At 44.0% G+C, this 72,089-nt stretch overlaps 1 protein-coding gene across 2 annotated transcripts; it reads left to right on the top strand.

The window, feature by feature from the left end:
* The first annotated feature begins 27,884 nt into the window (after window positions 1-27,884).
* Window positions 27,885-55,842, top strand: ZC3HC1 (zinc finger C3HC-type containing 1). Of its 2 annotated transcripts, none has more exons than XM_088468678.1 (10): window positions 27,885-28,084; window positions 29,575-29,725; window positions 35,124-35,274; window positions 35,585-35,668; window positions 40,037-40,164; window positions 43,410-43,567; window positions 44,089-44,308; window positions 51,525-51,701; window positions 51,848-52,051; window positions 53,631-55,842. In XM_088468678.1, exons 1-10 carry the CDS (start codon window positions 27,936-27,938, stop codon window positions 53,697-53,699), a joined length of 1,491 nt encoding a protein of 496 aa, XP_088324804.1. In that variant the 5' UTR covers window positions 27,885-27,935; the 3' UTR covers window positions 53,700-55,842. The 2 variants fall into 2 exon arrangements, with proteins under 2 accessions (XP_088324804.1, XP_088324805.1); XM_088468679.1 differs by having other exon boundaries at window positions 27,886-28,084; window positions 29,611-29,725.
* Window positions 55,843-72,089: the final 16,247 nt, after the last annotated feature.

Genomic DNA, 72,089 nt, shown 5'->3' with positions numbered 1-72,089 from the left:
GTGAACTCATTTATGAGGGTAAATAAGTGTGGATGTTATTATTGCATAGAAAGTGTTCTTCTACAGAAGCGCTATTTTTTTTCAATTCACCATGCAATCCAGTAGGCTACCCTTACTTATGAATGAACGTTAATGCTAACTTACCGTTTGTGTCCTTAATTTCAACTCTCCATCTGCAGGCTTCTGTTAAGCAGTGCTCACAAGCGCTGTTGTCCGTCCTGTCCATAATTCCCCAGTGTACAGCTGCAGCACCCAGCGGCCCCGCCCCCTCATCCATGGATAGCACCCGGCGGCCCCCACCCACTCCCAGTGCCCAACAGCCGGCACACTCCCTCTTCCGCAGGACCCCAGCACAGAGACCTCTCCATTCTTGCAAGCACAAGGAGCCTCTATCCGAAACCCAGCAAACAACACCCTGGACTGGGACGGGAGATTTCTGCCGCTGCAGGGAAAACAAGAAGACAGGCAGGTCTCACGATACATGCGCCCAATATAAAAAAAAAACTTCCATTCATCAGCGCTGTTTGGAGAGAAAAAACAGTGTTGACAGGTTATTTAGCATTACCGCTCGCCGGGGAGCAAAATATTAATAAATTCAAGTAAAGAAAACCTAAAACCCGCTGCGAGCGGTAATGCTAGATAACATACCTACACAAACTCACTGATAAATGGAGCCCCAAATCACTAAAACCAATGCTAGTTGACAGGGCTGTGTACGGCATCCCCACATTCAGAATCCTGGTGGTCAGAATGTCGTATTTTTAGGCCAACCCAGAGGTTCCCAAATTAAGTCCTCAAGGCTCTCCAACAGTTCAGGTTTTAGAGACACCCATGGTTGAGCACAGGTGACTTAATTAGTACCTCAGTCAATTTGGTTTAACCACCTGTGCTCAACCATGGATAGCTCTAAAACCTGAACTGTTGGGGAGCCTTGAGGACCGCTTCTGGGAATCTCTGGGCTAACCCTTACCATATCCTAACCCATCCCTCCTGCAGCCTAACCCTCCCCCCCGGCAGCCTAACCATAACCCATCCCTCCTGCAGCCTAACCCCGCCCCCACACAGCCTAACACTATCACTCCCTTCATGCAGCCTAACCCTAACCTCCCCCCCTCACAGATGTTACTAAAGAATGATAAGTGCAATTTTGTGGTTTATCGTTTATAACATTTAGGAAGACTTACCTTCCGATATGTGTACTGTCCAGCAGCGGCGTCTGTGATACACACACACATACACTTGGGTTAATCTTTGTCAGAATCCAAGCAACCTAACAGTATGTATTTCCATGCAAACACAGGAAGAACATACAAACTCCAAATAAATAGAACCCTGGTTGGGAATTGAGCGCAGGCCAGTGCTCTGAGGCAGCAATGCTAACTACTGTCACAGACACCGTGCTTCCCATTTAGTGACTGATGCCTGCTCCCTGGGCCTGCAGCCTTGTCATTTGCCCTATAGAGGACTTACCTGTACATTACCAGATGAGTAGGTCTTGATGAATAAAGGTGGTACCTGAGTATTTATCATTGCGAGAAGCAGAGATACAAAAAGAAAACTAAAACTGACTGCAATAGTTCTTAATAAAAAGAGCTCTTAATATAATCTATCTGCCAAATCTATAAATCTAAATGGTAAGTGGAGAACTGTATTAATATGATCATAGTGTGATCAAGTTTGGATTGGCTATAGGGTTTCCAGGGACCTTTCCCATTAAGCTGCTGTGGCTTCCTGGGGCCTCCCGAAGGCTGACAGATTGTTTTTTTTTTATTATTATTTCTCTTCCCGATCTGTTTTATTAGGTTTTAAACGGGAGAGGTTTGGGGAGGGATGGGATGCGAGAGTGTGGTAGGCTATGGGGTAAACAGAGTAAAATATTTCTCCCCTTTTAGGGACTGTGCTACCCATTTCCACACTGCATGGCCCCCACTTCCTTCTCCATGCACATGATGCCATGATGATTCTATGTTGCTAGACAAAGGAGCCGAGACTGAGTAGAGAGCAGGAAGAAGGCAGCGGCCTTAGGCATAAGTAAACAATAATACTGGGGGGAGCACAATGCAGAATATGGATGGAGGAGGGTCATGACTCTAGGAAAATTGGCCTCCTGAGATGGAACAGGCTCTGTGGGCTGGGATACTGGCAGCAGAAACTGAGGAGGTCTGAGATATGTCTTCCTCATAGGACGGCACAGGGCTAAGAAATCAGGTCATAGGATAAGTAGACAAAGGCAGACTGTAGTGAAGCAGGAACTGGGTACGAGATGGTCAAGGTAAAGCACGGTACTTTATTTGATAATGAAATGATGGAAGACTTTTGAAATAGGAAGTCCAAGCAACATTCAGAGGAACCTGAGCTAGGCTGAGAGTTGAATCCGGGAGGATGAGGAAAGGAGTTCTTGAGGCTAGGTAATAGCAGATGACTTTGGTTCAGATGCTTACTACTGGACCCAGAGGGGAACAGCAGGAATCCGTAGTCAGAAGTACCGAGCAAATACTCAGCTAGACAAATGCAGGAGACCTTGTTCAAATACTGAGTAACGTTCTGTACTTTTAATGCCGAAGTCTTCACACTGGAACACTTGGTGGAACCCAGGTAACTGATAGCCAGAATCCTTAAGGTATTAATTACTGAGTTAGACTAGTTTAATAGTAACAAAAGTTCTTGAGCAAAATGCTGAGCTATGCTCAGTTATACGATGGCGTGGGTGCTTGATCTGTAATACTGAGCCGGGCTCAGTATAAACGACAACTAAAGTTCTCTAGGTCGGGAACAAACATAGATCCGACAAGAGCCAAAACGAACCATAGGAGACGTTGCTGAAGATAACAACAGGTAAGTGAAGAGAGGACTAGCGGCTAGTAGTGGGGCTGAGCGCTAATATCCCCAGCAGCGCTAGAAAGCTCCGTGCGGCAGACGCCGCTTGCAGCAGCGGGGAGAGCAGGCACACAGAACAGGATGCCAGGACCAGGTCAGACGGAGCGCAGCTGTCCGGAACCTCCGCTGTGATCCGGCAGCCCAGCTCCTGACGAGGAGGAACATAAAAGGAGGAAATATGCTAAATACATATGGAGGGTGTATGGTGAGGAGCACAGAAAACATACAGACTGGGGTTAAGGAGGGAGTGGCACAATAAGAACAGGGGGGTATGTGTGGTGCACAATAAAGAATATACAGTATGTGTGGGGGGAGAGTGAGGAGCTCAGTGAAGAACATACAAAAGAGACTGCCCTCCTCTTGCCCTCTAAATATAGAGCCCCGGATAGTGGTTTCTGCAACATGCTCTGGGCCTTTCCCAGCATTTATTGCTTCTGCATAAGGTTTTGGGCAGATATCAGAACTACAGCTCATATGGTCCCATTCATAAAGCCCAAGTTGTTTTTATTTGGTCTAAGCTTGGAATAACTTGATAACAAAGATCTAACAAAGATCTATTTAAAGGTCACACTTGCTAATATCTGGATTGTTCCCGAGTACCCTGACTTATAAATTGAGAGCTTTAGTGAATGATATGGCTGACCATGAGTGATATAGTTGCACCAGCAGACGTGCTCTCAGAGCTGGATTAAGGCTTTTGGGGGCCCGGAGCCTAAAGTCTAAAATTAAATATAGATAGATACCAATTGAAAACAATAGAACCCAGTGCTTTTAATAGAAAATACCGACAGATTAATGGGTCTATTTAAAAAACAAAACGAAAAGAGGCACAAAAAATTTGCCACTTTGTAACTTTCACCCTATTTATATTTTTGAAATAATATAATGCTTCGTGCATATCAGCATCAGTGACATCAGCATGACACTGATCGACGAAGCCGCCCAGGTGTAGCAGAGAACAGGTGGAGCAGGAGGCGATGGGGCAGCTGAGAACGGAGCCTGCTGAGACAACGAAGGACAGCAGGAAGAGAAAGGTAAGAATAAGAAGACACATAACACCATCTAAAAAAATGTTAGAAGCTTTGCTTCTGTCATCTATATAAATATCATTCCTGCACAGTCCCCATTATATTCAAAGAAGGCTGCAGGAATGTGTAAGGAGAAATGAAAGGGTGGAGAAATCATTGATTTCTCCACCCTTTTCATGTAACTAATGAGATCATGCCCTTTTTTTGGGCTCGCACCTTCAGCGCACGCATGTTGTCCCTCTTTAGACTTTCAAGATTTTGAAAGGTATGCCTGTATGATGTATCTGCAGGGTTTGATGTATATCTAGGATTTAGCACATCATTTATTAAAATGTGACTGTATCAGTCTTAGCCAGCTGAATTTAGTGCAACCCTCCAGGAATATCCAGGAGACTCCCAGATTATTGGAAGACCTATCTAACTCCCGAATGGGTGGTCAGAGCTCCTGGTCTTTCTACAGCCCCCCCCCCCCCCCCCCGCGCGCCTTCTGAAAATGAATGCAGCACTACGCCACCAAGTCATGTCATGAGTCACAGATAATTTGTAAATATAGAATTAAATAAACTTACAAGTGTCCATTGTTGGTATAATTCCATTCCTCAACAGTTTGTGTGTGCACATGGTATTCATCACTGTTGCACTGAGTTTTTGCCTTGTTCCGGCATTTCCATAATCTGTGTTTCCAGTGAGTACCTGGGTACCAATAATAGAATTAAGCCATAATATTAAAGAACAGTTTTCAAGGGAGCCTTTTATTTATTCGTCCTGGACGCCATCATCCCTAGTTACCCCTCTGAATGTATGAGTGTATTTACCCATACCTCCCAACTGTTCCAATTTTGTCGGGACAGTGACGCTTTTTGGGCTGCAGTCCCACCTGCGGGCCACGGTGTCCCGCTGTGGGGGGTGGTGGTTGGGACCTGCTGTTCTGCTTAGCATAGGAAGCAGTGAATAGATGCCGGAGGAGAAAGGGAGAGCTTCCGGAGCACTGGGGATGCCCCTATCATGAGACCACGCCCCCCCTTTTCAGCATATGAAAGAAAGAGTCACGACTATCACTCCAATAAAGTTGGGAGGTATGCTTTACCTATGTACCATGATCAATAGGTGCATGGCTAGTAGAATACAGTTTTTTGTTATTACTCTTCCCTTTGTAGGGGTGTGCAATTGACAGCCTTAATGATTCATTGTGGATCGCTATTGTGATTAGGCACGCAGACGGACGATTGTTGCGTACTGCGCATGCTTATGCATCGCAGTGTGCAAAGGCACCACTGAGACGGCACTGCGATAGCAGAGACCACGCAGAGTGATAGCGTTTGGGGGTGGTAACGGAGGAGTGGTAGGAGGAACACAGGTGTGCCTGACCGTTTGAACGCTGTTACAGGTGTGTGCATAAATTAGCCACTGCAATGGCATACGCAGCTTGAGCTCTCACTGCGTGCGACGGGGTTAGCAAATTCTCAGTAATGTTACTTGTTGGTACCGATGTTTTTGCAGACTTGCATAGTATTATGGATGTGAGTCAGGCCTAGTGGGCATCTTTATGCGACAGCATTGCGATTGCAAACAGCATATTTTCGCAGTGGGTCTGCATGCGTAATCGCCAGGGTCGCCATCAGGGGGCACTGCCGGGACTGGAGTCCCAGGCCCGGACACTCAGGGAGCCCATCCGCTCTAACCCACCTGCCACCACACTCAGGGCTACCATCAGAAGGGGTACTGCCGGGACCGCCATCAAGGGGGAATGCTCGCCACCTGCTCGCCTGTGCGCTCTACCTGCTGCTGCTGCCACCGCCCGCTTTGATTCCCAGCCAGCAGCAACAAGGGGGAAGTGGATAGATCCCCTTCAGGTGGGATGATGATGACCCGGCAGCCGGCTCGCCTGACGTCATGACGTCGCGCTGCTGGTGGAGAGTGGACAGAGGAACCGCGACCTGTGAGAAGGACTGAAGAGCAACAAGAAGTAGAAGGTAAGTGTAAGGCTGGGACTGGCTGCCTGGGGCTAGCATGGGCTGGGACTGGCTGTCTGGGGCTGGGCTGAGACTGGCTGCCTGGCTGAGACTGGCTGCCTGGGGCTGGGCTGAGACTGGCTGCCTGGGGCTGGGCCTCACTGTCTGGGGCTGGGCTGGGGCTCACTGTCTGTGGCTGGAGAATACTGTCTAGGGCTGGGCTGGGGCTCACTCTCTGGGGTTGGGCTGGGGCTCACTCTCTGGGGCTGGAGCTCACGTCTGAAGCTGGGGGCTCACTGTCCTGGGCTGGGGCTCACTGTCTGGGGCTGAGCTGAGCTGGGGATCATTGGGGCTGGGCTGGGGCTCACTGTTTGGGGCTGGGCCTCACTGTATGGGACTGGGCTGAGGCTCACTGTCTGGAGCTGGGGTTCACCGTCTGAGGCTGGGACTTGCTGTGGGGCTGGACTGGAGACAAGTGGGCGCCAGATGTGTTAAAATTGAAAGGTTAGCCAAATATAGATGCAATTATCAATGGCAGATACAGTAGAATTACTATTAACATCCCATTTTAAATACTAATACCATATAATTGCTGCTGTTTTAAAGGGGGTGGGTGGGCTGGGGGCCTTGCCTATTTTGTCAGTCCCGGGCCCCACCATTTCTGATGGCAGGCCTGGTGATCGCAGCTGCAATCGCAACAGCGGTCCATAAATCCCCACTGGCAACCCCTCTCCTTCACGCATACAAAGGCCACACTGCATCTGATTCTGAGTTGTACGCAATGTGGCTGTAATTGCGGGAAACTACAGAAGACAGATTTACTACCTTATTCTAACGCGAGTATCGGTACAGATTCAGACAGGAAGCAGCACCGCCCACCAACAGCCACAACTGTCATCCTTAGTATCAGCACTTACACCTGACCCTTGCTGGGTGCAAGAGATCCGTCAGAAACAGGCTCCCCTTCGCTGTACACGTGCCTCAGGATAGCACAGCACTACATGTCCACGACACTATTCGAGACAGATCTATTGCGTGCAACCACCATGTTGCCACCCAGAAACACCCATTTCACGAAAGGAGAGATCCAGCCAACATCATACTCAAAATTGCATACATTTACTTCTGTGCATGCACAGTTTGCTAAAACTGGTTATTTGTGGCCATATTTGGTGCCGCGTCTAACTCAGAATCAGGCCAGCTATGTGGAAATAGTGCAGAGAAGATCAGACCATCAAGCATCAAGCTAAGACTGGAGGCAGGAAGAGATATAAGCAAAGAAATTCAAAGACTAGAATTTGTATACTGTGGTGCACAAAGAGAGAAATGAATAAAATATACCTTTTATTACATATATCTTAAAATATTGTTAATTAAAATGACTGCAAATAATTCTAAGAAGTAAAGATAGAAATTGTGATGGAAAATTCCTGTGTGGAGGAATCCCGCTATAAGTGTCTCTTTCATATATTTTCTATTCTATTGAGGAGTTTATATTTTAGCAGATGAGGGTAGGAGTAACAGACATCCCCAGGGATTTACACAGTGTAATGTAACATCCGTGACAATGTTATTCAAAATGAATGGTAATAATGTAGCCACCATCCAACAAATCCTTTGATTATATATTAGGTAATGTCTTCAAGGGTTTAGGCAGGGTATTGTGTGTCCACAAATATCACTGCTAGTGTTATAGGGCCTGATTCACTACGGAATGCAACTCGAATGCAATAGCGAATGCAATAGCGATTACGCACGCAGTTCATCTGTGAAAGTATGCTAATTCATTGCGATCACAATTCCACTGCTGCACTAAATAAGGACGCCCACTTTCCCTTACACACGTCTGTAATGTTTAGCAAGACTGCAAAACCATCTTTACAATCGAGTACCATCGCAGCCTCATGCACACTTGTACAAGCCCTGACCTTACTCAGAAATTGCTAACTTCCACGCACGCTATCAGGCCTCAGGCTGCGTAGGACATCGCAGAGGCTAATTTATGCACGTCCCTGCAACAGCATTCAAACGCACTGGCACGCCTGCGTTCGGCTGACCTCCCCCCCATTACCTCCCACAAAGGGTACTACCTGTCAATCACTCTGCGATGGGTCTGCGTAGTCACTGGGATCGCAGTCCTGATCGCAATGGATAGTTTGCGCACTGTGATGCGTGCAGATGCACAGAACGCAACAATCGGCCAATTGCATGCGTATTAACAACTGTGGGGGTCATCCAGACCCGCTCGCGAGCGCAGGACGCTCGCAAGCGGGTCGATGTTGCCCCACTGCGCTTGCGCACGATGAAGGGAGCTCCGTCGTGCGCATGCGCGAGACCCGGATAGCGACGGGCTCTCCGTCGCTCCGGGTCTCGCACCAAAGGGGGCGTGCTGTCGATGTTGATTGACAGAACGCCCCCTTTTGTGGGCGTGCCGAGGGCGTGGCTGCCAGACGGAGGCGTTCCCATGGGAACGCCTACCGTCTGAAGCCGGCCCCACTGACATCACTAGTGATGTCAGTGGGAGTGATTTTGGCTCTGATAGAGCCAAAATCACTCCAGGGCTTGCGCCAGCAAGACCCTACCGCAGGGTCTCCATCGCAAGCCCGATGGTCGCGATGGTCTTGACCATCGCGACCATCATCATGGACGTTCGCATAAGCTCTGGGTGGTAACCCACAGCTATGCGAGCGTCCATAAGGCCGCTCCATTTTCATGTAGGAGGGCCCTGATTCAGAGCGAGCGCTCTGGTCAGAGCGTCCGGCTCTGAATCAGGCCCTGTGTTCCTTGCTGAATCAGGCCCATAGAGTGTAATCTCCCTCTTCGTGACACCTCAAATGGAGCACTACCACATATAAATGCCATTAATGTACTTCCAGGATTTAAATGTAATTAAAGTGCTATGTGCTGTCACACAGCCACCACAATCAGATTTGCATTATGTAGCACAGTTTCCTTTGTAGTATTTATCTTTTATATGCTTGTGATTTTTGCTTAAAATGGCATACATATGTTCAGTGGTGGATTTTACTTATTGGCTACAGGGCTGCAGCCCTCCCCCCCAGTAAAATCTGTCACCTTAGCCAGTTGCAGTCCGTGACTGCAGGGATATCTTGAGGGCGTGGGGGAACAGGTACTCTTATTCCATTGGAAGTGCTACCTGTCAGTCATGCACAGACAGGCAGCCCCAGGCAGAGGTGTTTTCTCCCCCTGGGACTGCCAGTCCGGGCTGCTATAAGCAGAGAGCGACTTCCAGTGGAAGCCGCTGCTCTGCCTTTTGGGCACCCCTACACGGCTTCTGCAGCTGATACAGGTCCTGATTCAGCAAGGAACGCACGCCAGCAGACGCACGCACCCAGCCGCTGCGAGATAATGCTAATCAATGCATACGCATGGAGACCGCAGCACAAGATGCAGACACCCAGCAAAACATAAAGCTGCCCACCTATGCTTGACAGCGTAAACATCGGGAACATCGAGTGCCATCGAAGCTGCAAGGAAGCTAAGGGTAGACCTGACCCTGCCGTAGGACTTGAGAGATTTCTGCATGCAGAGAGGCGCCCAACTGTGTGCGCAACCGCTGAGATTAATTTATGCACGCCCCTATATGGCTTGTTCGGCCGACCACCCCTGTCACCACCCACAAATGGCACTTCCTGTCAATCAACATCGAAGGTCTCTGCAGGACTCCCTGCGTACTCTGAGAGAGTCCTTACCGTACTCAGCAACCTATTCGCGCATGCGCAATGTGATGCATACGCATGCGCAGATCGCAAACATTGTCTCACATCATGCGTTCTCTCACTTGCGTTGCTTGCTGAATCAAGCCCACAATCCCTAGAAGCTGGTGTTATGCTCATGCACGGCGCCACCACCGCTTGTGCGCATGCCCCTGTCCGGGCACCTGCCAGATCCATTGCACATACTCTGGGACCTGGCTAGACCAGCAGCCCCCCTCATGCAAGAGGGTAGGAGCCACTAATGCATATGTGACTGCACAAACCAAGACTGTTTGAAATGTCTGTCCTTATCTGTATGAGTTGTTTTTGTATCTTATCTACTGGATAAGATGCATGTCCTCTTGACATGTCTAATATTTACCCCTTTTTCCCGTTATGTCACACATTACACCACAAAGTAGAGTCCCTTATACCACACAGTAGCACCCCTTATACACATTATGCCACATATAGGGCCTGATTCAGAGCCGGACGCTATTTGCGCTTGCTCGTTCAGAAAAAGGGGCCGGCTATTTAAATTGAGCGCTCGCTCTTTGCGGTCTGTTCACGCGTCTATGTCTGAGCGAGCGAACAAAACATGTGCTCGCTATTTTGTAAAGACGACTCCTGGCCACTAGCATCCTACGTCATCTCCGCTATTTATTTAATTAATCGAGAACATCGAGAGGCGTCTGAACTGCTCGCAGTGCTTGTGGTTGGATTTTCGTACCGCAATCATGCGAACAGTTCAGGCTAAGAAACAACCAAGTGACGTGGTCGATGACGCTGCTTTGTTAATTATGCACACCCTTAAAACGCCCATTTTGACCGTTTGGCACACCTGCGTTCGGATCTCCACTCCCCGTTTTCAAGCACCTTCCCCTGTTACCACCCACAAACGCCTCATCCTGTCACTCAAATTAGCAGGCACTCGCTATTTTGCGAGCGCTCAATTTCCGACCGCAATGACTGGTTGGCGCATGCGCATTACGACCCATATGCATGCGCAGTTGTGCGAACATAGCTAGGAGCGAACGAGCGGCCGCTTACGAGCGGGTCTGAATCATGTGCATGCGCATGCGCGAGACCCGAATAACGACGGCCAAGCCGTCGTTAAGGGTCTCGCACCAAAGGGGGCATGCTGTCGATGGTGATTGACAGCACGCCCCCTTTGGTGGGCGTGCCGGGGGCGTGGCTGCCCAGACGGAAGCGTTCCAATGGGAACGCCTACCTTCTGGGGCTGGCCCCACTGACATCACTAGTGATGTCAGTGGGAGTGCTTTTGGCTCTGATAGAGCCAAAAGCACTCCTGGGCTTGCGGCAGCGAGACCCTACCACAGGGTCTCGTCGCAAGCCCGATGGTCGCGATGGTCTTGACCATCGCGACCATCATTTTGGCCGCTCGCTATAGCTGTAGGTGGTTACCCACAGCTATGCGAGCGGCCAGGAGGCCGCTCCAAAAAGGAGCAGGGACGGCCCTGATTCAGAGCGAGCGCTCTGTCAGAGCGTCCGGCTCTGAATCAGGGCCATAATGCACCCAAAAAAGGGCCATGGCTTCATGGGGAAGGGCCAGGGAAGAGATAGGAGAGGCCAGGAGATGCTGGGGATGAAATAAGAGGAAGCTACAAGCAAGAATGATAAACAGAAATTTGACAGGCCCAAACAGCGCCCCCTGACCTGTGGTGCCCTGTGCGATGGCACTGTCCGTGCTACCCTAACTACGACCCTGGTGGGCATTGTGTATAAGGGGCACATATGTGGGCATTGTGTAAAAAGGGCACTGCTGTGTGTCATACATGAATAAGGGACACTACTATGTGGATGTGAATCGGGGGAATCAAGATTGTGCCACTCTGTGAAGTAATTTGAATTGGGAATACTATTGTGTGACCACTCCCCTTTCATTTGAGACCATGCCCCTTTTTTGCAACACGCCTATGGCGAGCATTGTCATTTTTTTAGGAGGGAGGGTGAGTTCCACCACTTCTCTAGGACCACTTTAAGCACTGCCCCGTCCTATTTTTTACTAAAGTGTGAACTAGGCCTAATGCCCGGCCACTCAACGGGGACTCAGGCCTGCCTACTTTACGGTGCATAAAGTGACTTAGGCATAATGCCCAGAGTCACTTTTACTTGTCGCTTGGGCATTCTGCCTGCTTAACAGATCCGTGGGGCCTGTGACCTGATTGCACCCATGGACCTGGGGCCTGATTCAGACCCGCTCGCAAGCGCTTGAGAACCCGCAAGCGGGTCAATGATGTGCTCTGCGCACGTGCAGCGGCCGCACTGTGCGTGCGCAAGCCCCGGAGCGAAGAGAGACAGTCTCTCGCTCCGTGGCTTACTACAAAAGGGGCGGCTGACGACGTTGATCGACAGTTCACCCCTTTTGTAGGCATGGCGGGGGGATGGCTTCGCAAACTGAGGCATTCCCATGCGAACGCCTGCCGTTTGTGGGCGGCCCCACTGACATCACCAGTAATGTCAGTGGGAGAGCTTCCGGCTCTATTAGAGCCAGAAGCTCTCCGGGGCTTGCGGCCACGAGACCCTACCACAAGGGTCTCGTCGCAAGATCCGATGGTCTTGACCGTCGCGACCATCATCCTAGCCGCTTACAATAGCTGTGGGTGGTCACCCACAGCTATGCGAGCGGCTAGGAGGCCGCACAAAAAAACCCCAAAACGCCCTGATTCATATCGAGCACTCTTTCAGAGCGTCCGTTTCTGAATCAGTCCCCTAATGCCCAACCTAGTGGTCTAGGGAGGGGGAGTGGTAAATTACCAGTGGCCAAGGCTACAGTGGGGAGCTTCATTTAGCTGTTTGCTTCCCACCACTTTCAGCACTCTCCGGTCCTCATCTTCTTTCTTCTGTCTCTGGCCCATCCTGGCCAGCGGTGCAATCTTCTGGCTTTCCATGCCGCTGCTCTTCTTCGAGCGACGTTCTCTTCTATTCACCACCACCGCCATTCTGAAGGCTCTGCTCGGTGGTGGCTCACGTCATGCGATGTGAGTGGGCGGAGCTATGATGTGGCGAGCATCGATTGGCTCGCTGCGGCTGATTCTAATTGCTGCCTGTCCGCGAGCCGAGGTTGGCTTACAGCCAGCGCCAAGTTCAAATAGTCCCTACTGCCTATTAACCGCCTGTTCGCGAGCCATGATTGGCTGGTGGTTGGTGCAACAATTTAACGTGGCCTCGCATCCTCTCACATCCCAAAATATTGCTCTCCTGCAATGTTAATCCCTGCTTACCGCATCGCAACAGCCCTGATAAGATGACTTTATAACTGAGAGCAAAAAAGAGGTATATAACATTTAGCTTACATGATTAACAATATACTGTACTTCATATAAAAACATTAATCTACAGTAAAAGCTAATAATAGGTATCAAATATTAAAATAAATAAGTATATGGGATTGGAGAGGTGTGGGTCAATGTTTAGATTTCTCTAACACCTGCCAGGCTATGTTTGAGCATCGTACTGTTTCTATCTTCCTTCCCATTAACTTTTCCAGTGCAGCATTATAACGACGCTGTCTCTTGATGTTACCCTTCCCATGATTGGCAGATATTTTTTGTGTAGGCCCCCTCCTCACCATAAAGCCATCTCTTGGGCAGGATGAACAACACGTGGATCTATTCATGCAGTGTGTATCATATTATAAATGTTTCAGTCACCCGTACAGGTCATAGTTTCTTGTATGGTTTATCCCACACATTGTAACCTATGTAGTGTGCCCAAGATGGCTGCCTCGACTAGTACGCCCGTGGGTGGGATGAAAAATACTTTGAACTGATGGTTATGTAAGGTCTCTACTTCTATCTTTAGTATACTGCAACTTCCCCATTTTGTAATCTCTTCTAGGCGTTGCTTATGTCACCCTGCGTAACCAATGTAGCACACCCTATATGGCTGCCTCGTCTGGTACCTTTCATCAGTTTGTTATGTAACCTGTGGAATTTATTACCCAAAATGGCTGCACTAACCCTGCATTAAGTTCATTGTCCCTGTTATGTTCACTATGGCCCTGATTCAGACCCGCTCGCTACCGGAGGCAGCTCGCAGGTCTGAAGGGCGTATTTTTTTTTTTGAGACCGGCCTTCTGGCTGCTCGCTAAGCTGTGGGTGACCACCCACAGCTTTTGCGAGCGGCCAGGTGATGGTCGCGACCATCGGGCTTGCGACGAGACCCTTATGGTAGGGTCTCGTCGGCAGGCATTCCTTCGGGAACGCCTCCGTTTGGCCAGCCACCACCACTCCACGCCTACAAAACGGGGCGAGCATCGACAGCCACCCCATTTGTAGCGAGCCCCGGAGCGAGAGAATTTCTCTCTCGCTCCGGGGCTTGCGCAGGTGAAGTACGCACACGGCGCTTGCGAGCGGGTCTGAATCAGGCCCTATGTTCATTGTATTTCAGTTTGTTATCTTCTTACTGTAATACTAAACCACTGTGCTTTGCTTTTGATGCTTGTAAAGCGACTTTGAGTCCTGCTGGAGAAAAAATATATATAAATAAAATTAGCATTTTTCCAAATCGAGCATAGTTTACAGAACTCGTCCTGGTATATTTTACAACTTGCAGCTAATGACACTCCAATACGACTATAAAGTGGGATTCTGGGCCTGATTCAGACCCGGTCGCAAGCGTTGAGCGCCGTCGTAACCGTGTCGGTGGCCCACAGCGCATGCGCACGACGGAGCCGGCTCCTTTGTGCGCATGCGCGAGACCCGGCTAGCGACGGGCACTCCGTCGCTCCGGGTCTCGCACCAAAGCGGGCGAGCTGTCGATGTTGAGTGACAGCTCGCCCCGTTTGGTGGGCGTGCTGGGGGGGGTGGCTGCCCAAACAGAGGAGTTCCCATGAGAACGCCTGCCGTTTGGGGGCGGCCCCACTGACATTACAAGTGATGTCAGTGGAGAGCTTCCAGCTCTGTTAGAGCCGAAAGCTCTCTGGGGCTTGCGATGGGTGAGACCCTACCACAAGGGTCTCGTCGCAAGCCCGATCGTCGCGATGGTCTTGACCATCGCGACCATCCTGGCCGCTCGCAATAGCTGTGGGTGGTCACCCACAGCTATGCGAGCGGCCAAGAGGCCACTTCAAAAAAAAAAAAAGCTGTCAGAGTGAGCGGCTCTGAATCAGGCCCTCTGTTCATTGTGAACTACCTGTCCAAAAAAAAAATAATTTTTTTTTACAAGCATTTTTAGCGGGCTCGGGGGATGGCAAGCTACCTAGTCTTTCTGCTGTTATTCACATTTGTTATATCCTCTTATTTTTTATTGTACTAAATCTAAATGCCTATTGGTTTCTCCTTTTATTGTCTGGATGATGCTATAAACCCTCTGTGTTATTGTACTATTACTTGTAATTGCCGGGATGTAGTCAGCATTCCGCTATATGGGATGCCGACGGTCTAATTACTGGCGCTGGAATCCCGACAGCAGTCGGGATCCCGGCTCCTGTATGGCGACCACCGCCATCCCGAAGGTAAGTATTGGGGTCTAGGGGAGGGTAAGGTTTAGGGTTAGGCACTAACGGGGGAGGGTTAGGTTTAGGGTGCAGGGAAGGGGAGGTTAGGGTTAGGCACCAGAGAGGGTTAGGGGTAAGGGTTAGCCAGGGGCGTCTTTAGAGAGGGGGCCTGTGATGGGGGATGCACATGGGCCCCCTCTCACCCTGGCTGCCAGCAGCCAACTGACGCGGCTGGCCGGCCACCGTAGAATCAGTACACTCTGGGCACTAGAGTGTGCCCAGAGTCTACTGCGCATGCGCAGATCGCCACCATTTTCCCGTAGATTTCATCACAGCGCATGCGCAAAATGCCAGAAAAATGGCTGTGGCGGCCATTTTACAGAGTGGGACCTCGGAGAGGTAAGTTTTAGATAATATGGGTGCAGGGTGTGTGGGGCGGGCCCCCCATGGACCCGGGGGCCCGTGTGCAACGTACACCCTGCACCCATTATAGATACGCCCCTGGCGGTAGCAGTCTTACCTTTTAGTGTCGGGATTCGGGATTCTGGCAGTCGAGATGCCGCTGTATTTTGACAGCCGGGTTACCATACCCAACCCATAATTGTCATCCTTTTTTTCTGCCATGAACACTTGCTCTTCATTACAATGTTTGTATATATGACACTTGATGCTTCAATAAAATTTTTTATTTAAGTCTCTCTTCATTGCGCCTTTTTGAGGGAACCTCTAGATTATTCTAAGACCACTACGGGCCTGGTGGGGCGACTGGACAACATCCTTTCCTTGTGCATTGAAGTTTTTCTTAAGACATTGCCATCCTCCAATACACTTGTTTCGATGACAATGTATAGCCTTTCTAATACCCACATTTGTCCTAAGAACTGAACTATTTTATTATTATTGAAATTGTTTCACCATTAAGCGTTTCTGGCTTCAGGTATGGAGGCACTAATGAATTCCTAATGGATAATTTATCCCTCAGTGGCCTGTATTTGGTATGTAACCACCAAGAATTTCTAAGGGGACTAGAAAGCTCACTTTGGCAGTCTCTGCCGCTGCTAGGAAAAGTATACTTCATACCTGGATCCAGAGTATCCCGCCTCTTATGTAATTGTACTTCATACTTGGATCCAGAGTATCCCTCCTCTTATGAAATTGTACTTCATGCCTGGATCTAGAATAACCATCCTCCTATGTCAGTGTACTTCATGCCTGGATCCAGAATAACCCTGCTCCTATGTCATTGTACTTCATGCCTGGATCCAGAATAACCCTACTCCTATGTCATTGCACTTCATGTCTGGATCCAGAATAACCCTACTCTTATGTCTTTGTACTTCATGTCTGGATCCAGAATAACCCTACTCTTATGTCTTTGTACTTCATGTCTGGATCCAGAGTACCCCACCTGCTATGTCATTGTACAAATTGTACTTCATGCCTGGATCCAGAGTAACACTCCTCCTATGTAATTGTATGTCATGCCTGGATCCAGAGTAGCACTCCTCCAATGTAATTGTACTTCATGCCTGGATCCAGAGTAATTCTCCTCCTATATAATTGTTTCGGCACAATTTATACTATATATTCTGCATGGATTGGATTGAGGCTTCCCTTCAAAAGGAATCTTACACATAAAGGGCCTGATTCAGACTTAGGAATAGAGAGAGATATCTCTCTCAACTGATCATCTTGGTGAAACCATGCTGCACTGCAGGTGGGGCAGATGTAAAATGTGCAGAGAGATTTAGGAGGAGTGTTTCCAAACTGACATCTGAATTGTAGAGTAATAATAAAGCTGTGCAGTATTTGTGGGCTACATGCAAAAGCAGCCAGTATTTACCCCACATGTAAATTTTTTTTTTGTATTTACACCCCTTGCATTGCAATATGGTTTGTTCAGGTTCACAGTTGAGAGAGATATCTCTCTCTATTCCCAAGTCTGAATCAGACCCAAAATTGTTTGCCACTTGAGAAAGCTTTATTGCTGTATAATGGCTCCATATTAATGACATGTTTGAACTCACACCCTTTGATATAAGAGCCATATTTATGAGGTTGACCCACTTATCTCTCTGTAATTACTAGACATTACCATTTTTCCCTTCAGAGTGGCTCTCTGGTATTTAATGTTTGGGCTATGGCTTGTCTATACATTTTTCATTCTTTCCTGATGACTACATGCCCAATGTTCCCTTTCTGTTACATTTCTAATATATTTCTACAGCACTTGAACTCCATTATGTTATGGACCCTGCTTGGAATTGTTATTTTTGCATATCTAACCTAATAAATAAAAAAAATAAGTAACTATGGGCCTGATTCAGCAAGGAACGCACAGGAGAGAACGCTCGCACTTGGCTGATGTTTCCATACTACGCATGCATTGCTTGCGCGTGCGCGAACTACCTGGTGCGATCTGGTAAGTGTACGCAGACTACACAATCCGCTATTGATTGGCAGGAAGTGCCGTTTTTGGGTAGTGACGGGGGTGGTCATGCGAACGCAGGTGTGACAGTACGTTGGGACGCCGTTTTAGGGGCGTCCATAATTAAGCCAGTACGGCGATGGACGCAGTGATGAGACTCCGTGGACACAGGAAGTTGCCAAGATCCTGCGCAAGGTCTGGTCAACCACTATTATGCAAGTGTGGTCGATGGTTCTTGATGTTACCGATGTTTACACTATCTTGCGTACTGATCAGGCTTTGAGTAAAGGGAGATGGGCGTGTCGAAGCTGGATTATTGGCTGAGACAAGATCAGTTTAAAATTGAATTGCAGCGACACCATCTTGCTACTGGCTGCAAGACGCCATCTTGGAAATGAGATCGCAAGACGCCATTTTGCGAATGGCCGCCTAAGCGCCATTTTAGATAAACTCACACTTTAGTACATGTGGCGATATTACTATTAGCATCATGCGATTGCATCTGTGACCATCGCCATAAGTTATGGCGATTCACCAAAAGCCCATTTCATGACTTTACGTAGTTTGGGTGCTCTGGATAAAGTGTATATTATTATAATTCCCCTAACGGATATATTTCAGAAATGGCTGCAAATCTGGATTGCATTAGCTAAACAAAGCAAATGGCCACGTGACATCTAGCTTGTGTAGACAAGCTTCCTGGACATAACGGCTGCTCTCACTCCAGGTGGCTCTGCTCGAATACAGCAAGAGGGTCGTTTGTAGCACCTTACATTAGCAGGCTTCCTGCAATAAAATACCTTCAAAGCCAAGAGTGTTATCTGAGGTTTGGGTCTTGTAGCTGTGCTAATTTGCATTTACACAAGAACCTGGGAGAACAAAGGACTGTCCTTTTGAGCCTGGGAAGGGTGGGGGCTGCTGAGAGAGGGGGGCGTGTGGAACTATAATGCTCGGCATTCCACAGTGCTAGGTGTTCTCATACACACATTAATACGCACAATTGCGCTGGTAACTAATAGCATATTGGCGAATGCATAAGATCCTGTATGAAAACGCTGTTTATTAGCTTCATGCGCACGCATCTGCCCCAAGTTAACTAGCATCTTTACATCACACCCTGCATACTTACACATTACATATTCACATAAAAGGTTTAATAAGCTTTAAGGTATAAGATTCAAGTAAGCACATTTACTATAATTGTTATGAAATGAAGGTTATTTCGTACTAAGGTTTTATATGTGATAAGTAAGCTATGTTTGGATTTGTACTGATGCGTATACTCTCAACAGTATTCCGGTACCATCGGTGTGGAGATAGCATCATGCATTCTCAACTTATGGACCGCAGAGACTTCAAGTAACAAAATGTACATTATATGAACAACTGTTAGGATGTTGTATGGGGCAGGAAACCAGAGACCCCCAGTTGTTAGAGGCTGGGTTGTGTCTATTTGAATCAACCTGTTAAATGCCTTATAACATATGCCCTCTCCGTTACGACCAATGGTATTAGCAGCAAACTTCTCTATTGTGTTGTTTATTTCTGGGGGGTATAAATATAAACTTTGTGAAAACCAATACTTGTGTCTGTGATGTTCTGGGTTGTTTGTGGACCCGGGGTGGTAGCAGGAGCGATCATAGAAGCAGATTTAAAAATAAAACTAGAATTTTTAATAAGTGCTTGAGTAGACATATAATGGCAGTAAATAAAAGTCCAGGAATATATAATGTGCACAAGAGTTCTGTGATGGGAGTAAAAGGGTTAATGTCCAAGTAGAAACAATTAGAGTTGTCCAGGTGTGCAGGTAGTGAAACTGAAAATAATCAAGCCAGGTTTGCAGGTAGTGAACTGAAAATAAACAAGCCAGGTATACAGGTAGAGGCAAGGGTGATGGAGGAAGCGGGGTAGTCCAGTGGGAGCTAGGAGCTGACAGGCAGACAGCGAATTCACAGGAACAGGAAAGCACAGAGAACTCCCTCTCAGCTAGGCTGAGATACACGTTGCACTGGCAAAGAAGGAAGGCACTGACTCTTCCTAAATACCCCATGCCGCGCTGTTACTGGCCGGAGGGAACATGTGACTCACCAGGATTGGCCAGCCGCATCACATGGCCAGAAGGCAAGATGGCGGCGCCCATGCCAAACGGAACGGAGACGCCGCCAGGCCTCACCAGCGCAGAGTGACAACAGGGCTGCACAACAACGCGCGCAGCCAAAGCCCCCCGCCAGACACCAGCTCCGCCACCAGACAGCCTGCGCCACAACGATCTCACAGGTAACACCCGCCTAGCGCCATGCTGAAATACCCTGGCCGTGACAGTACCCCCCCTTTTGGGGTGGCCTCAGGACACTCACCAGGCTTCTCCGGATGGGCAGAATGGAATCTCCTGATGAGCGTGGGAGCGTGGATATCACGAGCATCGGTCCAGCAACGTTCCTCTGGACCGTAACCTTTCCAGTCCAACAAATACTGAAGATGACCTCTGCGCAGACGAGAGTCCAAGATCTGGGCGACTTCAAACTCAACTCCTCTCTCCGTCTGGACTCGAGGAGAAGCAGGTAGAGCATTATGGAACTTATTCAGGACTAGGGGCTTTAATAAGGAAACATGGAAGGAATTGGGAATTTTTAGGTATGGGGGTAACTGTAAACGGTAGGCCACTGGATTAATGACTTCTGTTATGGTGAAGGGACCGATGAAGCGGGGTGCGAATTTCATAGATGGAACTCTTAGACGAAGGTTCCGAGTAGACAACCAGACCTGGTTTCCTACTTGCATGCGTGGAACTATTCTACGCTTCTTATCGGCCTGGGTCTTATAGCGAGAGGATGCCTTCAACAAATCAGACCGTACTTGAGTCCACATGGCAGCAAAATTCCGCACCGTGTCCTCCACAGCCGGAACATCGAAAACAGGCAGGCTTCGGAATTCGGGAACACGAGGATGAAGGCCATATACAACCTGAAATGGCGTTTGGTTAGTTGACGAGTGGTAGGAAGCATTATGTGCAAATTCAGCCCACGGCAGCAAGGCAGCCCAATTGTCCTGGGAAGATGACATAAAAATTCTTAAGAAAGTCTCTAGATCTTGATTAACTCTCTCGGTGGAGCCGTTGCTTTGCGGATGGTAGGCCGTGGAAAAGTTTAACTTCACTTGAAGCACAGAACACAAAGCCCTCCAGAATTTTGCAGTAAACTGCACACCACGGTCAGAGACAATTTCAGCAGGAAGGCCATGTAGACGAAATATGTGTTGGACAAACAACTGTGCCAGGTCAGGGGCAGAAGGTAACTTCTTCAACGGTATATAGTGGACCATCTTAGAAAATCGGTCAATTACAACCCAGATAGTGTTGAAACCTTGAGAGACTGGCAGGTCTGTGACGAAATCCATGGAGAGATGCGTCCATGGACGTGATGGAGTAGGTAATGGAAGCAATTCCCCAGCTGGAGCTTGTCGTGATGATTTATGCTGGGCACAGGAGGAGCAGGAAGAGATAAACTCCATTATATCTGCCTTCATGGAAGGCCACCAATAGTGTCTTTTCAGGAACTCCAAGGTCTTCCGAGTGCCTGAGTGCCCTGCAAAGCGAGAGGAATGTGCCCAAGTGAGAAGCTGCTTCCTTAATTCCGGGGCCACAAATGATTTTCCCGTAGGAGGCTGAAGTTGTAATGCGGCGAAAACTCTTGATTCCAAGACAGGGGTATTGTTTTGATTTTCAGATTGATCATCACAGAGGAGAGATCTCGATAGGGCATCAGCCTTCTGATTAAGTGCTCCAGACCGGAAGGTCAGGGTGAACTGAAACCTGGCAAAGAATATTGCCCAGCGGGCCAAACGAGGACTCACACATTGGAGGTTTTTGAGAAATAGGAGATTTCTATGGTCTGTAAATACAGTAAATGGAAACTTGGCGCCTTCTAGCAAATATCTCCATTCCTTCAACACCAACTTTACAGCTAGTAGTTCTTGCTCACCTATGGCGCAGTTCCTTTCGGCAGGAGAGAATTTTTTAGAAAAGAACCCACACGGATGGACTCGGTTGTCCTCATAACGTTGAGATAAGACTGCTCCCACAGCTTCAGATGATGCGTCTACTTCCAACAAAAAAGGCCTGTCCAGATCGGGTTGTCGAAGAACTGGTGCTGAGATAAAGGCCTGTTTTAGAAGATGAAAGGCAGACTCTGCCTCAGGTGACCATTGGGCAGGATTAGCACCTTTGCGGGTCAAGGCTGTAATGGGAGCCAGCAGTGTAGAAAATCCCTTAATGAAGCGTCTATAATAATTTGCGAAGCCCAACAATCTCTGGATGGCCTTCAGTGTCTGAAGTCGGGTCCAATCCAGAATTTCCTGTACCTTCTTGGGGTCCATTTCTAAACTGGAGCCAGATATTACATAGCCGAGAAAAGGTACACTGGGCACTCCAAAGACGCACTTCTCCAGTTTGCAGTAAAGGTGGTTTTCTCTCAAACGGGTCAAAACTTCTTTAACATGTTCTTGATGTTTAGCCACAGAGGGTGAAAAAATCAGTATGTCATCCAGATAGACAACAACCGAAACATATAACAGATCCCGGAAAATCTCATTAACGAAACTTTGAAAGACAGCAGGGGCGTTACACAATCCAAAAGGCATTACTAAATACTCGAAATGTCCATCTCTGGTATTAAAAGCGGTCTTCCATTCATCGCCAGCTCGGATACGAATGAGGTTGTAAGCCCCTCTTAGATCTAATTTAGAAAAAATGACAGAGCCCTTGACCCTATCAAACAACTCAGTAATCAGGGGAAGAGGGTATCGATTCTTTACAGTAATGTCATTAAGGCCTCGATAATCGATGCATGGTCTTAGACCACCGTCCTTCTTGCCAACGAAGAAAAACCCAGCTCCGGCAGGTGAAGTAGAGGGGCGAATGAACCCCTTTGCCAGGTTGTCCCGGATGTATTCGGTCATGGCTTGAGTCTCAGGCAAGGACAACGGATAGGTACGACCACGAGGTGGTATCTTATCAGGTATCAATTCAATTGGACAGTCCCATTCCCTATGAGGGGGTAAGATATTTGTTTGTTGTTCAGAGAAAACGTCGGCGAACATCTGATATTCCTTGGGAATGGCAGAAGAAACTAATGGAACTGACTTTCTCACAGGTCGAATCTTTGGCATACCCCATGACAGAATCTGCATAGAACTCCAATCAATCCTGGGATTATGTTGACGTAACCAGGGTAGACCAAGAACAATTTCTTGAGAGGCCTCTGATATCACCAGGAATTTTAAGGACTCAGAATGAAGTGCCCCAATTCGGACCAATACTGGTTGAGTCTCTTTGGTGACTATCCCGTTAGTTAGAGGGCGTCCGTCTATAGAGGTCAGAGAGATGGCATGGTTGAGAGACAAACAAGGAATCTGAAATTTATCTATGAAACTAGACGTTATGAAATTTCCGGCTGCTCCTGAGTGGAGTAGAGCAGTAGCAAAGACAGGTTTGGGTTTAAGATCCAAGGCTAGGGTAATCGTGAAATCTTTAATTTTTGGAGACGGGTTCATAACTCCTAACTTGATGTCTCCAGGGTCAGTTAGGATTTGGCATTTCCCGGTTTACGGGGGCAGGAGATCAGCAGGTGACCGGACTCTCCGCAGTACAGACAGAGGTTCTTTTGCATTCTTCTCTGACGTTCTTCTTTAGAGAGGTGTGTATGATTCACCTGCATAGGCTCCTCTTCAGTAGGGGAAGGAATGGGACGGGTAGAAATGGAGGGGGTAAATGACCTTTGCCGGTCAGTTCTGTTTTTTTCAGCCTGACGTTCCCTGAAGCGTAGGTCAACTTTGATACACAATGAAATCATGTCGTTCAGATTAGTAGGAAGCTCTCGAGTGACTAGATCATCCTTTAGTCGGTCTGACAACCCATGCCAGAAGGTCGAGGTGAGGGCTTTCTCATTCCATTTGAGCTCTGATGCTAAAATTTTAAATTGCACGGCATATTGACTGACAGGACGGACCCCTTGTCTCAGTGTCATGATGTTTGATGATGCTGATACAGTACGCCCAGGTTCATCGAAAATCCTCCTGAAGGATGACACAAAGCCTGCGTAATTATCCAGCAGCGGATCTGAGCGCTCCCAGAGTGGGGAAGCCCATTCCAAGGCCTGGCCGGATAACAGAGAGACTATATAAGCCACTTTAGTTCTTGCAGTTAGAAAGTTGTCAGGCTGCAGGGTAAAATGTATGTCACACTGATTTAGGAATCCTCGGCAGAGTTTAGGATTGCCGTCAAATTTATTTGGTAAAGGAAGACGTAAGCGGGGAGATGATCTGCCTCCTGTATTCCCAGACGCTGATGCGGATGTAGATGCTGGTACTTCAGGGGTAGAAAAGGAAGTTTGCAAACTATCCTGTCGCTTGGACATCTCTTGCAGAAATTGAGCCATCTGATGCTGCATGTTTTCCAGATTTTCTAAACGACCAGAAATGCACCTGAATAAATCCACTCCTGACTCCTGATCCGTGGCCGGCTCCATGGGGCCAGTGCAAACTGTGATGTTCTGGGTTGTTTGTGGACCCGGGGTGGTAGCAGGAGCGATCACAGAACCAGATTTAAAAATAAAACTAGAATTTTTAATAAGTGCTTGAGTAGACATATAATGGCAGTAAATAAAAGTCCAGGAATATATAATGTGCACAAGAGTTCTGTGGTGGGAGTAAAAGGGTTAATGTCCAAGTAGAAACAATTAGAGCTGTCCAGGTGTGCAGGTAGTGAAACTGAAAATAATCAAGCAAGGTTTGCAGGTAGTGAACTGAAAATAAACAAGCCAGGTATACAGGTAGAGGCAAGGGTGATGGAGGAAGCGGGGTAGTCCAGTGGGAGCTAGGTGCTGACTGGCAGACAGCGAATTCACAGGAACAGGAAAGCACAGAGAACTCCCTCTCAGCTAGGCTGAGATACACGTTGCACTGGCAAAGAAGGAAGGCACTGACCCTTTCTAAATACCCCATGCCGCGCTGTTACTGGCCGGAGGGAACATGTGACTCACCAGGATTGGCCAGCCGCATCACATGGCCAGAAGGCAAGATGGCGGCGCCCATGCCAAACGGAACGCCAGGCCTCACCAGCGCAGAGTGACAACAGGGCCGCACAACAACGCGCGCAGCCAAAGCCCCCCGCCAGACACCAGACAGCCCGCGCCACAACGACCTCACAGGTAACACCCGCCTAGCGCCATGCTGAAATACCCTGGCCGTGACAGTGTCATTCTCAAAACTTTTGGCCATGGTTGTATATTCTTCGGCTTGTTCTTCAAAGGCTGTGATCTGACTGTGCTTACCATTTTATAGCTATCTTGGAATATTTATTACCAGTTATTTATATAGCACACGCATATTCCGCAGTGCTTTACAGGAAATATTTACCTATTCACATAAGTCCCTGCAACAATGGAACTTACAATCCATGTTCCCTACCACATGTACACACACATACACACTAGGGTTAATGTTTTGTTGGGAGACAATTAACTTGCCAGTATAATTCTGGAATGTGGGATGAAACTGAAGTACATGTAGGATACCCACATAAATATCCCTGATTGTTACCTTATGTGAAATCATTGTTTGGTGTTTGCACTGCAATTTCTAAGCTTTCAGTTGTATTTCGGAACTGTTTTTTTTCAGAAACCTGTCTCTGGGCATGTTTTAGTCTGCTGTATCTCTCTCTAATCCCTGGCTTCGTCTGGTTCCTGTCTTCCAGTCCTGTTACCTGTGCACCCTCAGTATTTTTTCCTAGGCTGTTTCACAAAGCCTACCACTGGAGCATTACGTATCCAACAGGGGGTTTTGTGTACTTCTGTGAATTGCAGTTGTAACATGTTTTGTCCTGCTGCAGCACAAAACGTTGCTTACCACTGGATTTGGGTAAGGTGTGACTTAAAAAGGTGTGGGGGGGAAAGTGTTCCCGGATGTTTAGCTTGAAGAACTTCAGTTTTTGAAATCTGGTATTCTTTAGATAAAAGTGCCATTACAGTAGTAGTAGTAATACTCATGCACCAGGCATCTGCAGATTAGAATTTCTTAGAAAAAAAGTCAAATATACAACGAAAGTGGCCGTATGTATGTATTGCAAATTTGTATCTGTACACAAGATTTTGTTATTGTGTATTCTCAAAATGGGGCATATTTATAAAAGTATATTTGCAAAGTATCCCCCGAAAACACCCATGTTTGAGGGGTATCCACAAATATTATGGATCCCCAGGGTGAAAGAAAAAGGGGCTGTGGTCCCTCCATTTCTGACAGCAACAGCAGCCCCCATAGGTTTCTATGGGGACTGCTGTGCTGCCTGATTTACCAAACTCCCGAACGCTTGGTACTTGTGTACTATAGACTCATTGCAGAGAGAACCCAATTAATGTTTTAAATGGTACAGTACTTTACGTACACAAGTACCGAAAATTGTCTCCACCTAAAGAAGAAAGTTGTCCCTTCGTGGGCTCGGCCCGCTTCAGGCTCGGCGGCTCACCACAAGGTTATATTCCCCCTCTATACCCACTTGGACGGTAGGGAATGACGCTGGACACTGCACACCTCCCAACTGTCCCGCATTCAGAGGAACAGTCCCGTTTTTCTGGGACTGTCCCACCTGCGGGCCGCAGTGTCCCGCGGTGGGGGGGGAAGTTGGGGAGAGCACATGGGTGTGCAGAAGGTGAACAAATGCCGTGCACATGCACACGGCATCTGTTCACCTTCTGCACACCCAGTCATCTGTTCACCTGTATAGGGGGAGAGCCTGGGGGCTGCCCAGCATCTCGGAGTGCTGGGCATGCCCCCTATAATGACACAAACGGTGGTTGCCACAAGGCTCCGCCCCATTTCTGAGAAACCCCTCCCCTTCTAGAGAAAACCCGCCCCAAAATGTCCCTCTTCGAGGAGTAGAAAAGTTGGGAGGTATGACACTGGCTGATGACATCAGGGTCCTCTCTGTGAAGGGGATTTAGACATTACCATGATTGATAATAATAATGAGTGTAGGACACTTGGGTTCTCTCTGCAATGAGTCTGTAAAGTACACAAGTACCCAGAGCTTGGCCGCTGCCCACAAACATCTTCAGATAGGCATTAGAGGTTCAAGTTCAGAACATGGTGTAAACTACCATCAGTAGCGCCGGTTTGCGAGTTTTCTACATACTGTCATTGGCACCGTTTGCATTCTTTTCAGAGTATGTCCGGGTCCTCTGCATATATCCTCCACGGCAGTGGCGGGGACTGTGCAGGGAGCTCTATTCACACATGCCGCTGCTGAGCCGAATGGAGCCTACCAGAAAGTCACTGCCGCCACCAGAGAGGAGACATGGGGCCTCATTTACTAACGAGTTTTATCACCAAAACAGGTGATAAATTTCACTGTGTATGATAAATGGTGCTCCAGCCAATCAGCTCACAACTCTCAACTGTTAGAAAAATGACAGTTGGGAGCTGATTGGCTGGAGCACCATTTATCATACACAGTGAAATTTATAACTCGTTTTGGGGATAAAACTCGTTAGTAAATGGGGGCCATGATGAGAACCCGAAACCACAGACGTACTCCGATGGTAATGCAAACCAGAGGCTGCTGCGCCGATGGTAGTAAGCCAATAGTTGTATGCAGAGGACCCGGAAGCCACCGCCGATAGTAGTGTACTCCACGTTCTGAACTAGAACAAGTGTTATGGAGCACACACGGTCAAATTTGTCAGATGAACGATCTGAATGATTTGATGAACGATTTGAACTATGAATGATTTTTGACTGCATTAAAATGAATGGAATTGTCCAAATATGACTGCAAACACATCAGATGTCAGATATCATTATCTGACCATCAGGAACGCGCATCGTTCATCGTCCAGACATGTCAGATTGTCCTTCAGATATGAACGATATTTTCAATCGTTATCGCTCAGATCTGAAGTAAAATCTGACCGTGTGTATGCACCATTAGACTGTAGTAGCCTATGGGCTACCTTTCGCCGTTGTTTTCAGATCCCTCCTCTGTGCATCCTGCTTGCACGTGTCAACGGCAGTAGAACGGCTGAGAGGCAAAGCTTCTCACTAATCACCTGGATGGGATCCTATCAGAGTCCCTGTCCCAGCGACTCACAGATGATAAATCTAGGCGAATAAAAACTCCTTATTGGGGCAAATTGCGACAATAAGTAATCTATATTTTCGGGGGCTGGTCACAAAAAATAAATATGCCACAATAAGATAGTAAAGGTGTCTCTCCCAGTCAGAGAACTAGGATGCTGCGCCACACCGTATAATTCCAGCATCTATCTATGCCATGGTGTTTAAGCCTCCATTTGCTCACTGAAGCGCTCGGTAGCTGCAACGGTAGCAGCAGCAGCAGCAGATGTTCTCCCGACCACCGGGGGCACACACACACAGGAGGGAGCGAGGCCACATTGCATTGCATGTCCTTCCGACTTCCGGGGTATGCGGGACACTTCCGGGGTTATTAAGATGGCAGCGCCCAGCTCTGAACCCACGGGAACTCCGCTTAGATCTCCAGTAGGGACTCCTGGAAAAGTCAGGGACCTGATCAACGAGGGCATAGTGAGTGAGGAGCGGAGCAGTGACTTGCGGTGAGGAGGGAGCGGGGGGAGAATATAGAATGGCAGTTGTGGGGCTCAACAGCAACATCTCTCTCATGGACGCATCTTCAGCGAATCACAATCACAGGGAGCAGATGTATAAAACCTTAAGGAGAGACAAAATGGAATAGTTGCCAATAGCAACCATATCAGCACTTGTCATTTTATAGACTGTAATAGATAAATGATAGCTAGAAGCTGGTTGCTGTGGGCAACTGCTCCACTTTGTCTCTTTAAACTTTGCTATATGTCCCTCATAATCATTTTCCACCAAGATGCTGTACCTCTAAGCCTCCCATTTAATTTACTATTGTGTAAGCTGTTATACTGACTACATTAATAGTTTTGTTTTGTTTTCTTTTTCTATTCAATTTACATAGATAACTGCTGCAATAATACATATGGGCATATTCAATTAGGTGCGAGGCTTTGCCATCATAGCTGGTTTTCCATGCGGAAAAGTATCGTGCAGGTCCCCGCTCATCCCCATATTCAATTAGAAATCAGCGAAAACTGCACCCGGCGAATTTGGACCTTGCAAAAAGTACTCTGAAAAATGGGAAAAACTCTGTACCCGCCCCCCCGAAAAGCTGCTCTAACATAGGGGATCACTATAGGGGTGTTCTAGTACCCCTAATAAAGCTATTCTGTTTTGTTTTTTTTCTCCAAAAGCTTGTTATTAGCGTCTTTGTATAAATAGTGAAGAATGGCATTTAGCAATATTTTTTCTTCAAAATAACTAGTCCCAGCAATTTTGGGGTACATGTAAATGGGTTCTAGCATATTTTGAAGTTGCTAATGTGAAGTTTTAAAAAACGTAAAAAATCCAGCTGCCGCAAGCAGCTGCAATCTTAAAAACACCTGGGCATACTTGGGGACCCCCCCTGGAGTCTATTTAACTAGTTTTTAAGTTTGTTCCCCAACTTAGTTTTTTTTTTCTACCCCTGAAATGAAAGTACTTTTTTGGGGCGTTCTTAAGTTTTTTTTTTTTAAACTGTTTACCTTTTGGGGGGCTGTCCCAAGGGTGCAGGGTGGTTCCTGCAAGTTGGCACCCCAAAACCCCCATTCTGCACTTTTTACCGCCTGCTTTCATAGGCGAATCTCTTCGCCGATTCCAATGCATTGACTTTCCGCACCCGCGAAAAGTCTTTGGAACTGAATTTCGGGGTTAAGTTTTCGCCTGGCGAAATGACGTCACTGGCGAAACGGTTTTTCGCTCCTAATTTAATACGGCTCATAGTAGGAAGTTAATTTCATAGCAGCTGTAGGGTCTGTTAATATAAGAATGTCTTTTTGTTGTAGTTTTACATTCTTGCTGTACAGTTTTGACACCCTATGCTATATTTTGTATGATCCTTCATACTCCCATCCCTCTATATCTCTCAATAGCCTACCATGATTTCTCAAGCCCTAGGCTAGTTGGTTGAGGTGTGAGTTTGCAAGAACTACGTCTTGCTTTGTATTTGCGTTTGTTTCTTCAGATGTGCTTCAGTGGTACTTTTCGTTCATCTCTTCAGAAAGGAGAACAGTATCTTGTCAAAAGAGAATGATGGCATTGGCGCTTCAATCAATACAGACTCCTGTGAAGCAACAAGTAAAGAAGCATTCTTCTCAAGGGTGGTGTCCTTCTCCATATCCTTTCTTGTGATACAGTGTTTTAAGGGACATAAAGCCATTATTTATCATTCATATATGTCAAAGGCTGTATTACTGATTTTATTTTATGCATGGCATGGATGAAATGGCACATGTCATAATATACTTCACTAATATGTCCTCAGTAGCAGGTTGCCCTGTTAGGGTGGAGATCTAATTAAAACAGCAGATACTGACTGATAACAAAGCAAACTTGCTTTACATAAAGGGAACTTTAGTATTGGTTTATTCATACACATCTAGCATTCATCATTTTGGACTGTATCAGAGGCCCTCAGGTTCTGGTGTTTGTAATGAATTTAAATACAGTACTAGTCAAAAGTTTGGACCCACCTTCTCATTCAATGGTTTTTGTTGTTTTAAATTATTTTCAACGTAGTAGATTAATACTGAAGACATCAAAACTATGAAAGAACACATATGGAATTATGTTGTAAACAAAAAAGTGTTTGACTGGGGCCCTTCTGCTCCACGGGAGGTTTCTGTCCTCCCTGAGCTCGCCTTAGGACACCTGCGTTACGGTTTGACAGGTGTACTGCCCCAGTCAAACTCCCCTATTTTAGATTCCTCAAAGTAGCCCCCTTTTGCTTGGGTGACAGCTTTGCATTCTCTTGACATTCTCTCAATCAGCTTCATGATTTAGTCTCCTGGAATGGTTTTGAATTAACAGGTGTGCCTTGTCAAGAGTCAATCTGTGGAATTACTTGCCTTCTTAATGTGTTTGAGACCATCAGTTGTGTGGTGCAGAGGTAGGGTTCGTACACAGTGGACACCACTATTTGACTACTGTTGTGATCCATATTATGGCACCAACCACTCAACTCAGTAAAGAGAAACGACAGTCCATCATTACTTTAAGACATGAAGGTCAGTTGATACAGAAAACTTCAAGAACTTTGAATGTATCCTAAATTAATGTTGCAAAAACCATCAAACGCTATGATGAAATTGGCTCTCATGAGGACTGCCCCAGGAAAGGAAGACCAAGAGTTACCTCTGCTGCAGAGGATAAGTTCATTAGAGTTACCAGCCTCAGAAACCGCTACTTAACAGCACCTGAGATTAGAGACCACATAAAGTCTTCACAGAGTTCAAGTAGCAGACAACTCTCAACATCAACTGTTCAGAGGAGACTGCGTGAATCAGGCCTTCATGGTCTGCGAAGTAGCCACTACTGAGGATGAACAACAAGAAGAAGAGAATTGTTTGGGCCAAGAAACACAAGAAATGGACATTAGACCAGTGGAAATCTGTACTTTGGTCTAATGAGTCCAAATTTGAGATTTTTGGTTCCAACCGCCATGTCTTTTTGTGAGACGCAGAGAAGGTGAGCGGATGGTTTCTGCATGTGTGTTTCCCACTGTGAAGCATGGAGGAGGAGGTGTGATGATGTGGGGGTGCTTTGCTGGTGACACTGTTGGTGATTTGTTCAAAATTCAAGGCACACTTAACCAGCATGGCTACCACAGCATTCTGCAGCGCCATGCCATCCCATTGGTTTGCGCATACTGGGACCATCATTTTGTTTTTCAACAAGACAATGACCCCAAACACACCTCCAGGCTATGTAAGGGCTACTTGATCAAGAAGGAAAGTGATGGAGTGCTGCGTCAGATGACCTGGCCTCCACAATCACCCGACCTAAACCCAATTGAGCTGGTTTGGGATGAGTTGGACCGCAGAGTGAAGGAAAAGCAGCATGCAAGACTGTTGGAAAACCATTCCAGGAGACTACCTCATGAAGCTGACTGAGAAATTGCCAAGAGTGTGCAAAGCGGTCATCAAAGCAGAAGGGGGCTACTTTGAGGAATCTAAAATATAAAACATTTTGATTTGTTAAACACTTTTTTGTTTACAACCTAATTCCATATGTGTTCTTTCATAGTTTCGATGTCTTCAGTATTAATCTGCTATGTTGAAAATCATTTTAATTAACAAAAACCATTGAATGAGAAGGTGTGTCCAAACTTTTGACTGGTACTGTATAAGGCTTTCAATGTGTATTATAGATAATTTTTGGGAATTAGTGGTTATTTAAACCTGCATGCTGCCAGGGCAGCTGATATAATGACAAATCTATCTGTAATTGTGTTCTGATTTGTGATGCATGTTGTCAATCTTCCTGATGATAAATAAATAATATTAAAAGGCATTTCTTAAAATCCTTGTTTTAAAACAGTTGTTCAATTGTTTATTACTTGAATATCTTGTAGAAAGTCAATTAATGAACCTTTGATATACAACATGCTAGGTCTTTTTTTTTTTTTTTCTTGAAGAACACTATGGGGTAAATTTACTAACAATCGCGTTGGTGCCGATTTGCTTTCTCTGGTGATATCACTTTTTTGCAAATAGGGAATTTACTATCATTAAAGTTGGGTGATTTGTTCATCTTTTGGGGTTAAAATCGGGTGATATAATGCTGCAAATTCTGCCATTTTTACCATTTAAAATTAATTAACCATTGGCTCAAATCAGAAATACTTTTTATTAATTTCTGCCTAAATTGGGAATTTGCCATTATTCATTTTGCTAAATTCGTCCATTTTACACTCAAATTGGGGACTAAATAAAAGTTTTAAATGCACCACATCCAGAGCTGCGAATTGCAATCCAAAATACACAAATCAGTGTGATATGTGTATGTTCATGATTGGAAAGTGTGTTGTAAGGGTTAATTTTATAAAAAAAAATTATGTAGGGTCCCCCCTCCACAAGCCCAAGCCCCCCCCCCCCCCCCCCCCAAACAAAAAAAAAACTAAAAAAGCATAACCCGCCTCGGACTTGTCCTGGTTCCTAAAATTAAGGGGATCAAAATGAGTAGGGTTCCACTGTAATTTAAGAAACAGCACCAGGCTGCAGGGCCAGTCCTGGCTTTAAATATAGGGGGGAAAAATGCGTAGGGGTCCTCCTATATTTAAAACCAGCACCGGACCCAAAACGACCGGGGTGTAATTCCACAGCCCGGAGACCCTATTACGGATTCCCCAGGGCCAAAGCATTCTCACCCCAAGTCGGTCAGGCTAAGCCGAAGGCCCCCTAAAAAAGGGTCCCTCCTCTCCCGAACCCCAGGCTTGGTCTGAAACCTGGGGCTCTTCCCCGCACCCCTGGAGCGGTGGGTACAGGGTAATAAAGTGTAAAGTATGAAACTATTGTATTTTACAGTGGAACTACAGGTGCCAGCATGCCTGCCCTTTGGCACTTGTGGTACAGCAAGTGCCAGCAGGTGGCCAGCACCCGTACCGCCACTGTAAAATAAATAGTTAAATAAAAACAGTACACACACACCGTATTTAATAAAAGTTTACTACATACATACCTCAATCTCACATACTTATCTTCTACCAGATGTTTCTGTCCCCTTGTCCCCATAGATTCCAATGGGAGTATCTGCAACAAAGATCCTATACTCACCTGATACTCGCGCTGGTCTCCGTAGGATCCCGGGGGGGGTCTTGGCAAAACAGTAACACGCTTACCCGATACCAAACGGACAAATATTGGTATGTGTCTTGTCACACATACCAATACTATGCGAATGCCAGCTGCTGTGACGTCACAGGGTTTCCCACGTCCCGCCAGCCAATCAGAGGCCGCTTCACATCTAGTGACCTCTCATTGGCTGGGGTACGTGTGGGTTTCAGCCAATGAGAGGCTGCTAGATGTGAAATCGGGGCTTCAAAATGGACTGGATCGACCAAATACAGTACACCATCAATCAAAACGATCCTGACAAAACCAGGAGCTTGGTAAATTACTGATTTTTAAAGTGAAAAAAAAAAAATGGCCGTTTTTGATCGATCCTATCCGAGTTGAAAAACGGGACAAATCGGGACCAACGCGAATCTTAGTAAATTTACCCGCGCTGCGGGAACTTATGCGTGTCTTCCCGTATATTTTAAAGTGGCAATCATTTTAAAGGCAAACCCAGCTTGGTTTTGCCTTTAAAATGACTGCCACTTTAAAAATACGGGAAGGCTCTCAGGAGTTCTCGCAGCCTATTACATAAGCCCCCAAGTGTTGAATGGCGTTGTGGTCTGATAATCTGTACATTTAATAGCTGTGTTTAATGCAGAATTAAAATGGAACCCCAACAATGGGCAAGAATGTTTACAGTGTGTCAGAATGTGAATAGTTTGTGGCTGAAAATGCAATTGTCTGGTGATCACAATTCTTGTTGATAGTGAATGCCATATATGGCCCCAGGGTGTCGTCAATTGTCTATCAGATCAAGGGGTTTCACGATAAAACCGAATATGTTGGATCTTCATTATGCCTGAACTTTGATAGAATACATTTTACCATATGTTTAATTTCATTCATGCTTTGGTTTATCTAGTTATTCACTTTGACTTTTTCAACATTCAGATTAATTTATTGGATTGAACACACCTTCCAAAATGCATTATTTATTTACTTATTTATTTAATGCCCGGTCTAGCTGCTTTCTCTGGTATCCGGGCTACAGATGGACAGTAAAAATGTTGTCTAGATAGTCACCAGATGTTAAATAGGCAATAGGTCGACGGGGACAAAAGGTTGTCACAAAAATGTTAGGCACCAAGGGGAGAGTTATGGTGCATACTCATGGTCAGATTTGCTAGATCATCATTATCGCTTAACGATTAACAATTTTAACATCGATTTGAACGATTTCTGACATGAATGAAATCATCCAAATCTTACTGTAAACACAGTCTATGTCAGATATCGTTATCTGACATACGGGAACGCGCATTGTTGATCGATGCATGCCCAACATGTCAAAGATATGGATGATTGAACGATTTTTACAATCGTTATCGTTCATATCTTTAAGAAAACCTGACCGTGTGTATGCAGCATTAAGGTTAGAAAACATAAAAAAAAGTGTACCGACAATTTGTCCCTGTCGACCTATTGCCTGTCTAACATTGTCTTTCTAATTCTGTCTATCTATTATACCAGAACCGCTTTCTCTGCCTTTCAGCCATGCGTTTGTATAATTGAACACAGTTGTATCCAAAGGCTAGAGAAGAAATAATGATAAATAACTATGCCTGAAATCACGTAGATACAGTATTTGGACATGACTTAAGCAAAGGAAAATCGCCAGTAAAAAGAAAAATAATATATTTAGTCAAAGCTGCATGTACATGTTCATAAACTGTCATCTAATGAAGAAAATACCTTTAATTTAGCCGCTTTACTAGCGCATATATATGTATTCTGTTGTTTACTATGAATTTCATTAAATGTTTACATTTTTTCTAAAACTTTATATAAAAATATTAAACTGTATTATCAGAAATTTTTCTGTAAAAATGCTAATATTTTCTTGGAGATTATTCTACTAATTTAAAAGGTAACCGTGTGTTATCCTTAATCTGAAAACTCCTTAAAGTGGGCTGGGAAACCTTCAGAATTGTCTCCTCTTGCCTGTGCCAAGTACGGATGGACAAACATAGAGTGTGACATGCTTAAGTGCTCCAGCTGCAATGCCTATATCTGTGCTAGCTTACAGCCAGCCTTGGACTTCACCAAGTGTAAGTGTTACGGTTTGTCTTATTTGCGCCATGATACTATATCTGAGCTAGGAGCCAGCAGTGGATAAGCATAGTAGCAGTTGGCTACGTAGCTGTAGTACAACCAATAAAGGACAACTTAATTTGTACTCAGATGTGTCCTTAGTATTGTTCCAAGTCTACGTCATTCATGTATTTGTGTTCAAACAGACCAAAGAAATAATAACGCAAACACTCAAGCGTTTTTAGGATATATTTTGCAGTCCACGCATTACTGCTAAAGGATTTGTTGACATGCCTTTTTTTATTTTTATTTTTTTATTTCATGCAGATAAGCAGCGTTGCATGGAGTTACAGGAAGCTTTGAGAAATTCTCATGAAAAGTTCTGCTTTTGGCCAGATAGCCCCTGTCCAGGTAAAACTTCTCCATAGGGCTAGGAGATATTCATTGTTGTATGTCTGTTTTCTTTCAAATATAAATGTAGCAGGCTTCAAATTGTATAATGATTGCATCTCCAGAGTACTGTAGCTTTAAGGAAACACACTGCATCATTCAAATGTGTTTCCCGGATTTCATATTGAAGTCTCTTCCGGTAAATTTTCTCCCCCCCCCAGGGGACACTATCGACCATGGTGTGTAGTGAGGGTTTAGGAGCTAGCACTTAATAGGTAACTTTTTGCGGTATATAAGCGCCTTCCCTCCGAATCCATCCTCCGTTTTAATTTAAATGCTGAAGGAGTAGGTTAGCACTAGTTTAGGTGTGTGTGTGTGTGTGTGTGTGTGTATATTATATTATATTATATTTTTTGTTTTTACTATTTATTTTCTCCTCTTTCTACCTTGTATTGCTTGGGTAGCCAGGCCAGTGGAAAAGTTGGCTGACCTTTTTGATAGACAGTATCCAGCGGACAGTTGTAAACTCTGTTTATCTGTCACAGAGCAGCTCAAAGTAGGAGCAGATTCCTTAGGAGGCGCCGCTTTAAGTAATTTTTTGATATTCTTCAGGAATGGAATGCGCAGGCGAGGCAAAGACCTTTCTAGAATGTTTGTTGTTTTTTTTTTCCTTTTTGAAGAAAAGTTTTTGTTGTGCCCAGAGTTAGATGAGAGATGTTTAGAGGTAAAATTCATTTTTGCCTAGGAAAATCTACTAGGTCTACGATTCAGTCTTTTCATCCACCCTTTGAACAGGGGTGTTATCCTTAGTAAGAGTAAGTCAGCTGGACAATTAACAGAAGTTCAAAATGGGTAATAGGTATACTCAGAAGAGGTCTCAGTTGGTTCGCCACCACAAGGGATACTTTTCTGCAATGTTTCCAAATGACAGACTTTAGATCAAGACTTTATTCTCTTCTGGATTTGGGAGTTGTGTCGCCGTACCAGAAGGCAAAAGAGAAAAAAGGATTTAAAGGACTTAAATACAAGACTGCTGGTAGACAGATTTAGGATCAAATCTATGAGAACAGTATTATGTATAGTCATCAAGGTTGCCTACCTTCACAACCCATTTAGGAAGGCCTTCAGTGTCTTTAGATTTGCAGTAGAAGGAAGACATTTTAATTTCAAGGTTTTTCTTGTTGGTTTAGCCACACCCCCTTACATTTTAACAAAGGTTAGCACAGTTATAGGCGGCCTTCTTAAGAGCTATGGGAATAAGGATAGTTCTCTATTTAGTTGATTGTTTTTTGGTTAAAGCATGCTCTTGGCAACATGAAGACTCGTAGTCATTCAAAATCTAGTTTGGAAACTTCTGAAGGTCAGAAGTCCACTGGTTCTTTGTTGTATGAAGTTATTAGGACAGACTGTTCTCATTGTAAGCAGTCCAGTATTCAAGGCTGCATTCCAGAATGTGCCAAATTAAACAGTCTAGATACCCATTTTTCCTCTAGTTCTCAGGAAGATCTAAAGAATTCCAGTAATAGTGGCACCACACTGGCCAAAGAGTGTTTGGTTCTCAGAGGTACTAGAAATGGCAAGGGGGTCCAGAGAGTGGACTTTTCTCTCAGGGACTGATTGTTGTCAGGGCGTCCATCGGTTAAATTTAATGGCATAGCTCTTGAAGCCAGAATCTTAAAAAAAAAAGTAGGGTTTTTCGGATTCAGTGTTTCAGACTATTAGTATAGCCAGAAAGAAAGTGTCTTCAGACAATCATCATAGAGACTGGAAGCATTATATTGCATGATGTAATAAGGAAGAAGTTTTTTATTTCTCTTTTTTTCAATTTTGAAATTAGGAACTTTGTCTTGTAGACCTTCATTCTGGGGTTTCACATGGGTAGAGCAGTATTGTGTACACTACTTTGTTTCAAAATAAAGTAGAATCGACATTTCATCTCAATGAGGAGATTGGATTACCAATCCCAGCTAGTATCTTGGATCATTCTACTCTGTTGGAACTTTGTGGGCAACGCGGCATAGAGCTTCCACGGAACAGGTATGTAGAGCACCTACAGGGTCCGCGGTTTAGTCATTCACCAGATTTTTATAGTCTTCAGGACATTGCGTTCAGGGATGTGAAGTATTGAGGCTGAACATAGCCTCCCCTAGACTGCTTTTGTACATCCCCATGGTCGAGTGTCGCACATATGGAGGAAGGAGGAAATAAGATTTTTGGTACTTACCGTTAAATCTTTGAGTCCATTTGGAGGAGACTACGATCCCTCCCTGATTGGGTTGTGTGTGTGAGAAGGATGCAATCTTGTCACTATTCTTCAATCCATCCTTAGTACTTATTACGTTTAAGCTGAGGGAGGGGAGGAGCTTATATCCCCTAAAATGTTAAACTATTAAGTGCTAGCTTCTTAACACTTCCTACATGACATGGTCAAGAGTGTCTTCCCGATCTGGACTCTGAGAAAGAGATTTAACGAGAAGTACCAAAAATCTTATTTTTCTGCCTCCAAATGGCATTTAGACAGAACTTTATTATGCATTATTATGCATTTCAGATGATTGAAAAGTACACAGCGCATGCATACTTACTTTGCTAATCAAAATGCAATCTTAATTTCTCACCTTCTATTTTAAAATGTGTAGCATTTATGGTCTTAGGGCCTGATTCAGCACAGATCGCAGCTGTGTAATCGCACGCAATGAAGCTGCGAATATATGCTAATGTCTGCCACCGCTCAGCCAGCATAGAGACGCCCACTACTGCCTTCTTACATCCGTAATACCTCGCAGTCCTGCGTATACATTGGTAAAATCGGAGAACATCGGCCCCTCACGCACAATTACAGCAGGTCTGACCTGTCTCAGAATTTGCAAGTCTTGTCGCACTCAGTGAGTACTCAAGCTGCGTAGGCAATCGCAATGGCTAATTTATGCATGCCCATGCAACAGCGTTCAAACGGACAGGCACGCTTGCGTTTATCCAACCACTCCACCCTGTCATCACCCCCAAACGCTCACAGCCTGTCACTCACTCTGTGATGGATTCCACAAAGCGTCCATGATCGCCTCGAACGCACTGTGCATGAGCAGTGTGCAACAATCGGCCGATCTGCGTACGTGGTTGCAATTGCTATCCATGCTGAATCAGGTCCTTAGTACATGCTTCCTCTGTCAGTCACTAGCAAAAGAAGCACACAGCTGAAAACTACAAGTAGTTGACAGATTATTAATTTTTTTACATTATTTATATAGCACACACACATTCCCGCACATGGATTTACCCATATTGTATGTAGTACCAACTGCGTGGCAATATTAATGCCATATATGTATACAAAACAGACCTTTGTTATTGGCGCTAACAATAGTATACTGCAAATCTGTGTGTATCTAGCAAATATAAGCATGGGGATTTAGTTCATTTTTAGATCAATACATTTAAGCTTGGTGCCTGTCGTCAAGGGACCCGATCTCTGCAAGTCCAACACTAGCATATATGCTTAACACACCGTTCTATTGCAGTTAAATGCACTCACCTCTCGGGTACAGAGGGTAGCATATAGGGCTTGTGAGTCACACCCAGCTAGGCCTTATGTAGCTTTGATTGAAAGCAGTCAGGACAGCACTTTAAAATTTTGAAACAAAACCGAAAGGTAATATGCCGCACTCTGTTTTACCATATCGTATATAGTGCCAGTGGCATGGCAGTAATAAATTAGTTTTATTTTGTTAATCATGAAACTTACAATAGTGATCACTAGTTTCAAACTAGAAAGTGCTGGTCTGGTTCCTCTGTAAGGAGAGAGGCTGCAAAATACAGTGTGCCCCCTCCTGGAGGCCTCCAGCCCCGTGTTTAATATAGCTGAAGCTCTTCCCAATTCCCTGGGCAGTGGTAATTAGACTGACACCTGAAGGCTATGACATTGGCTGCTGTTTTTTTGAGGCCTCCTTCCCATAGCAGTGCCAGCCATGTGCTGACCGCTTATTACTCAATGTAAACTCCAGTTCTCAACTCACACCTCATACACTTATGATTCATCAGCACCATGGTTTTACATGAAATGTCTCAAATGTTGTTTAACTGTAACATTACACCTGGTTAAATTGTACTACATACAGTAGATTACATGATGGCAGCAGCTTTGCTGAGTATTAAGGCAATCTATTGTATGCTACAGCTCAGTGTCTTGTTGCTGAACTTCTTTTCTTTTATATATTCTTTTGCTGTCTGGTCAGTACCAACAACTCATTAATTGAGTAAACTCCATGGAGGGAGACGGTGCATTTTTGATAGGATGATATGCTTACATCATGAATATGTAGTAGTTTATATGTTTGAGAGTGCTTACAGCAGCTCCTGCTGTAACATATTTTTCCCCTATACTGATCACAGAGCATTTCTGGGCCCTGCTGATGTCTGAGCCGTCTTCGGTGCTCAGTGACTTTATCGAACGCTTTAAAAACCTTTGTCACCTAGAGCTGCAACTGCCATCCCTCAAACACGAAGACCTGAAAAGTATGGTGAGCACTTAAAGCCAATTATAAATCATGTTTCCGTCTTCCATAGATATTTATTTCTACCATCAGATTTGTTTACAGTGGTTGTGGTCTGCTTCTTTCCTATACTAATTTGAGGGTTTCTCCTGTGGTTATCTGCTTTATGACCTTCTCTACCCAACTTTTCTCATTACAGCAGCTACAATAGTGGCTTGCTATTTACTAGTTACAATACAGATAACAATTTGAAATCTGCACAACAGTGTGGTTGCAGCCTGTGAACACAAAAAGGAGCCTTCACCATTCACTCCTCAAAATAGTCAATAAAAAATCAATGTTCCACATTGGCGCATCCTCAGTAAATCAAATTACAATTTGCTGCACCAAATTCCATACAGCAGACTTATTTAAAGAGTATGGGGTATATTTACTAAAGTGAGCGTTTTTAGAAGTGGAGTTGTTGCCCATAGCAACCAATCAGATTCTAGCTATTATATTTTAGAAGGTGCTAAATGAATGTTGACTAGAATCTGATTGGTTGCTATGGGCAACAACTCCACTTTTAAAAAAAATCTCATTTTAGTAAATACACCCCTAAAGAGTCTTTTTGGGATTTTACGGACACCATTGAAAATTGATTTACTGTTAATGCGCCATTGTGACACACAGTTTTTCTTTTTAACTTACTATTGCTGTCAATATAGAAATGGGCCATATCACCATTATTATTATTATTAATAATAATTATAATAATAATATTATCATTTATTAATCGTGCTACAGCACGGGTGGGGAATCTTTTTTCTGCCGAGGGCCATTTTGATATATATAATATTATCACTGGGTCAGTGCAGGCCACGCTCCCTACGTGTGATGTCACACTTGGGCAGGGCCACAATGGCCAGCGATTACAGCAATGCCCGGAACATCCTCAGGAGCTGTAAGGGCAGCGGTGTGACTGTCTGAAGCATCCTAAGGACTCTCCAGGTGGCACTGCTGCATAGATTCTGGCTGCAGTGTGCCATTCTAGGCACCCTGCTACCCAGATGAGACTAGCAGAAAAAAAGCTCAGAGGGCCAGACCAAATGATTCCGGGGGCCTTATACGGCCCCCGGGCCTGAAGTTCCCCATCCCTGTGCTACAGACTAAAAATTGGCACACAAAGTATACATTTGTTTTGAAATTGAGAACATTGTTTAATTTCCTCAATGTGTGGTGTATAAAAATAGTTTTACAGTATAAACATCCAATACATTTGAACGGATGGATTAAAAAAATGAAAACTGGTAAAACAAGGAACCATATTAGTACGAGCTCCGCTGTGTATTGTAATCCGGTCCTGCAGTGCAACACTTCAAATACTGAGGTTACTTTGATCATTCACATTTGTGTTGGAAGCGCTCAGTCAGTTATTCAGTGATTACCCTATACAGCCATAATATAGTTTCTGTGGGCGCCACTATTCCATGCCACTGTAGACGTGTGGAGCATCATGACATAGAGATGCAACTGACTTGCAGATGGAAACTGGTATATTAGAACATATTTGAGAGAAGTAAAGGAGTAGGAAAATGGATTAGAAGTGACACCTGGTATCTGTTATCTTGATAAAGTAACTTTAAGAATGATAAAAATGTGTAGAGTATTGTAGTCCTACTTTGAGATTGAATAGTAAAATGTTAACAAGTACCACACAATGTGCAAAATAGAAGCCTGTACAAAGAAAAAAGAAATAGCAATTGAAGTTATTACCTACACTTAAGACAACAACAATTGGAATTAAATGATGATATTCATATTGAGTCTATTAATAAATAATGGAATACCATACCTCGTCCCTTAAATGACCAATTGTTGGTCCAACGTAGGTCTATCGTAGTGATGGTTCCTCTTTTAAGAGGTGTATAGGGGTATTCGATATGGAGCGAAAACGCAGTTTCTGCGAGGTTTTCACTCGGATGACCTCATTTTCGCCGGTTTTACTTTTACACCGTATTCAATTTGAAAACTTTTCGCCGGTGCGAAAAGTATATTGCATTCAACCCTGCGGAAAAGTATCACCAAGGAATGGGTGGTGAAAAAAAGTGCAGAATTGGGGTTTTGGGTTGCAACATTTCGGAAACCACCCTGCAACCTTCAGACAGTCCCCCAAAGGTAAACTCTATCAAAAAATGTAAAAAAAAAAAAAATACCTCAGAGGACCCCCCAAAAAAGTACTTTCATTTTGGGGGCGAAAAAAAAAATTTGGGGGTACAAAGTTAAAAACTAGCGAACTACAATCTTGGAGGGTCCCCAAGTATGCCCCAGGTGTTTGCGGCAGGAGGTTTTTTCACGTTTTTTAAAACTTCACTTTAGCAACTTTTAAATATGCTCACCCCCATTTTCAAGTACCCCAAATTTGCTGGGACTACTTATTTTCTGAAAAAAAAACCTTCTAAATACTATTCTTCACCACCTTCCCAAATCCCCAAAATAGCAGCTATTGAGCCTGTTTAGACCCCAAAAACCTTCAGCAGGGCTAATCGGGGGTATCCAGAGTGATCCCCCATGTCATAGCATCTTTTTGGGGGTGTTAGGGTCAGTTTTCGCTGATTTCACATTCGCCGGGTGCTGTTTTCGACGATTTCATATTGAATACAGCTATAATCAGGGGCGCACGATACTTTTTCGCCGGCAAAAGCTCCGATGTGCGGTGAAAACTTTGACGGCGAGGTTAACGTTTCATATTGAATACCCCTTGTAATGTGGTATTACATTATTTTTATTATACAATTTTGCCAATATGGAAATTTAATTCTGGTCTATGCCATCTCAAATGTTTCATTGAAAAGTTTATTTAGTTCATGTAATCTCAATAACTGTTAGTAATAGAATTGGAAGTTTTTCATAAGTTTGAAATTCACAGATTTGTCTATTTGTTAAATGATTAGACTGTAAGTTGTAGTGTGCATAGCTATCTAGCTGCCTTTTTTCTTTCTCCTATGGCTTGTGGTTACTCCTTAACAACAATATGTAAGACCGATATTGAGGAATGTTTTGTTTAAGAAATTCTATGGTGCTTAGAACCAGATTGAAAAAAAAAAAGTTGTCTTTTCCAATCTACCTTCCTGTTGCGGATTCTGGCATATTCTTTTTATATTGCGTGTGTGTTTGTATATAGAGATTGATACACCTGGCACATGATTCGTTCCAGCATGATGAAGGCTTTGCGCTTCTCCCTCTTAATTCTTTTTCTATATAGAGAACATAAAACGATATTTTTTTCTCAGGCTCTCACAGAGGAAGCTGTAAGTCTGCTGCTGTGGCTGATAGAGGATGAGCTACGACCTGTAGAAGGACGAGAGAATATTGCTAGCAGCTTGGCCAGTGACTCTCTGCAGGTTCACATCTCCTCCTGCATTCTGGCACTGTGTGGATGGAACAGCAGGTCTGTGCAAATGAATTTTATTATTTTCTTCTGCAGAACTTTTTGAACGTCTTTATGAAGGAAGTAGCCACGGCTCATGACTTTAAAGGTGCATACACACTAGACGATATGCTCCCTCAGCGATATCGTCTAGTGTGTCCCCGGCAGGGTGTGCTCAATGTCGTTCATGACATTGAGCACAGCCGCTGAACGATATCATTAACAATATCGTTCAGCGCCGGGCTCTCTCCCCCATTCCCTGACATGCAGCAACCTGACGACATCGTCAGGTTGGCCTGCATGTCAGCCCGATGAACGATGATGACGAACGACCAGCGGGAACGCGCGTCGTCGTTATCGTTCATCTTTTTGGGCTTAAAAATGGACGATAAAGTGGACGACTGAACGTTATCGTTCAGTCGTCCACTTTATCGCCCAGTGTGTATGCACCTTAAGACATAAAACATGATACAGTGTTTCAATTTAGTTTGTCTAGTTTTATTTACATATAACCTCGACAAATGCTGTTTGTCTTCATTCAGCCCTTCCTCAGGGTCCTTTCCGCTCTCTATCATTAACTGCCCCCGATGTATGCGGAAGGTTGGCTTATGGAGTTTCCAGCAGCTGGAGTCTGTAGATTTGGAGACTTCTTTGGGACCTCCTAGCACTCCTGTATCTCCAGCAGAAGGCCCCAGTGAAAGAATAACTTTGGGAATTATGTCCCCTAACAGGAGGATTACTCGCAGCCGGGATGTTGAGCAGGTACAGTGGATGCACGGATATGTCCTATTCATAGACACTTTTATTTTTTTTCTTCTTAAATGGAAAGGGGAGGGGGGTTCGCATCAAGGGTGCGTATAGCAATAGACTTTACCCTAATAAAAACATATTGATATCCAAATATCATCAGCTTGTCATTGTAGGGATGCGACTGCGAGACATATTGGTAATCAACAATACAAAAAGAAAAAAGTATCCCAAACGTGGGTAAATTGTCTCGCGATAATTTGTAATTAAAACATAACTTTTAATATCCACATAAGTGGTTTAATCAAAACACAGCAAAATAAGAACAGAAAATGTAAGGGGTGAAATATACAGTATGAAGAATAATTTAAAATACACAATCGTGCTCAGTGCCTTTGCCTTATGCCGGCCATACACGGTGTGGTTTAGAAACTTAACGATGTGTTGTACGATTTCCCTTTAGATTCTTCCCTTGAAATTCTCGACACTGTGTGGTCAAATGGTGTACACGATTGTACATACGAGCATACGATCCCGATATGCATATGTATCACATCCTACACGATAGGTCGCAATCTTAAGTTTTTTTTACGATCTACGATCCAGCTATACAACGGTGGGGATGCGCATCGTAAACTGACATAAACACGATGTGCACGATTGATCGTTACGATCGATCCGGCCACATCGTTACGATCGATCCGGCCACATCGTGCAAAAAAAATCGCACTGTGCATGGGACGCATTACATTAAATAGTGTACTGTTATGTGTAGGTCCGGTTTATATATTTAATTCTTTAGAACAGTCCAACCTTGTTCTCATATTCCGTACCGGTACATGCGGCAGTAGTATAGTATAATATGTATTTAATCCTCAAATGATGCTGGTAAAGTGACGTTCTACTTCCATCCTTAATTGTATTCACCAGTTAGACATCTTAAGTGCCTTTTATAGTGTGTATATATAGCTAGTAGTACCCCAAATTGAGTAATACTAAGTAACATACAATTATCACATAAACACAAGAGATTATTTTTATACAATATCAGGTCCGTCTCATCTCCGGAGACCATTCAGTATGTCATCTAGTCTCGATGTCTATTGAGAAGAGCTCATATAGGAGTTATACATATGCACTCCAAATATTATGGGGTAAATTTACTAAAGTGAGTTTTTAGAAGTGGAAATGTTGCCCATAGCAACCAATCAGATTCTAATTAACATTTAACTAGCACATTCTAGAAGATAATAGCTAGAATCTGATTGGAAGCTATGGGCAACATCTCCACTTCTCAAAACTCTCACTTTAGTAACTATCCCCCTATGTCTCCACTCATTGAAGATTTCTCACATCAGTAGAATTTCTTTAGTTATTCTATTATGTGTTCTAATACCTAGAAAGGTTTCACCGTATGGTATAATATGAGCAAGGAGTCATAATTGGTCTCTAACGGTTTGAGGCAGATTCCAGACGATCACGCGTATTACGGGGATTCATAAATTAACCCATGTGTTTCTTTGTAATTCAATTTATTGTGGTCATAGCATAATCCACATTCCTGTATACTCATATATTGGTATGGAACTCCTTGTTCACCACAATTTGCTTATTATAGATATTAGAGGCTTCTGGCAATAACTATTATATTTCTATGATTGGAGTGCTAGCTCCTCCGCACTTGGCTTAACCCTGTATAATTAATGACACCCCTGTAATAAATAGGTCTCCACTATATAAAACCTCTTCACATTAGAAGTGTTTTACTGTATAGTGTTTGGTCACAATAAATAAGTCTACCAGCAGATTAACAATCATTTTACTATTTTAAATAACACATTTGTTATCAGATTAGCTATTATATCTCTATCGCTGACATAGCCTCTCTCATCTCCGTATTCATACGGGGCTGTCAGCGTGGCTTTTGGCGGCGGGCGGCTGGTCTCTCACTATCCGCACTGACTCTGCAGCATCGTACATCATTCATATCGCTCCTTATCGTCCGCAGCTTCAATCATATAACACTCATACGGAAACTGGCCACATAAAAACTATATCACATAACACATGCAAATGGCATTTTCAGACTGGCACTATTGAATGCCGACGCACGTTTCGCTAGTGCTTTTTCCATAAAGGTGGAACCAAGTGACCCACTGGATTTGTCTTAAATACCTGTGTCCACCTATCACAATCCATCACTGGTGTGATTGACACCTTAGATGAGCAATCAAAGGGAAAGTGGTGTAAGTTTCTGTACCTTCTAACACATCGTGGGGTTATTCTACTGAGCTATTGTAACATAGTATCTCTGCAGGATGAAACATATAATAGCTAATCTCATTATAAATCCAGGCATGGTAGTCTCAAATCTCACATGTATTCTCATATATGCATAATAACATATATGGTATTTAAGTGGGTACAACTCACCTATTGTCATACTAACTATTATCATATTTGTAAACACATCTCTGTATATTACATCTGTTTATACTACAACTTACACCCAATTATATCTGTATATAAAAAAATATTTAATGTGTAATTTAAATTAACCCACTAGTGAAAGTACTAACAAGTCATATATTATGATATCTCCCTTAGTGTATAATATCATCTTAATTCGTGTTAATAAAAAATTTTCTGTATACAAACATCTTGGTGTAAAAAAAATAATATATTAATAATTTGAGATTATTAAATAGGTGTATCCTTATTTTGAATATGAAATAATTATGTGCTAAACTTGTTACATTAAATAAAATGAATAACCGCACGAGTAGCCCCATATAGCATTGCTGTGAAACTAAATCAAGTGAGTAAAAAGTGCACATATAATTATATATAATATATTGTAATATGATATGATCAATGTATATCTAGTATTTTATTTACTCATCTCATCTACCAACTAATATTGGCTAAGTTGTCTACCATATTCGAATTGTACCCATGGTGATACTCTACCACCCCATATCCCTATCTATGAAGATCAAGTTGCAACTTCTATTCTGGTTTCACTCCAAAACATAGAATCATTTATTTTTCATTCATGCCCTTTCCAACAACCTTGTTTTTCAATTGGTGCTTTGTCATCCCTACATACAACTTTTGACAGGGACAAGTAGGGCAGTATATCACTCCATGTGTGAAGCAGTTAATGCAATCTTTAATTTGCCACATCTTACCAAATTTATCCACAAAACTTTTCTTTTTTGATAATGTAGATACATACTCTCCAATATCCACATTTGTGTGTACTTCTGATCTTAGTCATTTTTTTATTGTGTCTTACAAAGTGACTGTGTCAGATGATCGTTCAGATTTTTGGATCTCCAATTTATCTATACGTTGTCTGTCTGTAAAACATGGCAGTACTTTGGCTGTGCCCCTATTAATCTATCTCCACTAGTTGCAGAAAAGTCCCAATAAATCTGATGAGGTGAGGTTTTTCAATCTTATCCTTCATGTTTGGAAAAATTAAGAGGTCTCTGTTGACTACTTTAGCGTCATGATGTGCTCTTTTTATAATAGTGTTACTATATCCTCTTGTTCTTAATCTCTCACCAAGTTCTTTAGCTCTTAAATTGAATACTTTCTCTTCTGTGCAGTTTCATCTCGTTCTTAAAAACTCACCCTTTGGGACGTTCCTCTTTGTGTCTGGGAAATGGGAACTCTGATGATGCAAAATGCTATGCGTGGCAGATTGTTTCCTATATATATATCTCTGTTATTAATCTGCCTTCCTCATTAATCTGGATTGTCAGATCCAAAAAATTGACTTTAACTGGATCCATTTCAGCTGTCAATTTAAGATGTAAGGTTTTGACATTCAGTTTGTTTAGAAATTCCTCCATCGGCCGTTGTTCCCCTTCCCAGACTATGAGGACGTCATCTATGTGCCACAATAATACCTTATCCGTGTACCTCGAGTTGTCCTCGATAAAAACCATTTCACGTTCCCAGCAACCTAAGTATAGGTTGGCGTATATCAGGGCACGTGTAGTTCCCATTGCGGTGCCCCGCACTTGTAGATAGTATTTTTCGTTGAACGTGAAGTAGTTTTTTGTCAGGATGAAATTCAGGAGTTCAAGGAGGAAACTGCTAAGTTCACTCTCCCTTTCCATATTAAGAAAGTATTTAATTGCCTTCAAGCCATGTTTATGATTTATACTCTTCAGTGTGAGCTGAAAATAAAGTGTGTCCCAGGAACCCCACACTTTAAAAAATTGGGGTACTACCTGACCTTTTCTGGGTCCCATCTAAACGATGCTTTTCTGTAAATCTAACAACTTCGCAACTACAGCCCATGAAGCATGTACTGTAGCAGATGACATTGGCCCAGATAGGAAAAAAAAAAACACATTGGCCCCGATAGGATGATAAAAATAAAAAGACAATTTGGTTCCCACAGGAAAAAATAAAACACAATTGCCATCGACAAGAAAAAAAAACACCAAATACATCAGCTACATAATGTCATGTCACCACATCACCATCTCTGGGTTCAGACTGCGCCTGAGTGACATGGAAAAGTCCAGCGCTGCCTGACTACAATGATGCAGCACGGTGGGTTCAGACAGAAATTAAGGGGTCCAGTAGAAATTAAACAATTAGAGCTCCCCAATCAGAGGCACACAGATAGGGGGAAGTGGGCAGATGCTCACAAAGGCTGGGTGGGCTGAGGCATATAAGGGGAGGGTGGGTAGAGGGACAGAAGGCGGCAGACAGAAGCACACAATGGATGGGCGGACGCACACATGGGGGATGGGCAGAGGCACACATGGGGTTGGAGCAGAGGCACACATGTGGAAAGGGGTAGATAGAGAGTGACAAGTTTAATATATAAAAATAATAACAGACATGGGGGTGGGGAAGTCAAAGAAATGCGGACACTGATTTTATATACTACCAGCAGGAGGTAGTATGTCGGGGGCTGCTCTATATACTCCCCAGGGCCCGGCAGCAGTGACATCAGATTGGCTGCCTGTCATTACAGTGTGCCGGCTGCAGGGAACTCTCAGTCGACTCTGCAGTACTTTTATAAATCTGTGTGGTGAGCAGTCTCTGGACCTTCCCTGCTCACCACACTTAGCTCCGCACAGCCACTGCACTGAAATGACAGACAGCCAACCTGATTCACGGGCTGCCTGTCACACAATGCTGCTGGGCTGGGGAGACAGGTATATTTATGTAAAGCAGTCAGTCACTACAAGCACTTAGGACTATTCCACAAGCCCACTCATAGGTATGTGTGACCTGATATCCCAAAACAGACAACAGTCATGGGTGCCCTCCCTGTAGTACCAACTACAGGTATTGGTGGTGACCATCATGCTGATTTTCCCCCCATGGGTGACTGCACTCACACTTTCTACAGACGGGTGAGGGCCCCCAAATACAGTACACACGCAGGGGTGAGGGCACTCTCGTCCCCTCCCACCTGAAATGGGCTGTATATGTGCTTTGGGCTAGTTTCTCACCTCCACTTTTTGACTCCTCCAGATGAGGGGGCTGTGAACCAGGGCTCTGGTATGTATACGCAGCGCACACAGCGCGACCCCCGCATGGAGGCCTGCAGAGCCGGGTTATCGTGTAGCTGCAGCCCCTTCTGGAACCAGTGTACCAAGCTCACCGTGGGGGCCGCCATCTGTGGTGTACCAAGTCTGTGTATGTACCGGAGTCTGTGCTGCGGTTTACCAAGTACCCAGGATCCGTGCTGTGTATGTAACGAGCAGTGCACCTGGCAGCCTGCGGGTTGTGTGCGTCCCCTCCCTTGGTACAAATACCAGCAGAGCTCCCACTCAGGCCACTTGCACACCCTGATGGCCCTGGGTGTGGGTTCTGGCGGCAGTGCACAGCGCTCCCTACTGTACACTTGCCTGACGCAGTCTTCACTCTGGACCACCGAGACGCATTGTAGTGCCTCTGGCTGGCCTGACTCCACCATCTATTTTTTATAGCCTACAGCCAGACCAGGCTCTTCATTCCCTTAATGAGGAGGCAGGGGATTGGTTGCAGCGGAGAGCGTCCCTGGGAACCCGCCCATTCTAGAAAAGTGAGTCCCCTGTCCTCAATACCGGGTAAAATACGCACTATAGTGCATATTTGCGATCAACACTCTTATAGAGGCTTTCTATATTGCACGTGGCTAAGATAGTTTGATGCCCAACACTGATGTTTTCAATTTTGCCCAGAACGTCCAAGGTGTCTATCAAAAAGGGCAGAAGCCAGGTGACATGCTTTCTCAAATATTTGTCGACAAAGTTACTTGCTTTTACACTTAGACTATTTATTCCCGGACACTAATGGTCTCCCAGGGGGTGTTTTTTCATTTTTTTGTAACTTGGGTAGCATGTAGAATGTTGCTGTTTTTGGATTATCTACCCAAACATAATCCTAATCTATTCCCCCCCCCCCCCAAGATTCTTTCATTATCATATTCTGGTATAATTTCAGAAAGTTGTGTGGGGATAAAAATTAACTCCTTATAACAACTCACATTTTTTATTTGTTTATAAGCCTCATTTAAAAAAAAATGCATGTCCTTAGGCCACAACACGACATTACCTCCCTTGTCGGAAGGCTTATCCTCTGTCATCCCACTCCTGAATTTCCTTGAGCGCTTCGTTCTCCTTCTTGCTCAGATTATAAATCTTGGATCCTTTATTCAGTATTATTCTATCCAATTACTTAGACATGTCTCACATATGTTTCAATTTGCGGGCATTTTTTATTGTCAGGTGTGAACAATGATTGATTTTTCCGAATCGGTCTTTTCTGTCATTTGCTCGATGTTCCTCATTGTTCTCTTGCATCAGTTCTCCTACGATGTCTATCATATTACAATCATCTTCCGTCAGTATGTTGTTAGGATTTTCTCCATTATTTTGAGGATACTGTATTCTGTTAGAATTAGAGCTTCCCCACAAAGAGACTAAGATCTTTTTCTACCTCAAATCTATTAAGATTTCTTAATAGATTTGATTTTTTTTGTTCTTGCTGGGAATTAAGTAAATATAGTGGGAACCCTTGAAGAAATCATTGCCATTATCAGCAGACAATTGTAAGTAGTACGTTTACCACTTATAGAGCAGAGTAATACCAGTTTTCCAGAATCCATGGTAAATTCAAAGTGAACACTCTGCATTGCTTAAAAAATGTAGGTAAAAACTAATCGTAATAGTATTGCTGTGATATGTTTCTAACTGTATGTGTTTTGTCACAGAGTCCTTCATCTGCTAGCACACCAACACGTATTGGAGGCTCTGAGTCAGATGCTGTACGGAGTCGCCCAGTGACTCGCAGCATGGGACATGGGGACAGCTCAGGAGGAGCATCTGAGGTTCAGTCCAGTCCTCAGCGCAAGGCTAAGCGTCCTCGACTCTGCTCCACCAGCAGCACGGTAAGTAGTTAATTAGAACAGTGCCTAGCACCCCTGTGCCATGGTGACTAATCCTGAAGTTATTTTCTGACCTGTGCTTATGTATCTCTAGTTTTTTTTATGTAATTCTTTAAAGCTGTTTACTTGCTATCTGTTGTTGTTCTCAGGATTCCTCTCCCAAGGGCTGTTTTGATCCACTGAATCAGCACAGAAGTTGGTGTCCCTGGATTACAGTGGGACAGGGAGCTAACAAAGGAGAATCAGTGATGAAGGAAAATGGAACAACCAATCAGACGATGGAGGCTGGATGGAAGCAGATGCTGCAAGTGCTGCTAGCAGAGGAAAAATCCAGGACGCTGTCTGAGTCTTCAGTAAGTAACTAAAAAGAGGAATTTGCAGCACTACCTCTTTTCTCACTTGTGTATCCTACATTATGTGCCTTTTGGTTGTGCTTGTCGGGGTCCAGACAGGTAGCTTTTGTTACACCCACAATGTGCAATTGGTTTGTAAAATAGGATCACTGTACACTGCGCACTTTTCTGTTTACACAGATAGACTAGTCTATGCAACAATTTCGCTAATGTCACCCATGATTTTCAGTGTACTAAATATCTGTTCTGTTTAATGTATACATTACATTATTAAGGATATTTACAGGGGTTTTTCTTTTTTATCAAATATTTTTTCAAACTTTATATATTATGTTGTTGACCAGTATTGAAAACTATTTCTTCTTTCTCGAAATCAATCCTCTGTCCTTTGGGAAATAATGGAAATTCAACTTGAATACTTTTCTCATTGACTAAATTATATACCCAGGTTGTTAGCGGATTTGATATGTTGCTGAATGATGACCTAGAGATATGCTTTACGTTAAATACTCCATATACAAGATTTATAAGTTTAACTTGTTTGTGTCTGTGACCCAAACAATGAGAACCCCCATCATAATCTCTAGTAAGTGTTTAACGTACAGATATCCTTGCTGAGTAGTGACTATAGTGAGCAGCTTGTGTAAATTGCCTCTGTAATCTATACCCTGCTGAGACCCTGGAGACTGCTGCCTAACTTAGCAGATGGGAGTACTTATACATCAGTTATGCATTATGTTGGCTGATACCATTATTGTATTCTACATATACAGTGTGAGGCCTGTTGCTTTGCACATTTGGGAATCACTGACTTCCGTGCTAGTGATGTGGTTATCTCCCTAATGGATCGTAATGCCCATATAATTAACTCCAACAAAATGTGACAATCCAGCCCTATACATTTTTGGTGTTATCAGATTATAACCGTTTGATTCATTCAACAAATTTACTAGGAAAATGTTTAGGTAAAAGTTTCACGTCTTCTGTTTAATGTATCCAATACCAGGCAAAAGATCTATTCAGAAACCCAAACAAGAGCATACAAATTTCCAAAGCACACATGGTAAAATTCCCTAAATTGAAATTATGAATTTAAATGAAATATTCAGGCTCCTTTTTATTTTTGTTCCCGATTTTATTAAATGCAGCACCAATAGATCTATAGGGGTCCCATCACCGGCACCCTGCTGTTTGGGAAGTCCACATAGCACAATCCTGGCTGTATTTCACAGGCTTTTGAACCTGACAATTACAGCCAGTATTACTAGACATAAGACTGCTAATTGGTGGTTATATTCGACTGGAGATAGCCACTTAGTTTTCCAACCATCTGCTATATTGCCCAGCTTCTCCCCCAGCAACTTCATCATGCAAGTCTCTGTATGTGCCTGGATAATTGTTACAGACCAATATGCATCCTAGGTGATGATCTAATATTACATTATGTGAAAAAAATTAGTATCACTGCTAGCCAGTCATATCTTCTGTAGATGTGAGTTTCTTCTATTTACCAAGACTCTATTAAACACTCCTCTAAGAACCTGTTGATAACGCCGTATCTCTAAAATCTTTTTTTCAGAGTATTCCAGAGAAATCTCGCAAAGTCTTCAGAATATTTAGGCAGTGGCAGATGAGTGCCTCATCATGACAACCTTTGGGGTGACCATTTTGTACATGCTTATTCCTGTCTAATGACCGCCTACCAGATACTCTATGGACATCAAATAAATGTGTGTGTATTGTGCAACACCAAAGCAGTGCTGGGAGCTGTCATTTATATTGTGCTGTATCCACACCGCTAAGTTACACTCTATTCTCTGACAATAACTTGTGTCACAAATGGTCTTTACAAAAGAAATGACCAACAATTATTACATTGTTTATTTAAGCCAGGGATGGGGAACCTTTTTTCTGCCGAGGGCCGTTTTGATATATAAAACACTATTTGCGGTCCCGGTGCAAGCCACGCCCCATCTGTGTGACATCACTCGGGGAGGGGCCACAATCGCCTATGATTACAGCAGAAGACTGTCCGGGATTCTTTAAGGGCAGCGGTGTGAACGTCTGAAGCATCCTAGGGACGCTCCTGGTGGCACTGCTGCATAAATTATGGCTGATGGGTGCCATTCTAGGCACCCTGTTAGCTAGATGAGGCTAGCAGAGAAAAGTTCAGAGGACCAGACCAAATGACTCTGCGGGCCTTATACGGCCCCCGGGTATGAGGTCCCCCCATCCCTGATTTAAGCCAATGAGCAAGTCCACTGTAAAGACGATAGCGTTGAACAATCTTTCACCTGCATTCATAGCAAATATACCGTTCATTGGACAAGTGAATATGGACAATACTAATTGAAATTAAATATATGGTGTGCTATATGTGCAAAAGCTTCATACTCTTCTGGGGATGTTTATGAACATTGTACATTTTTGGAAGAACTTTTTATCATGGTTTTCATTCCTAATTCATGTTCAGTTTAATGAATTTCTTGCTTTAGCAATTATTCTGTAGAATCCAGAAATTTAACCCTGAAAATGATCAGGAACAGGTGATGTGTTGGGGTGGTGATATATAACCAGTCTCTCTGGTACCTATGGAGATGTATCTGAATTCCCTTTGATTGTATAAGCATTATGGAGAATTAAAAGTCAGCATCTCCTTAACAAATATCCAACCAAAAGCTTTTGTTATACAACCGGGACGTTTAGACTATATAAAAATATAAAGAAAAGGCTTACAGTTTAAAAATCCAGGCATTGTGTTTGTTTGTTTTTTTAAATACCCTCATCCTTTAAATACCTTACCCAGAGTACCGCCACCCCCCCCCCCGAGTAAAATTAGCTGTGCGCATCTCATTAATTATGGAAGGGGGCATATTCTTTATGTTTTAGGCTTTTTTTCTGAAGTTGTCTCTGGGGAATAGGGCCTCTGGATAAACATCACATACCTGTATATGCATTCCCACAATCACATTTCATCTTGTAGTTCCACAGCAATGGAGGGCCGCATGTGCATAACCCCGGTCCTACTTCCTTTATCTGTCCAATTGCCCTGTCCTTCAAAACAGACAGGCAGCTACACTACTGGTCAAAAGGGGTTTTGTTCGCCATTGAGTAGGCGAAAGAATGGTTCCTCAGTCTGGGGGGTTTATTTACTAGAAGCTGCTGCTTCTCGGTGTGATTAAAGCCCCAAATTTTAAAGGGCAATGGTTTTAAGAGCAATACATCCAATATTTTACTATTAAAATCACTGCCCTTTTAAATTTTGTGTTTAAACATACTGGGAAACTTAAGTAAACCCATGGTGACTTCAGCTGTCAAACATGGATGAGGAATTGTGATATCTTTTGGGGTTCTTTTGATGTATCCCGAATTGGCAAATTGAGTGACTATAATCCTATAACAAGATTGCTACCATAGCATATTGCAGTGCCATGCAATATCCTCTGGTCTATGCTTATTTGGTCAAGGGTTAATTTAACAGGATGATGATGACCAAATACATACCTCCAGGCTGTGTCAGAACTAGCAAGACAGTAGGCTTCAAATCATGGAATGGCCAGGGCACTCCAGACCCATTGAGCTGGTTTGGCATGAACTGGACAGAAGGGTGAAAGCAAAGCAACCTACAAGTGCAACTCATTTCTGGAACTCTGCAACAATGTTGGGAAGAACTTCCCAAACAATATTATTTCCATTGTAGAAACAATGACACAAGTGTGCTCGGCGGTTATATCTGCAGAAAGTGGCTACTTTGAGGAGTCAAAAATGTAAATAAAATTTTGTTAATCAGACTGATTCTGTTTTTTTTTTTTTTTTTTTAATTCAGATTATGTTTTGCTTATAAAATACAACAAAAAGAAAGAAGCTAAGCTTTTATTATTATTAATATTATTATATTATCTGTAAAAATATACAATTCTCACTCATCTCCTTGAAATATAGGGTAAAGAGAAACAAGAGCTTGATAGTCACAAAACAGATATACATATACTTATATAGACAACTAGAGTTACACATAAATGTTCATTTTGGAACAGTAAGCTGTGTTTTTTATTTTATCTTCAATTGTTTTTTTTGTTTGCTTTCATTTTAGAGCATATTGAGACATTAAACTGCATATACAGTATTTCAACAAAAACTGGAAAATGAGGGTGTTCTAAAACTTTTTTTGATTGGCAGTGTATTTTCTGATTTTATCTAGTAGGGCTTACCAGCAGATATTGTATCAGTTGACAGGGAGGAGGCTGTTCTCTAATCCTGAAGCCCATGGTCTCGCACCTTAGTACAAACTAAGGCGAGATTTGGAGGCTGGCCTTTTACAAAGATCAAGTTCCCTAAGGAGGAGCATCTTCCAGAGATCTACAGTTTGCTGTGTCCTGTACCTTTTTAAGAAGAGGAATTAAGGAAGAATCCATGTGACGTGTCCCACGGCTTTATGGATATTTTTTAGCCTGGGAATGTTATGTTTGACTTGGAAGTGATCTTTCTACACCTGCTAAGGTTAGCAGTAGAAAACCACTTCACTTTGTACATTTCTATTCTGCAATGATGGGTGAAAAAAGGTCCCAAATCCCAAATCAGGTCCCAAATCAGAGTTTAAAGGTAAGGTCAGGAGTATGATGTAGATTTTCGAACCTCCTCAACCCTTTCTCTACTAGACCCTCTGAATACATAGATATTCCTACTGAATAGGCTATTTTTGATTAAACCGAATAACCTGAAAAAAAACAAGGGTTTGGTCTGCAGCTTTCGATAAGAGCCTCCCTAAGGGATACTTCTGAAAATTATGCACTAATTGTATTTACAAATAACATAATCATCCTCCGCATAAATAATTACATGTGCTATATTTAGCCTCCCAGACCTTTTCATAACCACTGATGATCTTTGGCTGTTGAGGCCTAAAAGATCCCTATCCCTTTAAAAAGGAGTTTTTTATTCTGGTTAAATCCTTTTCTTTGAAATCCATAGGGGACACATGCTTAGACTATGGGTATAGGCTGTGAGTAGGAGTCCGGGTATCAAACAGTTAACATTTCTCTCCCAGCAGTCCTTGCTCCTCCCCTATACCCCACCCCTGTCGGGGTACGAGAGTCCTAGCCCAGTACCAAGATCTAGGAAAATCTGCCTCTTGGTTCTTACAGCCGGCTGGCTAGAAGAGATGGACGCAACATGTGGTTCAAATCTGCTCTGAGATTTGGAGACCACTCCCCAGTCTGTTTTTATTCATATAAAAAAAGCTTATAGGCATACATTTCTTAACAACCAATCAGATACATTTCTAAACCATGATATGGCTCATAATTGCATGCATTCTATGTGTCTAATACGATATTCATATAAGGCATTTTTCTTTAGCTGGTCTTGTGACAGGAAACTGTCTTAACCACCAGTTCTGGACATAGGTGTTGACTTCTTTTTTCTTGCAAAAGCATTTATCTAAGGTTTTGTTATGACAGGAAAAACACACTTTTAAAAAAACACATTTATTATGACATACGTGTTAATCAATAATTCTGTTGTTACAGACCCTCATAGTCCCCTCTTTTTATTAACACTTATCCCTATATCTGTGAGAGGATTGCAAGAATTTGTGATGGCACCTACTTTACCATATATAGCTATCTTAAGGACCGCATGTAGGTAGATCAGATATCATTCGATACCTGAATCATTCCTCTCTATCTCAAGTCTATCTTAGAGGGGTTCAAGTATTCGGAAAAACATTAGAATTTTGTATGTTAGACAGTTGCTTTCTGTAGTGCTTGTTTGGAAATCAACTGTTGACTACAATAAATGCAGCTGTTGTTTGCCGTTACTGGGTTCTTTCTTTTACACTTAGAACACCAAGCTACTGTTACCTGCAAGGGCACTACTTCCACCGTCATCAAGGCTGTTACTACAGGCTTTTTCTTGCATTTTTCAAATAAGCAACTAGTCATTCTACACATTGTGTACAGAGCAATTACTGCCAGAAGTACTTTTCCTATAAATTAAATTATTCACATGAACCATCCTATTCCTTGAAACCAATTAGTGGGTTTAGCCAAAAGAACCATGATATACTGAACCATGGTTCATCGGTGTGATCTTTAGCAAACTATTTCTTCAGTTCCTGAACCTTGTCCAGGTGCTGTTCTATGGCTGCCTCAATTTCATATGTCTGATTTATGTAATTACAGCAAGCTTCCTTCACTATCCTACACATTCCTCCTTCTCGGGCAGTTAGGTAATCTAATACTAATCTATGTGCCAGTATTTCCTTGCTAATCATTTGAAGTTCCCTAAGCATCAGTCTATAATTTTCATAATATAAGCTTGTAATATTGTCGGTTAGCTAAATCCATTGTATAAGAGAGCCCCTTTTTGTATACAACACCTATTGACCCATGGTAATGTTATTAAATCTTGGTTGGCCTTGCTGTCAGACTGAACTTCTCTTCTTATAATGGAATGTTCCTTGAAATCCCACTGTCTCAAATGTGTGGAGTGTAATTGTTCTACATAATAGGTGGGAGGCAATAAGTAACCGTGTACAATTTCCAAAGCCTCCGTACGGTAATCACTTATATGCATACCTTTCACACAGATCATATGTTGTCAGGAGAGTACTAGGAATTCCTTCCAGAGTTTGAGTAAGGATGAAGAGGAAAGGTTTCACCATCATCATATTTGGAGTCAATCTAGTGTGACTTCCCTCACAGGTGGATCTATTACAGTAATCGGGTATCTTGGCCTGCACCCATGCTCCTATCAATGTGATAGATCCATTGATGCAGCCATGTATTGCCAGGGGAGGTCTGGAGGCATCAGTTGAATCAAGATCAGCTGGATCTATAAATCTACCAGCTAGGTCCCTAAATTAGAGTATAGCCTCTTCACATCGAGTTTGGCCAAGGGTGGTTCTTACCGGCTTCACCACAGAACCATCCCCTAATTTTAGCCCATTCTTCCACCCATACATCTCTTGTAGGTAGGGGACGGGCTACTGAAAAACAAAAACTGACATTCTTTCCTAACGGACCTAGCCACCCAGGTCTTTGAGGAAAGAGGGGAATGCGTGCATACCCAACAGTTAGTTATATTGAGTTGCTGTGCTGCTGTGTACTGCATCTGGACAACTGAATTGGGCCAAGGTTCATTTAGTATTGTGTGGTATTCTCTAACATTTATTTTGAGATTCCCTTTAGTTTGGAACCAAGTACCCATTATTATCACAATCATAAACACTGACACTCATATAAAAGGATTCATTATGCTGGGTCAAACTTGACCGTAAGATTCTTGCAATGAGATGCGTGTATCCCACATAGCCCGTCCTCCAAGTTTCACTGAGATGTATGGTCAACAGAACCTGGAACGGACATTCCAACCTTGGCTCCAATGGTTTTCTCAGGTGTCTCTTGGTATACACCAATCTCCTGGTTCAAGAGAGTGTGAACCTGGATCTGGAAGGGAGGAGAAAACTAGAGAATGGGTGTTAGCTACTTGTTTACATAATGTGGCTACGTAGTCAGGTCTGCATAGCTGCTGTGGAAAGTCACACCCTGTCTTGGGTGCACTGAGAAACAATATTTTCATATGGTGAGAGTTTATTACTGGGTGTTGTCCTAACTGAGTATATTGCCAGTGGTAGACAGTCAACCCATGTTTTGCCTGTTTCAGCCATCATTTTCTGAATTTTTAGTTTTAGAGTACCGTTTAGTCTCTCGACATGCCCACTTGCCTGTGGTCTGTAAGGGGTGTGGAAAGCTTGCTCTATTCCCATATCTTTCATTCTGTGTTGCATTCTCTCTCCAGTGAAGTGTGATCCTCTGATTCAATTGTTTCTGGTATTCCATACCTACAGATCACTTTACTGATTAATTTATTTGCTGTTGTTTTCGCGGTAGCCTTGGCAACAGGCCATAAAAAATAAATAAAGGTTTTACTGCGCTTAAGAGTTACCCAATTTCAATGATAATCAACTGAACATCAAAAATAAGTACAGATTTAGTATAATGAAAAAATAATACGTTAAAAAACAGAAATATGGTATATATCGTATTAGTTACATATAGGTGCAACACAATATCACATTTGACAGTAGAGAAATTTCTCATTCAAAGCGCATGTGAACTCAAATAATTTTTTTGCTATTTTATAATTGTTTAATATAATACAGCCGCGTCCGGCTAGTAAAAAAACACAATAAAACAGTGTTAGTATGAAAAATATTATTGTCCTTTTCCCTCAATAAGGCTTCATTGCTGTAGCGACTAAATAATAAACTGGTAAGTCCAAATGTTCAAGATGTTGTTATATTAATTTGTATCCAATGATGTGGTTGGATTTAAATTAAAATGTAGCCAGTTTCCTTATAAGGTGATACCACTTATAGTTATCATATATATTTTTAGCAGCTTCTGTCACAAAGTCCACTACGTATATATGTCTGTGTTTAAAAACAGTCCACAGTCTTTTGCAACAATAATGTACATCAAGGAAAAGACATTTTAATGTGTCTAGCACTGTATTATAATAAACAGTAGCTATTTCTCCCACTCAGCATGAGACAAAGCCGTCCATACAACTCACTGTTTAGTTGTTGGTCCTTTTATCCACAAGCGTAGCCTTGCAGGTGTACGAGACAATGTAGTATTGGGGGACTCAGAAAAGTGTAGCTATCTGCCGTCTCTTGCCGGGGTGATCTCCTGCTAAAAGGTATCTCCAATAGAGGTTGTAGTGGCTACTGCACCTGGACGTCCTGTCAGCGGTGCGAGTTCTGAAGTCTCTCCCGACTATTTCTCCAAAGTCAACGGCTCCCTAAGGTCATGAACCATATGTTCTTGGGGGCCACCAGGGGGCGCTATTTTCTTAACTGGGAACAATGGAGTATTCAGTGGGGACCTACATTCCCTTATTACCCCTGTGGCCTTATAAGCAGCTAGCTGTTGGATAGCCTGTTCCTGTTCTTTGGTGAGGGGATACTGCTTTATCTTAACTGGGACAGTGCCTGGTTTTAGGATCAAAGTAGCAGGTTGGACATTTAATAGTCCTACATCAGTTTTTCCTTTAAACCATAGTTTGGAATCACTGACAACCAGGGTGTGGTGGGCTGGGGTTTGTAAACTGTATTTTTGAGCAAATAAATTTCTGCTTCAATCTGGTTTTTCAGAGTTTGGCCTGTTTTACCTTTTAAAATAACATTACCATCCCTATATTCAATTGTGGCCTGTAAAACATTCAAATATCTGCACCAAGCAGATTAACAGGACAGGATGTGGAGGTCAGACATTCCACTGGGACTGTAATTTCTTCTGACCCCACTGTTACTTTTTACTGGTTTGCTAATATGCAAAGGGATACTATGTCCTGTAAGTCCTGTACCTAGGATGGTTTGTTTTGTTAAATACCCTTTAGGGACATCAGCTGCGACTGGCTCCAGTGTCTACTATACAATTTGTTCCCCTTCTGGCAGTGTTAAAGTTACTACTGCTTTGGGCCAGGGGTGTTTAACAGTATTCAATGGAGGGTGTGACACTGGATAGCCTGTGTCCTATGCAGTATACTCCTGGGCATTGTCTGATTCTGTTGACCTGTTTTACAGCCATTGTTTATACTTCTGACAATTCCTTTTCATGTGTTTGCTTTTTGACAAAAGAAACAATAATTCTTTTTTTATGTCTTCTGGGCTAACGTTCTTGTTTACCCTTGGCTGATTTTTGGGTCTATAACCCCCTTCCTGTACAACATGTACTGTAACCTTCTATTGCTGATTTGTAGCTTTCCTTTTCTTTTCCTCATTCTGATCTTCAATTGCCCTTAAGACATCCAACACTGCTGGTAATGTCATAGTGCCTGCCTCAGGCCTTTTCTGATATAGTTCTATTTGAGATTTTCTAACAGTCCCCCTAAAAAGGAGGTTCTCAACATCCATCGGTGAATTTCATTATTGTCCTCAAACCCCCTGTCCTTGTGTGATTGGTGGGTTTGATCATAATACTCCTTAACAGATTGTCATACTCTGTCTTGCCTCTGGTACTGCAGGCATACGTTGTTGCTGCATCTAACACCATACTCTTACTCTATTTACAAAAAGGGGTCCTGATTCTGGATTCTTTTTATCCTCCTCCTCAGGAAGCTCTACTACTTGGGGGCATTAACTGCTAAAGCCAGTATTTTAGCCAAACTGCCTGTACCTATAGTCATTCTGCAGACTTCCACTAAATCTACCCACACTGCTCCCCACACACTTACTAATCTCTCCATAAATCTGTGGTAAGCCATGGGATTCTTTCTAGGGTCCAGAGCCTTAGTGACAATATCATTCAGTTCCCTAGAAGACCAAGCTTATATTGGACCTGTGTCCTTGCTAACCTTTGCTGGCCTTCCAGGCAGAGTCAGGTTCAAGGACCCTCTGGATGGTGACTTTAAAAATTTCTGCTGATTCTCTAGGGTATGGAGGTGGTTCTGTGTCTTGTGCAAAATAAATTTCTGGTTCCCTACAATATGAGCAGTCACATGTTTCAGTGACTTTCCTGCTTAAGGCTTTTTTACATACCCTATTCCTATAGAATACCCTGTTTCCTACAAAGGGCATTAGAGGACTTGCCAGCCTGTTCCACGGGATTGACCTTATTGTTCTTTTAAGAAGGGACTAGCTTTGGGGTGTGGTGAGCGTATTGTATGGAATATAGATGTAATTTGAGGGGAATCTGAGTCACGTGGTTCCCCTCCTTCTGGAACTTGATTCTGACAATTTGGGCAAATTTTATAGGCAGGTGGTACACAGAATCCACAAGCTAAGCATTTCCTGCCAACTGTGGGGGATGTTCCCATTAGTTCTGAAACTGTTGGATACAAAAGTCTACGTGAAGTTGACTCCACCTGCTATTGTTCCCACTTCTTTTGAGTGTAATGGGAGGTACAGTGGGTGTGGGAAATGTGTGGTCCTACTAGAGGTGGTGGCGCAGAGGGTGGATTAGATCCACAATCTTCTAAAAGTTCTACTGTTCCTTCACTTAATGCTTCCTCACATTTCTGGACCTGTTTAGCTATCTTTGTCCATGTGTTTACCTGATGGTCATAACCCTTATGTTTGATCCATGTCTTTTGCTCTCTTGCAAAGGTTTTCCACCTTATTGGATCCAAAGATCCATACTTGGGCATCCCAGCTTTCTGGAGTATCTTCTGTATATCTTTAAGTGCACTTTTACTTTCCTTATCTCTGACTAGATCCACAGGACTACGTGGTTCTGATTCTGCCATACCTTTACTGCCCTGAGTCCCCATACTTGGGTTACTGGCTCCTAGTCACTACTAGAGATTCTTGAAGGTTCCTTATTTTACTCCACTAGGGTCCCTCTGTAATATCTGGGAAATCCTTGCATTAAAACCCTTAGTTTGTCCCAAGGTAAAGATACAAGATCCAAATAACGGTTTAGATTCTGAGCAAACATTTCTAAAAATCTTCCCACAAACTACCTTCCAAGTTTGGCCCAGAAGTGTCTGTAAGTATGATGGATTCTTGGTGTGTGTTCCCACTATTATGACAAAGGCTGTATGAGGTCCAGAATGTGTTTTAAATAAAGACCTCGGTAGGGGTATTTTTAGGGAGTACCCCTGTCAAATCTGGCAATGGACACCACCTAGTGTTCTGTAATACTAGAGTATATTGTAAGAACTGTACAGGAAATCTAAAGGGTGTCTGTGTCATGTAATATCCTTCTTGCTCTTGGCAATTGGCACAACAGTTGCCAAAGTCTGACAGCGAATGGTCTCTGGGGAGTCTTTATGGATAAATTAGGGCAGATTACTGGCCCTTGACTTATATTCCTAAGTAATGTGGATATTAACTGCATCCAGTTTTACCCACCCTTCCATGTAAATACATTGTGTCACTTATGTGCATCTCTATAACTATACAGATGCCTACCCCTGTTTTTTATGACCGTCCTCACACTATAGTCCTTCTGGGGTTTCTTTAGCCAACACCCCAGTTAGTTTTTGCTGCAAGGATGTCCCATCGTTCTTTAATAACAGGACCCCTGTGCAATCTGTACATTTCAAATTGAACTTGGGTATTTGGTTCATGTAAAATCTTTTTTTATACCTGGAATCCCTGTTCCCACAGACAGTATGAAACTACTATTACTGCCAACACTACTACACACACTATTACTGTAGCTTCAGAGAGATCTATCACATCCCATTGTGTTCACAAGTACACCTTTCACACTTTACGTGTGTGTGTGTGTGTATCATACTTCAGTGCAATTCTAACAATGTCCCATAGCCCACTAGCCAGAATAGTATTACTAAGATGACCAATGTTCTAAAAATGATTATCTCTGATATCTCACTTGTGCCTGTCATAACATGTACAAATAATTGGGCAAACAATCACCTGACTCAGGGTGCCCCTAGAGTTCAAAACTGAGATCTGCAGGTACCCCTATCCCAACTCAATGGGCAGGGTTCTTCTTCATCCACTCACTTTTACCGTGAGTATGTCACTTCAAACAGTCAGAAATTGAGAGCTAGGAGGTCAATGAATAGTCAGTCCAGGGGCCACAGTTTCCAAAAGACAGGTCAAGCCTTTAGTTGCAGGTGGAAAGTGGAGTCTTTGATTGAAACTTTTAAAGACCTTGTTCCTTTATATACATCTCAATTACTGTAAATTTACATTCACACTTCTTTCAACATACATACGCGATTGTCAACAACTTATACTTTATAGGAAAATGCAAAACTTGCTAGAAATTCAGAAATCCCAGTTACCCAGTCCTCAACATTTCTACACTACTCACTGAACAGATTTATTCTGCTGTTCCCAAGGTTCAGTGGCATCTGGTCAGTCCTGGGCAGGAGTTTGGGGATCCCAGACGAAGCCCCCAGAAATTGTCGGGGTACGAGGGTCCCAGCCCAGTACCAAGTTCTAGGAAAATCTGCCTCTTGGTTCTTACAGTCGGTCGGCTAGAAGAGATAGACTCAGCACGTGGTTCAAGTCTGCTCTGAGATCTGGAGACCACTCCCCAGTCTGCTTTTATGCATATGAAAAAGCTTATAAGCATATATTTCTTAACAACCAATCAAATACATTTCTAAAGAATGGTAACAACCAAATACATTTCTAAAGCATAATATGGCTCATGATAATTGCATAAATTCTATGTAATATGATATTCATATAAGGCATTTTGCTCTAGCTGCTCTTGTGACAGGAAACTGTCTTAACCACCAGTTCTGGACATAGGTGTTTACTTGCTTTTCTTGAAAAAGTATTTCTCTAAGGTTTTGCTATGACAGGAAAAACATACTTCTAAAAAAACACATTTATTATGGCATACGTGTAAATCAATAATTCTGCTGTTGCAGACCCTCATACCCCCAGGCACGCCAGTTAAATTAGCAAGCCCAAGACAGGAGCGAGGAGAAGGAAACCGGCACACACAGGTCCAAATACCCAGAAGATGCGGACAGTGAACCAAAAGCAGAGCAGAACCCCGCAAGCCAGGTGCGTCTGGGTGGATGCCGTGTCTACTATGGATTTTGAAGAAAAGGATTTAACCAAGTAACATAAATCTCCTTTTCTTCACTCCAAAGGGGATATAGGCTTAGACAGTGGGAAGTCCCAAAGCTTATCTCCCTAAGGGAGGGGATGCCCCTGAGCAGCTCTGAGAACCCTTCGCCTAAAAGCCGCATCTGCGGAAGCGAACATGTCACATGAATAGATATAGCGAACATAGCCACATGATCACCTTACAAAACTGCTCCGCAGAGGCACCACATTGAGCTGCCCAAGAAGTTCCCACCGACCTGGTGAAATGAGCTGTGACCACGGCCGGGGCAGGAAGGTCTGCCATAATGTAACATGGCAAATGGTCGAACAGAGCCATCTGGCCAAAGTCTGTTTCGTGGCTGGCCAGTCCCATTTGTGAAAGTCAGAGAACAAAAAGGGACTCATCTTACGGAGATCCCTGGTCCTGTCCACATATATCCGGAGGGCCCTCACACCATCCAAAGAGTCTTCTGACGAAGAATCAGGTGCTTGAAAGGCAGAGTCGCAATCTTCTGGCTGATGTAGGTAGCCTAATCGTGCCCGAAAAATGGCCTGGTTCGAGTGAAACACCAGAAATGGGGAGCCACAAGACAACATGCTCAAGTCTAACACCCACAGGGCCGACACTATGGCAAGTAAGAAGGCTGTTTTCCACATAAGTCAACAAATGTTCACGGAGTTCAAGGGCTCAAAGTCTGATGATTGAAGAGCCCAAAGCACCAAAGTCAAGTTCCATGGAGCCACTGGAGGAACAAACATGGGCTGTACGTAGAGGACACCCTGTAGGAAGGTCCGTACATCAGGCATCAGAGCAATCTGTTTGAGAAATAGGATAGAAAGGGCTGAAACCTGCACCTTCAAAGAAGCAAAGCAGAGACCCAAATCCAGACCTGCCTGCAGAAAGGAGAGGACTCGAGAGAGACAAAATTATTTGGAATTAAAACCTTTAGCTGAAAACCAAGCAAAGTAAGTCCACTAAAACCAGTGATAAATCCTTGCGGATGAAGGTTTATGGGCATTCTGCATAGTATGAATGACTGATCTTGAAACCACTTGGCTCTCAGCATGGATGTCTCTAGAGCCTCACAAGACTGTCCAGAGGTGGATGGAAGCATGGGCCCTGAGACAATAGATTTGTTTGCAGAGGATAACGCAGCAGTGTGTATTTGGTTAGGCCTAACCAATTTATATACCAAGCACATCACTGGACAATCGAGAGCTACAAGGATCTCTGTGCAGCCTCCCAACTACAACTGCGGAATCAGTGAGATTGGGGGGGAAGATGTACATGAGATGGAATGTCCACAAACCACTAAGGCATCCACCAGAAGGGCTCCTGATTCCATGGTGCATAAGCCGTACCTCAGCAGCTTGTGGTTGATGCCATTAAGTCTATATCCGGCAAGCCCCAATGAAGAACTAGGAGCTGAAAGAGGTCTGAATGACTCTCCCACTTGCCTGAGGGAAAGTCCTGGTGGCTGAAGAACGCTTCCCAATTCTGAACTCCAGGAATGAAGACTGTCGACAGAGCTGAAAGATGATGCTCTGCCCAGCTGAGAATGTGACTCGTCTCCCTCAAGGTGCTTCAACTGCGAGTGCCGCCCTCATGGTTTATGTAGACAATGGCTTTAACATTGTCGGACAGTACCTGGATCGCATGATGCTGGAGGAGCAGCAAAGCTAGGCATAGACCTCTGATGACCACTTAGAGTTACAGAATGTTGATCATAGCCGGCTCTCTTGAGCATCCGCCAACACTGTATGGACTATTGACAGATTACTGCTCCCCACCCGCGAAGACTTGCATTGGTGGTGAGGTGGACCCAGTCCTGAATCCAAAAGGGTCGGCCCTTGTCTAAGTGGGATGCCGGGAACCACCCCAAGAGGGAGAGCCTGACCTCCTGAAAGAGGATGATCATTTGTGTCTTGACCTGCCGATGGGACTCTTTCCACCAATACAGAACCTCCATCTGAAGCGGCCGGGAGTGAAACTGGGCATACTCCACCATCAAAGGTGGGGACAAGAGAGCCCAGGATCTGCATGCAAGAGTGTATTGACACTTGGGCGATGACATAAGAACTTGCGAATCCTGTAGGTCACAAAGTTCAAAGTTTTCCTGCTGAGAGGAAGATCTGCTGAACTGTAGAATCCATCAAGATTCCCAGATGGCACATCTCCTGCGACGAAGTCCAGGAGGATTTCTTCCAATTGATCTATTTGCAGGCCTGGAGAACATCTTTCGCGATACAGATGTGTTCCCTGAGGACCTCGGGTGACCGGGCGAGGATCAGTAGGTCATCCAGACAGGGTACAACAAAAAGTATTCCCCCAGCACTCAGAATGAAATCAGCAATAAGATTTGAAAAACTACATGGTGGTAGATAATTCAGAGATCTCCGTTGCATATATTTGCAAAGATATGGCTAAGCCTCCGGGCCGCGTCACGGCGTCTCTGATACCGGAGGTCCCTATCACTTGGTCAGAATCTGGGGTGCAGAACCCCAAAAAAGCCGGCGATAGCCAGCCACCCCAGCGAAGCACACCAGTGAGAGTCTAAAGTGTTAGTATAGGATTAAAGGGAAAACTATGTGTTAATAAGTGAAGGTGTAATTAAAAAGCTAAGAAAAATATATATACACACAAAATATATTGGAAAGTGTAAAAGTGCTAAATAAAGTGTTAATGTGTGCCTCACCAGAGCAGCCCAGCCACACCAACCCCAAGGGGCACCGCACCCCAAACTCATCCCCAAAACTGATAACTATATCCAATTTGGGTAATAATTGCCCAATATAAGGCCACATGATAATGGCACATACAAATATACCTGAATTGAGAGCTAGCTTACCTTGGAGTCACCCCTAAGTCCTCCTAATGGCACTACAAGAACCGGCACGCCCTCCTAACGCCATCCAGACAGGGTAGAATCCTAATATCCCTGCACAGCAAATGAGCCACAATGACTTTCGTGAAGACAAAAGGAGCTGTGGAAAGACCAAATGGCAATCTTGTTCCTCCCGGACCGCAAACTTGAGGAAGCACTAGTGACTGAGTTGGATAGCAACATGCAAATAGGCATCCTGGATGTCCAAGGAGGGCCTGAAATCCCCCAGCTCCAGCACCAGAATGATGGAATGCAGAGACTCCATGCGGAACCTGGGGACCTGCAAATACCTGTTGAGGATTGTTAGAAGGAACCATTTGGCTTCTAAACCAGGAAGAGGTTTGCATAGAAGCCTGTGCCTCTCTGGGATGGGGAAACTGGAACAATTACCTTGGAAGCCAAGGAGTGGATTCCCCCAGTGCTTCTACCCTGCCTGGATCCACCAAAAGGCCTGTGGAAAAACATTGGGCCAGAAGCCATTACTGAAATGTTACGGAGACAACCCCTCGCACCCAGGTGTCTGACATGGTCACCATCCAGGTTTTGGAGAACCGCAGAAGCCGGCCTCCCATTCTGGAATCTCCAAGGTGGAGGCCCGCCTCATTATGTGACAGGGTTGTCTGGGTGCTTGCTGGCAGGGCATTTGGTAGACCAGTGCTGTTTACCTCGGGGCTTGGAACCCTTGGAGGAGTAATCCTGGAACCCAGAGAGAGGCTGGCCCTTGTCCAAAATCTGGACCAAAGAGAATGTTTCCTGAACAAGGAAGAGCCACCAGGGTTTTCTTAGAGTCTGTGTCAGTGTGCCAGGAAAGAATCCAGAGGGCTCATCTAGCAGCCACGGAGGATGCTGACACCTTGGAAGTTAGGATACCAGTGTCCATTGCTGCCTCGCTGAGATAAAAAGGCCACCTCCCTGATGTGCTTATCAAAAGACAGTAGCTCGTTCCTATGGGTACCCAAACTGAGACTATTTTCTAGGGCATCAGTCCAACCCCCGATGGCTTTAGCCACCCAAGTGGAAGCTAGGGCAGGATGTGCGATAACACGTGCATGAACATAAAGCCCTTTTTGGAACGATTCCAGCTTCCAATCTGTCAGAACCTTAAGGCATCCACCAGAGGAGGAAACTCCCATTTTTGCCCGATCTGCAGCAGGTAGTGGATAAAAGGGAGGCAATTTGCTTAGAAACCTAGAAGCGCCTATTAGGTCCTCTAGCTGTGCAAAAGAAGGGAAAATTGCCGAAACCTACTTATGACGCTTGAACACTGGACTGCTAGCCTCAGGGGCCTGCTCAGCATCCTGAATGTGAAGGACAGATCTAACCACCTTAATCAGGACCAATACATATACCTGAAATAAGGAGTCCAGGATAGAGGATGTCTCAAAAGCTGAAGTATTGGATATATTTCACTTGAGAACTGAGGAAACCTCAGCGTCCAAATCCTACCCGAACAGGGGTGTAGAACAGTCTCACTTGGAGAGTCTGTGCTTGGAAGTACAGTCTCTGTCAAGCATCTGTTGTAAAGATGCTGGCACCTATGCTAACCCTTGCACTGACTGTGTGAAGGACTGCATCCATGGTGTCTCTATTGCAGTGGACTGTAAAGTACCCTGAGATGGTATAACTGGGGTCAGCTGGGCCCCTGCAGAGATATTAGCAGGGGGAGCGTGCCCGGGGCTTGCAAGTTTATTAACTAGCTGCAAGATTACCTGGTTGAGAGAGGAAGCCCAAGCTGGTTCCTAGCTGGAAGTTTAATGGATCCTCTTACTGCGTAGCTACGAAACATGGATTCAGAGACCATCATGGGCAGAAGCCTGAGGAGAATGTTTAGTAGTACAAGTCCTGCAGTTACGCAAACACAGGAGCACCCCATCCCTGGGTGCCTTGCCCTTGGAAGACATGGTTCAGCAATCCAAGGCAGTCCTCACATTCAAATCTAACTAAATTGTAAGATGCCATAAAGGGGTAGTGCAAAGAATGTGACCACACCACAATAAGTGGGTCTTCTGCAACAATGAGCACTCTAAGCTATCTGCAAAGAAAAATGACAGAATAAGGTCAGAGATCAGGAGTGAGAAACACAAAGTACTCCTAAACCTGTTAACATGCACACAGAAACATTTAATGCAGGAACAAATGGGCAGTAAATGCTCAACAATCTATCAATAACCTGACCGCTAAGGAGGAGGTATACTGGGAGACCAGGAGCCCATGCTACTCTCTAGAGATTAGCTGAAGCAGGCACTGGGGAAAATGGGCACTTAGATTCTCTGTGAGTGAGGGGAGAGGAGGAGGGTTCACCCTATGGCAGGAAGCCTACAGTGTGGTGACACGCCAAGTGGTGGGGGAGGAGCTAATGGGGAGAGCCTAGCCCCCCCTTCTGACAATGCCCTCCAGGGCAATGGCCGTCTCTGTAGAAGTACCCCATTGCCTGCTGCCCTGGTGGTTTATCGGAGGTTCCAGGCAACCCGGATGCCCACTTTCGGCACTGTCGGTGATATTCTGCACCATCAATGACAGCTGCCCTTACCGCTCCCTCAGAAGCGTCGGCTGTGGCTCCCCAGTGTGCTGCTGCTTTAAAAGCAGCCCACTGTAACAGTGCCTGCTCCTGCAGGCACCACACTAAAACTGGTCTGGGTGGGGTATAGGGGAGAAGTTGCCTGGGCTGCTGGGAGACAAATGTTAACTAGTGCCCGGACTCATACACACAGCCTATACCCATTATCTAAGCTTGTGTCCCCTATGGAGAGAAGAAGAAATGTAGATACTGAAGAAACGGAATCTGATAGGTCAGACCCATTATGTGGAATCCTATCAGATGTTAAATCAGCAGAAATTTCTGAGAAGGAAATCTTGTATAGATGGTAAAATTAAATCTCTAAAAGCGTCACTTGAAAATATGCTGTTTCTGGGGTCTAAAGAAAACAATTCTACTCCATTTACAAAGCAATTCAAGGTATTATTACTATAGGATGGAAACATCTCTGTAGACACTAATTTACTGCTTAAAGATTAAATAGCATGTATGTCTTCCAGAGGAATATGCCTCCCAACATCTGTGCATTTGTGGTACCCCTAAGTTAGAAGTACCCCTACCTGGCAGTTATAATTCCCCTATATGTGGGCAGGAGGAAGTAGAAGGGGAGGGGGTCTATTGAAGTACAGGAAATGGGACAACCCCATAGTATCTCCTTTTTTTAAGTAAAAACTCTGGTAGCAGCCCTATAGGTTATATAACAGGGCTGCAGTGAACTTTTATGACACCTCTCTCCCTGAGGCTACTGAGCCTGCGCACCCCCCAGTGGAGATTTTAGCCCTCTTCTAGCAATGGCCCGAGCCTGGCAAAATTACCCCTACCCGATTGGTAGATAGGGTCGCAGGGCAGAAGAGCCCTGAGGTGGGCTGTCGCTGGGGGCCCCTGGCCAATAAAGAAGGAGCGGAGGCAGGCCTGGTGGGACCCAGGAGTATGAGAGAGAGCTCTTCTGAGTACCTGGGTGCTGCTGGTGCTGTTAAGGGTCAGATTTCACTGCTGCTGGGGTGGCTACTGGGGAAGAGAGTGCCAAGTAGCAACTCTCTGCCAGAGGGCAGAAGACCCAGCTGGGACCCTGTC

The sequence above is a fragment of the Taudactylus pleione genome, unplaced genomic scaffold (genome assembly GCF_031769625.1).
Source record: "Taudactylus pleione unplaced genomic scaffold, aTauple2 ptg000086l, whole genome shotgun sequence".
Classification (NCBI taxonomy): Eukaryota; Metazoa; Chordata; class Amphibia; order Anura; family Myobatrachidae; genus Taudactylus; species Taudactylus pleione.
The sequence above is the reverse complement of the archived record's forward strand: the minus strand, read 5'-3'. Positions and strand labels throughout refer to the sequence as shown.

What these genes read in the sequence shown, in the direction of transcription:
- ZC3HC1 (XM_088468678.1), top strand. Translation starts at nt 27,936, where the DNA reads ATGCGGGACACTTCCGGGGTTATTAAGATGGCAGCGCCCAGCTCTGAA. An exon ending in ACGAAGACCTGAAAAGTATG is followed by an intron (nt 40,165 to 43,409) that starts GTGAGCACTTAA and finishes TTTTTTTCTCAG; the next exon opens with GCTCTCACAGAGGAAGCTGT. An exon ending in TCTGCTCCACCAGCAGCACG is followed by an intron (nt 51,702 to 51,847) that starts GTAAGTAGTTAA and finishes TGTTGTTCTCAG; the next exon opens with GATTCCTCTCCCAAGGGCTG.